The 71,642-nt window shown below is 49.8% G+C and overlaps 1 long non-coding RNA gene and 2 other non-coding genes across 3 annotated transcripts; 1 reads left to right on the forward strand and 2 right to left on the reverse strand.

Moving 5' to 3' along the window:
- Positions 1–14,699: 14,699 nt before the first annotated feature.
- Positions 14,700–29,081, forward strand: LOC123359828. Its single transcript, XR_006575924.1, has 3 exons — positions 14,700–14,745; positions 25,455–25,540; positions 29,028–29,081. It is a non-coding gene; the product is annotated as an uncharacterized LOC123359828 (long non-coding RNA).
- A 19,289-nt stretch (positions 29,082–48,370) lies between these two features.
- On the reverse strand, positions 48,371–48,452 carry TRNAS-GCU. Its single transcript has one exon. It is a non-coding gene; the product is annotated as a tRNA-Ser (tRNA).
- Positions 48,453–64,687: 16,235 nt separating this feature from the next.
- On the reverse strand, positions 64,688–64,761 carry TRNAT-AGU. The gene has a single exon. It is a non-coding gene; the product is annotated as a tRNA-Thr (tRNA).
- Positions 64,762–71,642: the final 6,881 nt, after the last annotated feature.

Genomic DNA, 71,642 nt, shown 5'->3' on the forward strand with positions numbered 1-71,642 from the left:
TAGTATTGTGACATTATTGATATAATCTGGGACCATATAGAACATGGTTGCAACCAAGGTCCTGTAGTGGCACCAAATCTTATGTAAAGGGGGTCATATAAGGTGTCCAAGACCAGGTTATGGGTTGCTGGTTATAATTATGGTGTCTATATGTATGTATCATTTTGTAGTTGAAGTTATGAGTATTGGCTCTATCCTGTCTGTATTTCCAACTTATGCTGTGCTTCTGGAAGACATCCCAGACAAGCTGGTGTTAGCTCTGCCTAGCATGCTTGATGGCCCATTAAGGACCATCAGCTATTCAACTGACCCATTGAGAGAAGGCAGATATGCCTTGTAACTCAGCAAAGTATGCAGGGACTTGCCCATGTGACTCCAGACTCCATTTTGCTGTCATTTTCCACAGTAAGAACAAAGAAGTGTTCTTACACCTGGAAAAGCCTATAAAAGGTTGATGCCTCATCTCCATCTTGTTTTCAATCCTGCTTCTTACCTCTGGAGGAACTTTGCTACAAACTGAAGCTCTGAACAAAGGACTGACTGACCCATCCCTGAGGATGTACTCCAGAGACTTGATTTGAACCTGCAGTTTACTCCATCACTGCTACAAGCCTGAACTAAGAACTTTGCCATTACTGCATGTCATTGATTCCATTTAACCAGTTCTAGCTCTCATCTCTATCTTTTTCCTTTTATGAATAAACCTTTAGATTTTAGATTCTAAAGGATTGGCAACAGCATGATTTGTGGGTAAGATCTGATGCGTATATTGACCTAGGTCTGGGGCTTGATTCTTTGGGATCGAGAGAATCTTTTTCTTTTATTGGGGTGTTGGTTTTCATAACCATTCCTCCCCAGGACGAGTGCACTGGTGGTGATACTGGAAGACTGGAGTGTCTAAGGGAATTGCTTGTGTGACGTGGTTAACCAGTGGGGTGAAACCAAAGTCCTCTTTGTCTGGCTGGTTTGCCTTGCCTTAGAGGTGGAAAAATCCCAGCCTTGGGCTGTAACTGCCCTGTTTTAAGCGATTTGTCACTCTCAGTTGGGTCCCACCAGAACCGAATCGTCCCAAGTATCATCTGCAAACTTTGCCACCTCACTGTTTACCCCTTTCTCCAGATCATTTATGAATACGTTGAATAGGATTGGTCCTAGGACTGACCCTTGGGGAACATCACTAGTTACTCTTCTCCATTCTGAAAATTTACCATTTATTCCTACCCTTTGTTCCCTGTCTTTTAACCAGTTCTCTATCCATGAAAAGATCTTCCCTCTTATCCCATGATAACATAATTTATGTAAGAGCCTTTGGTGAGGGACCTTGTCAAAGGCTTTCTGGAAATCTAAATACACTATGTCCACTGGATCCCCCTTGTCCACATGTTTGTTGACACCTTCAAAGAACTCTAATAGATTAGTAAGACATGATTTCCCTTTACAGAAACCATATTGACTTTTGCTCAACAATTTTTGTTCTTCTATGTGCCTGACAATTTTATTCCTTTACTATTGTTTCAACTAATTTGCCTGGTACAGATGTTAGACTTACCAGTCTGCAACTACCAGGATCGCCTCTAGAGCCCTTTTTAAATATTGGCGTTACATTAGCAATCTTCCAGTCATTGGGTACAGAAGACGATTTAAAGACAGGTTACAAACCATAGCTAATAGTTCCCCAATTTCACATTTGAGTTCCTTCAGAACCCTTGGTAAATACCATCTGGTCCCGGTGACTTGTTACAGTTAAGTTTATCAAGTAGTTCCAAAACCTGCTCTAGTGACACTTCAATCTGTGGCAATTTCTCAGATGTGTCAACCACAAAAGGTTTGGGAATCTCACCAACATCCTCAGCCATGAAGACTGAAGCAAAGAATCCATTTAGTTTCTCTGCAATGACTTTCTCGTCTTTAAGGGCTCCTTTTGTATCTCAATCGTCCAGTGGCCTCACTGGTTGTTTAGCAGGCTTCCTGCTTTTGATGTACTTAAACATTTTGTTATTACCTTTTGAGTTTTTGGCTAGCCCCTTCTTCAAACTCCTCCTTGGCTTTTCTTATTACATTTTTACACTTAATTTGGTAGCGTTTATGCTCCTTTCTATGTACCTCACTAGGATTTGACTTCCACTTTTTAAAAGATGCCTTTTTATCTCTCACTGCTTCTTTTACATAGTCGTTAAGCCACGGTGGCTCTTTTTTAGTTCTTTTGCTGTGTTTTAATTTGGGGTATATATTTAAGTTGGGCCTCTCATATTGTGTTTTTGAAAAGTGTCCATGCAGCTTGCAGGGATTTCACTCTAGTCATTGTACCTTTTAATTTCTGTTTAACTAACCCTCATTTTTGCATAGTTCCCCTTCCTGAAATTAAATGCCAGTGTTGAGCTGTTCTTCCCACCACAGGAATGTTAAATGTTGTTATATTATGGTCACTATTTCCAAGCGGTCCTGTTACAGTTAGCCCTTGGACTAGATCCTGCGCTCCACTCTGCACTAAATCGAGAGTTGCTTCTCCCATTGCTGGTTCTTGAACCAGCTGCTCCAAGAAACAGTCATTGAAAGTATCCAGAAATTTTGTCTCTGCATTTTGTCCTGAGGTGACATGTACCCAGTCAATATGGGGATAATTGAAATCTCCCACTATTATGGAGTTCTTTATTTTGATAGCCTCTCTAATCTCCCTTCGCATTTCATCCTCACTATCACTGTCTTTGACAGGTGGTCGATAACAGATCCCTATTGTGTTATTCTTATTAGAGCATGGAATTACTATCCATAGGATTCTATGGAACATGTGGTTTCATTTAAGATTTTTACTTCATTTGAGTGTACATTTTCTTTAACATACAGTGCCACTCGCCCCGCCCCCCTCCCCGAGTATGACCTGCTCTGTCCTTCCGATACATTTTGTACCCTGGAATGATGATGTCCCATTGATTGTCCTCACTCCACCAGGTTTCTGTGATGCCTATTATGTCAATATCCTCCTTTAACACGAGGCACTCTAATTCACCCATATTATTATTTAGACTTCTAGCATTTGTGTACAAGCACTTTAAAAACTTGTCACTGTTTATTCGTCTGCCCTCTTCTGATGTGTCAGATTCTTGTGTGTGAGAATGATCTGGCCCCTACTTTATCCTCTTCCAGCCTCTCTTCCTGACTAGAACTAGAAAATCCCTATCACTAGACTCTTCTCTAAGACAAGTCTCTGTCCGATCCACGAGCTCCTCTGCAGCCATTGGCTTGCCCCCATCTGTTAGTTTAAAAACTGCTCTGCAGCCTTTTTAATGTTAAGTGCCAGCAGTCTGGTTCCACTTTGGGTTAGGTGGAGCCCATCCTTCCTGTATAGGCTCCCCCATCCCCAAAGTTTCCCCAGTTCCTAATCAATCTAAATGCCTCCTCTCTACACCATCATCTCATCCACCCATTGAGACTCTGAAGCTCTGCCTGCCTACCTGGCCCTGTGCGTGGAACTGGAAGCTTTTCTGAGAATGCCACCATAGAGGTCCCCGATTTCAGTCTCTTTCCTCACAGAGTAAATTTGGCCTCCAGGACGTCTCACCTACCGCTCCTTATGTCATTGGTGCCTACACGTACCACGACCACCGGCTCCTCCCCAGCACTACACGTAAATCTATCTAGATGCCTCGAGAAATCAGCAACCTTTGTACCAAACAGACAAGTCACCATACGGTTCTCCCGGTCATCACAAACCCAGCTATCCTTGTTTCTAATGATCAAATCACCCATTACTAACAGCTGCCTTTTCTTAATGCCTGGGGTTCCCTCCCCGGAGAGGTAACCTCAGTGCAAGAGGTTACCCCAACACCATCTGGGAGGAGGGTCCCAATTATGGGAAGGTTTCCCTCTGCTCCCATTGACAGCTCTCCTTCCCTGGGCCTTTCATCCTCCTCAACAGCGCAGTGGCTGTCTGACCAGAGGTGGGAGAAATCTACAGTGTCCCGGAAAGCCTCATCAACATACTTCTCTGCCTCCCTTAGCGTCTCCAGTTCCACCACCCTGGCCTCCAAAGCCTCCACGCGGTCTCTGCGGGCCAGGAGCTCCTTGCACCGAATGCACACGTAAGCCACCCGCCCACAGGGCAGGTAATCATACATGCTACAATGAGAGCAATAAACAGGATAGCCCCCACTCTGCTGCTGGGCTTCTGCCTGCATTCTCTCTTTCAGCTACCTAGGTTAACAACAAGGGTTTTGTTTCGACCAAGAAGTTTGTATTATAGCTTAAATGTTTTAAAGAATGGCAAGAGTACCTCGCCCCCTTCCCACTCCCCTTCCAAACTCCCTCACGAAACTCCCCGTTAGCAGCCCTGTTTGAAAAGCTCCCTGGTCACCTGCTCACTGCTTTACAAAGCACTCCCCTATCACATACCCCCCAGCCCCTGCTTGAGCCACTCAGGGTAGGGGGCTGGGAGCACCCCCAGTACCCCAGCCCACCCTCCCAGACCTGACTCCTGCATCCCCTCCCACATAACGAGCCCTCACATCCCATGCTCTGACTCCTGCACACCCCCCCACATCCTCAACCGCACCCTGAGCACCAAATGGGAGCTCCTGCACCCCCCCTCTACATTGCCACCTGCACCCCTCACACCAAATGGGAGCTGCCCCAGGTAAGCACTTCACACCCCAACCTCCTGCCCCAACCCTGAGCCCGCTCCTGCATCCTAAAATCTGGCCAGACCCTGCACCCCAATCTCCAGCTGCTCCTGCACCCTAACTCCCTCCCAGACCCTGCACCCCCAGCCCTGACTCCTGCACCCTGAACACCCTGCCCTCCCTGACCCCTGCACCCCCTCACACCCCCAGCCCTTACTCCTTCACCCCTCTCAAACACACCCCAGTTCCCTGCCCTCCCTGATTCCTGCAACCACCCATAACCACTTATCCCCCACCCCCTGCCCATCACACACCCCCAGCCCTAACTCCTGCACCCCTCCCACACAGCCTCCTGCCCCCCCCCCACATCCCCACCTGCATTGCTCGCATGAAACAGGAGCTGCTCCAGGTAAGTGCTCCACACCCCAACCCCCTGCCCCCTCCCACACCCTAACTCCTGGCCAGACCCTGCACTCCAACATTTTTTATTTTTAATACAGGGCTCTTATCCAAAGCGCTTTAAAATAGGTAGCTAACGGCACAAACAATATATGGAAAGATCATTAAGTGGTGCACCAAGACTCTCAGCGATTTTCAAGTGGTCTGTGGAAAAATCGGTTAGACGACAAAAACAATCAAGGTACCTCACTTTATTTTCATTTACTTCCTATTACTTATAGGAGGAGGAGGAAGGAAAAAAGAATGAAAAAATGGGGGTGGGAGGGAAATAAGAGTGTGTTTTTTGTTGCTTATGTCCCAAGGAGGGACCCCTAAAATGAAGCTGAGCACAGGGCCCCACTAACGCTAAATCCGCCACTGAGCTTCCTTCTCTGGATACCCCCAGTCAGCATTCAAGGACGCAGGGAGTGTCTGTGTGATAAGTAACCTGGATCAGCAGCTCTGACTCCAGCAGCCTGCTCATTACACCCCAAGCATTATTGTGGTCTGGGTGGAGAAGGCTCAGGGTTTGAGAGGTCAGGGGTAGGAAGCTTCTGCTGATTATGCCGCACCTAACCCTCAGTTTTACTTGAGGAAACAGGAGATATTTGACAGTGTGCAATACGGCTCCTGTGCTCTGTTCCCAAAGTGTTGTGCAGCAGGGGAGGGTCTCTGGTAGCTTGTGTGTCACTGGCATATTGGGGTGATGAGGCAACAGGACAGAGTAGAGGTGGCATTGTGGGGTGGCATGAACCATCTCTCTTCTTTTCCCCTTCCAAGAACAGAGGGGACAGGAACCCTTACCCAGCGAGGTCACATTCTCATAGTTCTCCTGCATGACATCCCTGTAGAGGGCTCTCTGAGCAGGGTCCAGCAGAGCCCACTCTTCCCTGGTGAAGTACACAGCCACCTCCTCGAAGGTCACCGGCCCCTGAAAGAGCGAGAGTCCAACACTCAGGACCTGCTGCCCCACTCACAGCCCCCCTATACATGGGGGACAGGAGAGAAAAAAGAAACTCTGGGTGGATTGCAGTCAGAGTCCCACCCCCACTCCGCTCAGCGCATCCAGGAAATACCAGGGGGAGGGGACGAAGCGAGAGCCCCTCCTGTCTCCCAGCAGAGCCATCACACACCTACTAGCCACTAACTGACACAGGAGATGGAGCCCCTAGCAGGGTCCAGGGAGAGCTCCCTGGTAGGAAGCCCAACACCCTCCCCATTCTGAAGAGCTGGATGGGAAGGGAGGGGAATCTCCCCCAAGCCTCACTGGTGGGTGGCCCCTTCATATCTCACAGCAGCCGCTGGTTAGTCAGGTCAGGATCCAGCACTATGAGTCTGGTCAGTTTTCCCAGCCCCATGCAGCTGGGTTATTTTCTGCTCCACAAACTAGAGCATTTCCACCGCCGAACCTCCTGGGTCTGTTCCTAGAATCTAGGCCACATATTAAATAACTCCCAGCAGGGTTAGCACACCCCTGTCCTCCTCCCTTTCTCCACCCTGTGCATTCCTGCAAACCCGACTGCAACCTCCAAACCAGCCTGTGCAAACCTTCCCATCTCCCACGTATTTGCTGTCCCTCTCCCGCCCTGGAGGAACCCACCAGCAACCCCCTGATAATACCTACCTGAACTGGCTCCTCTGCAGCCATTTCTCTCTCCTGTCCAACGAGAGGACGGGATGAACTGGAGCGAAACATGGACGTTATTCCACAGCCTGGCAGGGCGAGAAGGGCAGTTGTGAAGGTTTCAGAACAGGCTTTAATTCATTTCACAGCATGATTCCCCCAGGCCCTTTCCCTGCAGACAGACACCCTAGAGTCTGCCATGCTGAGAAAGGCTTGATCTCTTTGTACAGTGTAGACCTGGCCTCTCCTGCCAGGCTAAGCCCACAGAGACATTTTTAACCTCCCTTCTCCCTCCCCTCACCCCGTAACAAAGTCTCTGAACACAAGGCTAGAAAAAAGCAGAACCAAAGGAGTCACTGTGGGGGATCCCCTCAGACACTGACCCCACGGCAGCCACACCCCAACAGGAGGGATATGGAGTCAGGAACTGGATTTTCCTCTGTCTGATTCTCATCTTTTCCACAGGAAAGTGACTCTACCCAGGGTGCAGTAAAACATCTGTCTGGGCAGATCAGAGATCTGGAAATCTCTCTCCAAACTCTTCTCTCCCACAGCCCCTTTCAGTCTCTTTCTCCTTCTATCTCCTTTTCCCCTCTCCCTGCCCGTCTGGTAGGAAAGTCCCATTCCTGGGTAGTTTGCTCCCCCAGGGCTGGATTTGCTCCTGTAATTGCTAATTAGACGAGAAATGGGGGGGGGGGGTCTGTTTGTGTAGAGTCATTTTAAGGCCAGACCCCAGCATTTTCCTTTTGTTTCTTTCAGTTACCTGGAGACTCTGGCTCAGAATTTAGTATTAACAGGGCTCAGGGCTGCCCTAGGGGGCTAGGACCAGCTGGAGAAAGTCATCCCCTGGGCCGGGCAGAGAAGCAGCTTTAATTCAGGTCACTTCCGAGCACAGAACCCCGCTGGGGGAGCAGCAGCTGCTAAGCCTGGTCTCCCAGATCACTATGGAGGCTGCAGCCTCTGACCCAGGAAGCTGAACCCCAGTATCCTGAGCAGAGAGGGACAGAGCGTTTGAGCAGCTTCCCTCCTTTAGCTCTCTGGGGAGAGCAGCTAAGGAGAGCTGGGGGCACAAATTTTCTAAACGGAACCGAAAGTTCCTGCAGTTGTCAAAAGAGGAGAAAAGCAAAATCTGTGATTTCACACTCACAGTGTTTGATAAGTGGACAGAAAGTTATCACAGTGACAGGGCCTGTGACTGGGGAATGCCCAGCAGTGCTTGGAGCCAGGACTCTGACATCAGTTGATCAGAGAGAAGGATCATGGTTAGAAGAAGTTCCCAGAGTCCCCAGCCAGGGTCCCCAGATACCCCTCAAAGCCCCACCGGCCAAGGAATCCCCACCAGACCATGACTGTCAGGTTGGGAATCCCAAAGGGTTCCCCCCACCAAGAGCCCCCAGCAGCCAGGGACCCACCCACTGGGAACTCAGTCCCTCACTGCCTGCCTAGGACTTCCCCCCAGCAGGATCTGCCCTGCCCTTTGCCTGGGACCCCCTCCTCCACCCAGCAGGACCCCCTGATGCTTTTCAGTAGGACCCCTCACTCTGCTTCCCTGGCATCCCCTGACCTAGTGCCAGGGACCCCCTCCCCCAGCTCTGTGCACTGGGCAGGGCAGCGATCCCAGGAGCCAGCCGGGGAAGCTCAGACAGAGCCCCTGGCACAGCACCAGCCTCCCTCTAACCCCCTGTCCCGCCTCCCCAAGAGACGCCCACCCCGGCTGTTCTGCAGCCAACAGCCCCCAGCGATACCCACCTCCAGGACCCACAGCCTCAGGGCTGGGCACATCCACCCTTGAGATTTGCAGAGAAAACATGTCACGACCTGCAACTGGAGGTGGAAAATCAGACTCCTGGAGAGACCAGGGGGAAATGGGGGAGACGGGAGAGCGGCTCGTTGGCGGGGAAAGGGGCGAATCTCCCCGGATTTTACAGCCCGGGTGAGACACTGAGCGAGAAAAGGGGCAGAACTAGAGAGAATTTGTATCGGGGGCGAGAGGCAAGTGGCACCAACAGGGACAGGATCCAATTAACTCCCCTCCCCCCTTCCCCCGCCCGCCACTCCCCCCCCCGGAAATTTCCTGGCTGCCCAGAGACAGTTCAACCCCCCCCGCGTCCCACAGACCTCCCCCCCCCCCGCGACACCCCCCTCACTCCCAGGTCCTCCCCGCCGGGCTCTCCCCCCCCATCCCAGCGGGGGGGGGGGGCGGATCCTGCTGCGGCTCCGCTGGGGCCGAGGCGGCTCCGAGGCTTCTCCCGGGTTCCCCGGGGCAGAGTCACGTGCCCGCCCCCCCAGCGCCCCCCCCGGGGTCTCTCACTCCCCGGGGGCTCCGGGCGGGGCTGGGGCGGGCAGAGCCCGGGGCTGCCCGGGGGGCGGGGCCCAGCTGGAGAACCCCCCCCGGCCGGGCCCCCCCCGCACAGACCCCCCCGGGGAGCAGCAGCGGCTCAGCCCGGGCCCGGCTCACGCGGAGGCGGCAGCAGCTGCAGCTTTGTTCTCCCGCCCGCAGCGGGGCTCGCACGGAGCATGCGCGATTTTACCTGCTGAAACCTTCCGTTACCTGGGCTGGAGAGAGCGGAAGCGGCCCCGGGGCAGGCTGGGAGATGTAGTTCCTGACTCTCCCTGGAGCGGAAGTGACGTCAGCGAGGGAGCCGGAGTCGGGCTGCGAAGGAGCGTTGGGCGCTGCGGCTCTGCCTGGCTCGCGCGGGGCCGTTGGAGCCTCTCCCGGGCCGGAGAAGGGTTGGTGCCGTTGGAGCTCTGGGCATGCGCAGATCGCGGCGGGAGAGCTCTTCATTATCCCTGGGGTCCCTGCGTGGGGCGGGGGGGAAATGTCAGTGCAGCCCGGACATGGCCGGGGGGGGGGGGGCGGGGCAGGTGACCCCCGAGGAGCGGGGCGCGAAAGGGGGGGGCTGAGATCCCCTCGGATTTACCGCTGCCCCCTCCCGTGGGGACCCCCCTCCTCCCCCGTCCTGCCCCCTTTCTCCCTAGAGAGCCACGAGCAGCGCCCAGGGTGACCCCCCCTCCCCCAACCCCTGAGAAGTTCCCTGTCCCCCCCCCCCGATTGTGCCCCATTTTCTCTCCCCTTCGCCAGTGGCCAGTTCAGGTCTCAGGTTTGGGGGGTTTCCCCCATTTCCACCTGCAGGGATTTGTCCTTGTGCGGGTGGGAAATGGTTCCCCCCAGTGATTCCTGAGCTGGGCAGAGGGTGAATGGGCAGAGGCTGGGGGGGCCTGAGACAGGGACACCTCTGGGCTGGGCTGGGGGGGCCACTCTCTGCTGGCAACGGGGCCTGGGAAGGGCCAGGAAGGGGAGGGAGGAGCAAGTGTCCCCCATGGAGACGGCCCAGCCCCAGGTTTCCCCTCCCAGCTCCTTCCCCTCCCCCACTCTGCCCAACCCAGCAGCCCCCCCCACCTGCTAGTCACATTCCCAGACCCCACTGCCAGCCCCTCCCCACTGCTGGTGACTTTCTCACTCCAGCCCCCTCCTTTCCCCTGTGCAAAGACATCACCCAGGGCTCCCTGCCGGCCATGTGAGTGTGAGGCAAGAAGATTCCCTCCCATTCTGTTGTTGATTCAATATCCTGGTATAATCCCCTCCAGTTTCCCATCTTTTCTCTTCAACTGTTAAATGGTGACACAAAATCTCCCAGATATTGGTGCTTTTCTCTTATATTGGCAAATATTTAGTTTGTGCCCCATTTTCTCCTCAGTTCTGAAATACTGATATCTAATGCTCAAAAATCTTCCCGCTTTTCTCCCCAGGTGTGTGACTGAGATCAGGGCTCCTATTGTACTGCCAGGCGCTGCAGAGACCCCAATTGAGATCTGGGCCCTGTTCTGCCAGGCACTGAAGAGACCCCAGGTGAGATCAGACCCCACTGTTGTGCCAGGTAAAACAGACCTGGACCGAGATCACGGCCCCCCTTGTTGCAGGCAGCGAACAACTGCGACCCAAAGCGCTGCCTCCATTGTGCTGGGCACTTCAGAGACCTCGACTGAGATCTGTGTCCCCGTTGGGTCTGGCACTGCACTGACCCCGACCCAGATCACACCCCACCACTGTACTGGGCACTGCACAGACCCTGACAGAGATCCTGCCCCCACAGTTTGCCAGATTCTGCAGGGGACCTAAACAAAATCCGGGATCCTGTAATGCCGGGAGTTGCAGAGCCCCCGACTGAGATCAGGCTTCCTGTTGTGCAGGGCTCTGCACAGACACTGACCAAGATCAGGGTCCCCATTGTGACAGGTGCTGAAAAGGGTATCTCTACCCTGCTGTTAAAAACCCCCAGCTGGCCCATGCCAGGTGACTCAGGCTCACGGGGCTCAGGTGAAGGGGCTGTTTAATTGCAGTGTAGATGTCTGGGCTCGGGCTGGAGCCAGGCTGTAGGACCCTGCGAAGTGGGAGGGTGCCAGACCTTGGGCTGCAGCCCCAGCTGGACCATAGACACCACAATTAAACAGCCCCACAGCTGATCCGTGTGAGCCCAAGTCAGCGGGCACGGGCCAGCTGCCGGTGTCTGACTGCAGTGTAGACATGCCCACAGGGACAGAGAGTCCTTGCCACAAAAAGCTCAAAGGCTAAATAGGCCAATGGTGGGAGGTGACTCTCCATTTTACAGATGGGGAAACTGAAGCTCAGAGAGCTGAAGTAATTTGCTCAAGTTTTCATGGAGAATTTGGGGCAAAACTGGGAACTGAACCCAGATTGTTTGAATTCTTGCCTCTCCCCTTAACCCCAAGCCCAGCGTGTGTGTGTTCAGCGTTGTTTTGGTCTGTGTTTGCCGTGCATTGGCTTCCAAGGGAGGCTGTGGAATTTCCTTCATTGGAGGTTTTTAAGGCCAGGTTAGAGATACACCAGTCTGGGAATGTCTAGGGATACTTGGTGTTAGTAAAACTTGAGTTTTGCTTAGCTATTTCTTAACCAATCATTTTACTGAAATTTAACTATCCAATCCTAACATATTGTAACATGGTTATTTAACCAATTATATTCCACCACCTTCATTCGTTTACACCCAACAAAATTAATTATAACAGCAGACAGAAACAATCACAGAACCAGACAGAGACCATGCAAATAAACATACAGAACAATACAGAAGTGAGGATTTCACCACTACATTTATACAGACATAAGGGTTTTCCAGCTGTGTCTATTGATAAGTGAGTTCTTGCCAGACAGGACGCTATCAAACCAGGTTTCTTTTTACATCTTCTAGGCTCTTCTCTTTCTCTGGAGGTGACAGGAATATCAGGGCAGGATTGTATTCCTAATAGCCCAATAGCACCTTATTTCAATGTGACTAGTTTGGAATGTGAGGATGTGACCAGACACCTCCCAGCATATGGCTGCCTAACTACATCTTGGCTGAAGGCCTTAGCCTGTCGCAGTAAGAGAAGGCCATTCCACAGACAGTGATCTTTGATTCCTTCTTTTATACCTCTGTAACTAGCGAAGTGATAAGAATACACCTACATTCTTACAGTCCAGGCCTTTGCAGACAGGCCTGAATAGCTCTAGCCTAACACTCCACCCCCCCCCCCTTTTTTTTTCTTTTTCTTTTTCTTTTGAGATTCTCCTGCCCAGGTACCCCTGGAAAAGCACAGGACATACGGTGACACATCTCCTGATAGGGCCAGGCATCAAGGTGGAAGGTGTCGATATTCCATTTGTCCCACTGCCCCTTGTGTAGTACCGTGCCCTGCACCTTCTCTCGTACGGGCATACCACACCTAGTCCAATTAGTGTCCCAGACTTCCCATTATATTGGGCCCGGGTTGTCTTGCACACTGTGGGGTGGGAAGGGCTTACTACATTACTTATAGGTTATCTGCATATGCAGCGTGACACAAGTACTGTTAACAATATAGAATGCACAGCAACACCGAGTCCTGACCACTGCAATATGGTCCCACGTCCGAGCCACGACCGAAACACTGCCTCTCCTCCTTCGACAGGGTCAAGATCTTAATGTGTCCCGTTGCTGGCAGCTGCAGCAAGCTGCCCCTGCAGGTTTTACGTGCTTTTGTCCATATTATAAGTCCATTGAATGTCCACAGAGAAATGGGTTATTGTCCAAGCCAACGTAACCACTTGGTATGGAATCAGGTGGTATGCCCTGGATCAATTATTCACAGCAATAAGATTTACAGATTCATTTGTGCACCAAAGTCCAGATAGCAGCATATAGATGTGTGTAGTTTGGTTGGGGCTGGTGTAATTGTGCCCCCAGAAATATGTACATTTCCAGCAAAACCCCTCCTACACAGTACACCCAATTGTCCACCCCTTGCCATTGGCCATGGATACTGCTCCTGCATAGTCATAGGAGAGGGGCACAGCCAAACATTTCCTTTGATGTGCACCATTTTTCACACCCCTCCATTGATTCCCAGTGAGCTCCTCCCCTTCTCATTATTCCCATAGGGCTTGTAGGGCCCACCTTAGTTGCCGTTCTATTTCCAGGCACCATAGTAGCCATTACCCAGGTGCTGGCCTCCCAGTTGAGCATTTTGCATTCCCATACACATCTCCCCCTCCCCCCAGGTCAGCCTTTTGAAGCCATCCCCCACCCACCTCATGCTAGCAACAAGACCAACACCACAGACAAACACCACAAAACATAGATCCATTGTATTCTGGGTTATTCTTCTGCTGGCGCCAGCATGGTTGTAGAGTGTCTGAAAAACAAAAAAAACGATTTCCACCTCCCTGGTGGGGACAGATTATTTCTTAATAATACCAATTCCTTTTACAAATTTCTTTGCTAATTGCAGGAAAAACAGAAGAATTACCTTCAGGCTGTCCTTGTTTTGTTCTATAGTCAGGCTAGTGAATTACCCCACTCACTGATCATTTACGAAATTTATGAGGTGGCGTGCCTTAGTTTCCCACAGCTTCAGATTTCTGCTCTGTGTACACACACACACACACACACACTCTCTCTCTCTCTCTCAGGGTTAACCAGTCCCCCTTATTTTCTCTTTTCTGGAGGGCCTTAATCTGAGTCTTCTAGTAGCTTGTTTGCTGACCAGATGCATTCATTATTCTCAGGTTTTTTGTGCTGCAAATGGCAGTTTCCTCCTTCCCCCATCAGCTGGGTATTGCATTCACACAGAGGGTATGGCTACACTTGCAAATTTGCAGCGCTGCAGCAGGGTGTGAAAAAACACCCTCTGCAGCGCTGCAAATTGCGGCGCTACAAAGCGCCAGTGTAGTCAAAGCCCCAGCGCTGGGAGCGCGGCTCCCAGCGCTGTCCGTTATTCCCCACAGGGAGCTGGAGTACGGACAGCGCTGGGAGAGCTCTCTCCCAGCGCTGGGGCTTTGACTACACTTAGCGCTTCAAAGCGCTGCCGCGGCAGCGCTTTGAAGCGCTAATGTAGCCATAGCCAGAGTCTTTCTTGGCTTGCCTCTGGATTCAAAGCTATCAGCAGCTCAGAGACTGTTTCAAAAGGGACACATTTCACTTCCACCTGGGTTCTTATTACTCTTCACTTTCATCTTCTGCTCCAAAACACTGCTCAAAAGATCTGAAAAAGAAGCACAATCTACTATGGCTCCTTTTGGAGCCCTAACAGGATTTTAATTAAGTACCATGTTTTGTTTGCATTTCTTTTACCCCTTTTCCAATATACATGGCATACCCCACCCCTTGCTAGTCACATTCCCAGACCCCACTGCCAGCCCCTCCCCACTGATAGTGACTTTCTCACTCCAGCCCCACTCCTTTCCCCTGTGAAAAGACATCACCCAGGGCTCCCTGCCGGCCATGTGAGTGTGAGGCAAGAAGAATCCCTCCCATTCTGTTGTTGATTCAATATCCCTGTATAATCCCCTCCAATTTCCCATCTTTTCTCTTCAACTGTTAAATGGTGACACAAAATCTCCCAGATGTTGGTGCTTCTCTCTTATATTGGCAAATATTTAGTTTGTGCCCCATTTTCTCCTCAGTTTTGAAATACTGAGATCTAATGCTCAAAAATCTTCCCCCTTTTCTCTCCAGGTGTGTGACTGAGATCAGGGCTCTTATCGTACTGAGCGTGTCCCTGTTCTGCCAGCTGCTGCAGAGACCCCAGGTGAGATCTGGGCCCTGATTCCTTCTTTTATACCTCTATAACTAGCTAAGTGATGAGAATACACCTACATTCTTAAAGTATAGGCCTTTGCAGACAGGCCTGAATAGCTCTATCCTAACACTTGGTTCTGCCTCAGCACAAGGGGCTGGAGTAGACGCCCTCTCAAGATCCCTTCCAGGCGTACATTGAAATAATTCTCTTTTGTGCTGTGTCCTGTTCTACGCTGAGCTGTTTTGCATGGTGCCATTTGGAACTGTGATTGCCCCATGTTGTGTTGCATAGTTTTATGGTGCATTGTTTTGCCTCAGCTTGTTTGGTGTCTGTGTTGTGTTGATTTGAGTTGACCTATTTTGCATCGTGTACTTTTGTCCTAAGGTGTGTTAGTTTGCATTGTGTTGCTTTCTTCTCCTTAGTATTGTGTCATTTTATGCTGTGCAATGTAGGTTTTTTTTTATTGTTGTTGTTTTTTGAATGGCCTGACATCATGTTGTCGTGCGGTTTTTCTCTGTATGTTGTTTTATATGTATATATTGCATCGTATCCTAGACATGTAGGGCTAGATAGGACCTCAAGATGTCATCAAGTCCAGCTCTCTCTGCCGAGGCAGGACCAAGTATATGTAGATTGTCTCTGACAGAGCTTTGTCCTACTTGTTCTTAAAAACTTCCTGGGACAGAGACTCCCCAGCCCCCCTTGTAAGACTATTCCCGAGCTGACCTGCCTTAGCTCTGGGGACACACACACAGACTGTAGTGGTGAGCAGCTCTGGAGAGAGAGGAGACCCCAGTGAGTGGCAGCTGGGGAAAGAGACTAAAGTTGGGAGGAGAAACATTGACGTGGCCAAGGTCACCCAGGCTGTCTGTGACCGAGCTCGAAATAGATCCCAGTTCTAGTGCCTCCGTACTGCTGTTTTGGGCACTGAAGGTCTCTGCCACCCTGTTGTTTTAGGCACTGGTGCAAACCCTTCGTACAGACAGAATTTACACTAGTCCACTCTGGCACTGGTGCACCATGTCCCTGTTTGAAGGCTTGCAGGAGATGGGGGATGGGGGGCAGTGACCTCCCTGAGTCCTGGGACTGGCTGAACAGTGCAGCTGGTAAGAGAGGGGCAGCAGTGAGTGCTGGAGGTATGAGCCAGGAGCACAGCCCCACAGGGCTGGACACTGACTTCTCCTGACCCAGGGGACACCCCCCAGCTGTGTGCAGGGACTGCCGCTGAGCTGCCCTGCCAAGACAGCCTGTTCATCCATGGACAAACCACCTCTTCCTGCAGCCTAATACAGTGGGGTCTGGGGACCTTTCCAAGCTGCGGGTGACGGGGCTCTGGCATTACCGGGGTCTGTTCCTGGCTCTGTCCCTGACCTGCTTGGTGACCTGGGGGAAGTCACAGCCCCTCTCTGTTTTCCTCCTCCCCATTGTCTGCTTGGATTGTGATCTCTTTGGGGCAAGGACTGTCCCTCTCTGTCTGTGCAGTGCCCAGCACAATGGGGCTGCTGATCTCAGTCAGGTTCTCTGCCATGTGCTGCACGATGGGGCCCTGATCTCCATCAGTGTCTGTGCAACACAAAGCACAGCTTATAGACTCACAGACTTTAAGGCCAGAAGGTAGAGGTGTATTTCAGATGAGGTCTCATCGGTGCCTTGTATAACAGTACTAACCCTTTCATGTGTCTGCTGGAAATACCTCACCTGATGTATCCTAGGACTGCATTAACCTATTTCACGGCTGCATCACATTGGCAGCTCATAATTATCCTGTGATCAACCAATACACCCAGGTCTTTCTCCTCCTCTGTCACTTCCAATTGACAAATCCCCAGCTTATTGCGAAATTATGCATTTGGGGACTAACTAGAATTTGTGCACTATTAATTTAAATCCCATTTCTATTACTCGAGCTTTCAAGGACATGCAGATTTTCTTGTATGATTTTCCTGTCCTCCTCCATATTGGCAATCCCTCCCGGCTCTGTGTCCCACTCCCACTTCTTGTGCCAAGATCACTAATAAAAGTGTTGAGTAAGATTGGTCCCAAGACTGCTCTGAGGAACTCCACTAATAACTCCCTCCAGCCTGACAACTCACCCTTCAATATGACCCCCTTGTAAACTCCCCTTTAACCAATTCTTTCGTGACCTTTTGGTTCTCATATTAATCCCCATCATCTCCAATTTAACGAATAGTTTCCCATGTGGAACTGTATCAAAAGCCTTACTGACATCCAGATCAGGTTTCTGTGGCACAATCTACCTTTTGTAACACCATGTTTTATTTATTTATAGTGCTGAAGGCTGGGAGGAACTGTTAGCAGTAGGCTGAGAATGGCCATGTGGAGGTGGGGGAGGGGATGGCAGACAGTGGGGAGGCAGGAGGATGCGGCATTGGAGGTGTATCTGGGATTGTGTTCTGTAGGAATCCATGTCTCTGCTCCCTGTGGCTGTGGCTCGTTCCGTACCAAAGCAGCATGTCAGCAGAGCAGACGCACACACCATAGCTCTGCCTGGAACACACAGCGTTCACTGCCAGACGGGCTGGGCGATTTTTCAGGGACCCAGCTTGATATGCCTGGCTGGGGTGGGTTCAGCTGGACGGGGGTCTGGGGCTCTGATAGTTTGCGATGTTCCTTTTTGCATAGTCAGTTCTTTCCAGTTATTGTTTTACCCCCACCTATGCCCAGTATCCCTCTCGTCTTAACTTGCTTTGGTTATTTCACTTCCAGTTTTTAAATGGGATCTAAGAATTGCAAAGCTGAATGAAAGATGAACAAACAGAACCATTTGACTGTTGGCCCAGAGCTGGTAGAACGGTACCTAGTGACGGTCGGCTGTAATGACCGGGTTCCCTACAGCGTTTTCTGGTGGGGCGGATAAAGCAACGTCAAAGAGCCAGATGCGCGTTTGAGGGCGAAAGGGCTAAACGCCTGGGAAATGAGCTGACACCTACTTACCATTTCTTAATGCCTAAAATGTTGACACTCCCTCACAGCATCTTTTTTTCAAAGTGATGCACAGCACACAGTCAAGTTAATGAATGAAAGCACACCCATTATTGACTGCTTTGTGCTGCGTGAGCATCTGATTAAGCACCTAATTACAACTGTACCACTGTAAGTGGAAATGTATCAACCCAACTTAGCTCCAAGGTGTTTAGATGTGAATGAAAAGTTTCTAAATTAAATACATGGCAGAATGGTTAATGGGGAAAATACACTGAAATGCCTCTACCCAGTCCTGTTGACTTCTTCTCCTAAACCTCCCATGAGTCCTGGCCTCTTGGTCAACTTGGCTCCCAGACCCCCATCAGCTGTGCCCTCTCCCAGCCTAACCCATTTCTACTGCAATTCTTCACCCTCCTCATCCAGGCAGGGGGTTGGCACTGCAGCCCCTAAGGTACCTGCGTTAATCACTGTCTCTCATACTGGGGCTATTTAGATTTCAGGGAACGATTTCTCAGAATTACTGACTCTGGGAGGTGGGAGAGAGGAGAGGCTGAGATGGTGTTTGCTCTTAGGGCTATGTTCAACTCTGGTAGCCTCCATGTTACCTCATCCTCCACCCTCCCCCATGTGTGTGCTCATGTGTCAGTGTGTCACCTGATCATAATGCCACTGGCCTCAGCAGAGCTCCCAGACAGGAGCTATTTCACAAGAGGGTTACGGTACTGAGAGTGAAATGCATCACAGGGAGGGAGTAATTATCCTGAAATGAAACATTACAGTCTAGGAAGTGAAAGACTTCAAGTACTTCATTACTTAAAATTATGCTTGAAAGGATTGGATTTTTATGAATAAATTGCAGTAAATGTTGATTTTACTGTACACACACACAGATGAAAAAGTATTTATATAGGTAATATACAGAAATGCTTCTGGAGAAAGTGGAGTTTGATTTAAGGATATTTACACTGTATATTTTGGGTGTGACATTGACAATTTCTCTTTGAACAGTTATATGATTTGGCTTTTGGAATTTCAACAGTTACTGTTATTAAATAATTGTTGTCTGACGACCCCCATAACTTCCCACAGCTCTGAACATTGAAATTGTAAACATTGAAAAAAGGGCTTAAAAATAAATATCGCTATCTATTGAAATTAAAAGAAAGAAATAGACACAATGAATTTTGTCAAACCCACTTAACAGCAATTGCAATATGCTAGGGGATGGAAATTCACAACTAAGGCACCAACCTTAATTCTGCCCTGTAGTGACACCAGGCAATTGCCGTAGGGCTACGAATTAGGCATTTTAGTGTATATTGTTCCAGATTACAAATCGGTATGATCTAAAGACACATGAGATCTTTTCCTCAGGATATCACCGTCACTGGGTTGTTTCTCTTAGTGGTAATTCCCAGAAGTGAACAGTTTAATAACATTATCAGTTATGAAGTGGCCATTTCAGATTCCTGGGGAGTGTCTGTTATTTTGCACTAGGGGCCAGGTCCTTGGAGAGACGGAACCTTGGTTTCATTTTAACTTCTCCATGCTCAGCAGCTTCTGGAATTTGGTTCAAAGTATTTACATGTTTCCCTGCCCTGTTTTTAAAAGTGCTGCTTTAGAAAGTGGGGAAGGGCAGGAACTGACTGCAGGATCAGTAGCTGAGTCCCTTAGATATTTATAGCTCATCAGAAGGAGGACGGGGTTTGGTTGGTGTCTGGGGATTTAATAATAATAAACACAAATATCATTGTTCCTAGAGAATTTTCGTCTTCTAATTCCCATAACCCACTAATTATCCCTGGCTGCCCCCGGCAGTCTGGGGAGGGAGAACTGGTCGACTCCTGTGGCCAGTGTGGAACCGAAGGCACAAGGATCTTTGAGTGGCTGACTCAGAGTCACCCAGAGTGAATTTCACTTCACTGGGTAAAGCCCTAGTTGCTGAGCTCTGCAGAGGGGTGGGGAGGTGAATTCTACCCCCCATTCTTGGGCATAGACCCCCCCCTCCAATTCTCACCCTGATCTCAGACACAACCCCAACCTTCCCCTGCAGTGATGGACCCACTTGATGCTGCCAGAGCCATCTGCCATGGGAGCTAGAGAGGACAGAGGCCCAGCTCCAGAACTGCTCCCCCTGCCCACAGCCCCCAAGCTGTGCTAGAGTTGCCCTGACTTTCCAATCTGCAGATCAGTCCAGGTGTCCCCAGCCCGTGCACCCACCACACACAATCTTTGTCACAACAAACATCCCAGGATTGGGAAAGACCATCTGGGGCTGGCTGCAGTCTCCCGTTGCTGCTGTGAGGGGAATGGGGTGGTCCCTCCTGTAGGATACAAACATACCCAGGGGCAGAAGGGAAATGTAGTTTCTTCCAGGGGTTTGAAATGTTTAGTTTAGAGTCCTGAGCTCTGTCTTCCTGTTTGTCTCCTCCTGCCACTTTCAGATCTCTTGGAGAGACAAGGTGGGGGAGGTAATTTTTTTAGAACCAATTAAAAATACCTCTCTGCTATCCTGGGACCAACATGGGTACAACAACTTTCCCCTTTGTACCCCCTCCCCATCTCACCTCCCCCTCAGCTGAGACTGTCCCATGTGATAGGAGAATAAGGGTTCAGTCCTGTCGCTGGATTGGGTCTTGCCAGCGCTAACGGGAGTGAAAGCCTGTGTGCATTAATGACAGCAGCAGCTCTGGGACTCGACACATAGGGAGAAGAGATGGGAGTGAGCAGGTTGTGTTTGTGCCAGGTGTGAGTTACTCATGTGGGAATTCTGCACCACTACGTACGCACAGAATTCACGTCCAGCGCAGAATTTCTTTTTTTAGGCTTGAAGAAGATACGTTCTGTGTGAGAAGTGCTACAGTTCTGCTTTTCACCCACCAGAGGCCCCTGTGGCACCAGAACAGGCAGCAGCCAGCTGGGTTCATCTTGGTGGGAATTTGTTGCCCCCGAGCTATACCCCAAATGGGAGGAGAGTTAGTGGGTGCAACTGGGGAGAGTCCTGAGACACGGCTGCCGCTGGGGGTGGGGACAGGGTGGTCATTCTCGCCTCGCAAGAGGGTGTGGAAAGGGCACAGGAGGAGCAAGTGTCCCCTATGGAGACTGCCCAGCCCCAGGTTATCCAGTCCCAGACGCTTCTTCCCCCACCATGCCCCAAACCTCTTCACCCCTCCAACCATCAGTTGCCAGGCTTCCCTCGCTGCGAGCCCTTCCTGCCTGCAGAGACCCTCTGAGCCAGTCGTGTGTCAGGGCTCAGCCCTCTGGCTGCGTCCTCAGGGCACTTTCTTCCTCTCTCGGGGCACCGTGCCACAGGGACCCCACAAATCTACATTGCTCAGGCTTTGGCTTCAGCCCCGGGTGGTGGGGCTCAGGGCCCTGGACTTCAGCCCCATGCGCTGGGACTGGAGCTTTCTGCCCTGGGCCTCAGTGAGTCTAATGCTGCCCTTGCTTGGCCCCTGCCCTGAAACCTGCTAGTGGCCTCCAGGGGGCCCAGGACCCCTGGTTGAGAACCACTGTCTTACCCCACGAATCACAGCAATGTTCAGGTTACTGCCAGTCATAGAATCCTAGAATATCAGGGCTGGAAGGAACCTCAGGAGGTATCTAGTCCAACTCCCTGCTCAAAGCAGGACCAACCCTCAACTAAATCATCCCAGCCAGGGCTTTGTCAAACCTGACCTCATGCCAAAGGGCCAGTCACTTACTGAGGTCAATTGAATCTTAGATCTCACAACAAAGACAACACTTGTAGCCAGTCCTGTCATAACCTGTATTAAGATTTATTTAAAAGGAAAGGAGAGTTGTTTACGAAGTTAAAGCAGGTAATCCTATAGATGCAGACGAGTTACAGTGTTAAATTTCAAAAGGCAATAGAAGCTTCTATAATAAGCAAGCTCTGCATATTCTTTAGGACTAACCCAGGCTAATCAGCTGGGGATCTCGTGCTTATGCCTAGAACCCCCCCCCCCCCCCGAGTCCAAGCAGCTACAGATCATCAGTTCCTTCTGTATGGGGTTTTTTATCCCCTTCCTGCCATGTGCTCTGAGCTGCAAAGTCAGCTACAGGGAAGTCAAGAGCACAACAACAGTCTTGTCGTTTTTAACATCCCATAATAGTCTATCTGGTGTTGATGAACCTTTCCTGCCAGGCAGGGTGTAATGCATTCGGTTGCTAGTCAGCACTTCACCTAGGTAAAGTCTCTCTCCTGTCTGGTGATTTACAGAGCCACAGAGGCTCCCAATGCAACTAGTCAGATGTTAACCCAGGCAGCAAGTCACAAGCATTCAATAAAGTGAAAGCGCATTCTTATAATCCTAATACCTAATACTAACACAGGTGAGTCAGACTGATTCCAGTGATGCATTTGTCCCTGTTCAATGAAGACATGGGGGCTTTTGCAAGAGCTAACACCTCATCTGCCAGCGTCACAGGCAGGAAGGGCAGGGATGGTGTCTCTAGCCTCTGTTTTCCAGAAGCTGGGAATGGGTGACAGGGGATGGATCATTTGATGATTCCCTGTTCTGGTCATTCCCTCTGAAGCACCTGGCATTGGCCACTGAGCTACATAGACCATTGGTCTGATGCAGTGGGTGGCTCTTATGTTCACAGTCTGTATGAGGAGGATCTACTCATTTGGACTCACTAGGGAGCCACAGAAAGAAACAAGATGTGCTGAGGCAAGAAGGCCCAGTCTCAGAGCCCCCGGGGTCACGCTTCCCAAAGGCTAAAACTAGGCCCAGCCCATGAAGGGGGCACTGCCAGGTGTAGCCTGATTAGGGGAGGGTTAGTAGGGACAGTGGAATTTATCCACTTAATTTAGTTTTATTTAATAATTAATTTTCTAATTAATTAGTAATAATAATAAATAGATATTAATAATATGGGTATGGCTCACCAATATGTGTGATCAGAAGATAAAGTTCATCTTGAATCAGGCTTCACAGAATTTAATACAAGGAGATTGGGGTATATGACAGGAAATTACACTGAGACAGAAATAGTCAATAAAGACCTTTTATTTAAAATCAATGAAACAAGAAGTAAATGTAAAATGTTAAAAGCAGTTTGAGATTACAAAGTTACAAATATCACAGTTCTTTAACAGATATGATATGATAATACACAGTTCTAAATGCACTCTGCAGCAATAGCACTAGAGTGAATTTCACACCTCTAATAGAGGAAGTTATAAAGAAACTGGTTATGAGTTAAACCCTTCTTAGCATAGATGCTTTAGCAGAAATAAGAATTTGTTCATACTTACAACTTTGAAAAGAATTAATAGTACAACTTAGTATTGACAGCTTTCATAGGAGAGAGAGGCTTCGCTGTAGGTTGAGACGATAAGGAAACAGAGAGGTGTATCGCCTGCCTAATGGTGGATTGTCACCCTTTTTATAGGGAGAAATCCTTCCTCCTATGCCCAAATTTGTCTTTCCCCCATGGAAAGGTGAGAGTACCTGTTTTCATAGGCTGACCTTTTATTTGCGTATGGATGACAAATATATACGCATCTGCGGGTGTACGTGTTAAATTTGTGGGCAGAAAAACCCCACTTTTCACCCTATATAGGTGAAAGGTTAGCAGACATTCAAAAGGTCCCTAGACATTTTGCGTAGGTTTGTATCCTATTATTACTTTTCTGAGTAAGGGTCTTAAAGGTTGCTGTCAGCGTCACAGAGGAAATAGGCCAGGATGTCTGGCCTAGAAGTTTCTAGGTATCTTGCATTACAGCTTATTGTAAATAATTCTATTAATCTATGCAGCCTACACACTTTTATCAAAAAGACATTTTATACAGACCAACAGATTAATCCTCAGGGCTACACAGGAGAGACTGGATAAAGGCTGGAGCATCCAACAACTTTGTAAACCTGAGAGAGCTGCCTTGGGGACAGTGACAGGGAGAATCCCCCAGAGTGACTCCTTTGATTCTGCTCGTCTCTGGCCTTTGATTCTTAGAATCACAGAAATGGAAGGGGCCTCGAGAGGTCATCTAGGCCAGTCCCCTGCCCTCAAGGCAGGACTCAGTATTCTCTAGACCATCCCTGACAGGTGTTTGTCCAGCCTGCTCTTAAATATCCCCAGTGATGGAGATTCCACAACCTCCCTAGACTATTTATTCCAGTGCTTAACCACTCTGACAGTTAGGAAGTTTTTTTCCTAATCTCCATCCTAAACCGCCCTTGCTGTAATTTAAGTCCGTTGCTTCTTGTCCTAGCCTCAGAGGTTAAGAAGAACAATTTTTCTCCGGCATGTTTGTAACAACTGTGGCAGAGCTCTGACCCTGCTCCGGTGGGTCCTGTGCTTCTAGGCGGTTTATGCTGCCTCAGTGGCTCACTGTGACCCTCCACGTAGCCCTTCTCTCTCTAGGGCCAGGGTCACAGTCTACTGAGCCCTTTTCATCATAGGCTGCAAGGAGGTTGGTGAGAGAACTCCCACAGTCTCTGTTCAGCCTCCTGTCCTGACAGGGACCTGACTTCCCCTTCCAGGAGATGTTCCCGTAGTGGTGGGTTGGGGGGAACCCGGGCCCGCCCTCTACTCCGGGTTCCAGCCCAGGGACCCTAATGGTAGCAGTTGTTGGCAGCCAACCTTTCACTGCCAGAGTTGCTACATTTCCGTGGGCCACTTCCCCACAGCTCTCCTGCTTCTCCCTTCTTCACCCTGACCTTAGGGCTCCCTTAACGATGGTTTGAGGGTGTCTTCAGTAACCAGCCCTTCAGCCGCACTTCCTCTCCTCTAGCTCCCCGGCTCTCCTCTGCTTGACTGGAGTGAGCCCTTTTTATAGTATCAGCAGGGCCTTAATTAGAGTCAGGTGGTCACTTTAACTGAATGGCCTCACCTGACTCTTTACAGGTTAATTAGAGTCAGGTGTTCTCATTAGCCTGGTGCAGCCCCTGCTCTGGTCAGTCAGGGAACAGAAAATTGTTAATCCAGTGGCCAGTATATCTGCCTTCTGCTATTCTGCTGTACCCAACTGGCCTGGGTCTAACACACAACCTTTTATGTACTTGAAAACTGTGATCATGTCCCCTCTGAGTCTTCCCCAGTTTTTTTCAATCTTCCCTCATAGGTGATGTTTTCTAGATCTTTAATCATTTTTGTTGCTCTTCTATGGACTGTCTCTAATTTGTCCACATTTTTCTTGAAATGTGGCCCCCAGAACTGGACACACTGATGAGGCCTAATCAGTGCGGAGTAGAGCGGAAGTATTTTTTCTCGTGTCTTGCTTACAATACTCCTGCTAATACTTCCCAAAATGATACTTGCTTTTTTGCAACACTGTTGACTCCTATTTAGCTTGTGATCCACTAGGACCCCCAGATCCCTTTCCACAGTACTCCTTCCTAGGCAGTCATTTCCCATTTTGTATGTGTGCAACTGATTGATCCTTCCTAAGCGGTGTACTATGCATTTGTCCTTATTGAATTTCATCCTATTTACTTCAGACCATTTCTCCAGTTTGTCCAGATGATTTTGAATTTCAGTTCTATCCTCCAAAGTCCTTGCAACCCCTCCCAGCTTGGTATCGCCCGCAAACTTGATAAGTGTAAGAGAAAGACACTGCTCCTGGCAGGGTTTCACCATGTATCAGAGGGCTACACCCTGGTGGGAGGGGGCTAGGCCTGTACTGGGATAAGGTCACTCTGTGCTTCACAGTGTGGCAGAAGCTAGAATGTCCATTAGCAGGGGAAAACCTGGGGGGAATCAACATGTGGAAAGGACAGAAGCCCTGTCTGAATTCTCTCACATTGCCCTTCTCGCCCTGGCAGGCTACAGAATAACAACATCCACGTTTTGCCCCAAATCATCCCGTCCTCCCACGGGGAAGGAAATGGCTTCAATGGAGCTGGCTCAGGTAAGGGATTCTCAGGGAGCTGGTGGTGGGTTCTGCTTGGAGGGAGAGGAGCAGTAAATGTATAGGAGGGTGGGAGTCAGTGATGAGCTGCCAAAATATTAACAACAGGTTCCCTCCTCCTCACCTCACGAGGGGGTCATGCCACATCCAACCCCCCGTGCTCCTTGACACCCCCCCCGGGGACCCCTGACCCATCCCCACCCCCATCCCCTGACTGCCCCCTGCCGCCCCATCAAACCCCTCCTCTCATTCTTGATGCCCCCCTGGAACCCCTGCCCCATCCAACCACCCCTTCTCTCTGTCCCTGACTGCCCCCCAGCACCTCATCCAACCCCTGCTCCTTCCTGACTGCCCCCCGGGACCCCCATTCAACCCCCTTGTACCCTGCCCTCTGACCGCCCCGACCCCTATCCACCCCCCACAACCCACCGAACACCCTCTCCCTGTTCCCTGCCCCCTTACCACACTGCCTGGGGCCAGGACCGCGACTGGTGCCACAGGACCTGACTCCCCGATCCGGGCTGGAGCCGCTTGGCCGAGACCGCAGCCAGATCTGCCGGGACCGCAACTGGCGCCACAGGACCCGACTCCCCGATCCGGGCTGGAGCCGCTCAGCCGGGACCAGTGCTGCAGGGCCCGTGCTGGGCCGGATTGGAGCCGCTCGGCCGGGACCAGCCAGAGCCAGGGGTGCTTGGCCGGGACCCGGCTGGGGCGCTCGGCCGCGGCCAGGGGGAGCTGCTCAGGTGGAGCCGGACTGGGCCGTGCACGCGGTCCCCCCCCCGGCCCGGCTTACCTGCCTGCTGCTTGTTTCAGGCTTCCCGCAAACATTTGATTCGTGGGAAGCAGGGGAGGGGGAGGAGAAGGAGGGCGGAGCGTTCACAGGAGAGGGGGATGTGAGCTGGGGCCGGGGGCCAGGTGGACAGCTGCCCGAGCCTTTGTTAAATTTAAAAGCTTTTTTAGAACCGGTTGTCCTGGAACAACCGGTTCTAAAAAGGCTTCTAAATTTAACAACCGGTTCATGCGAACCGGCTGGAGCTCACCACTGGTGGGAGCTGCTAGAGGTGGTGGGAGGCAGGAAATATCCTGGGTGGAGAAAGGGAGGGGACAGGATGGACAAACCTGCTGAGACTTGTGTACTCTAGGGTGTGATGGGTTGTCACCCCAGGGTGCAGTCTGGGGGGCTTCTGGGAACCGCTGTGCCCTCTAACCCTCAAGCTGGGCTGGCCCTTCTCTCACGGCTTTGCTGGAGATTCAGCCAGCCTCTCCAGGGCCTGTTATCACCCAACACGACAGCAGGTGGCGCCATGCAGCCAGCTAAGCTACCTGAGTGCTTTACCTCAGCCACTCAAGGAGAGAGAGAAGACAACAGCCAATTTCCCAGCGATAAGTGTTAGCAAACAGATCAAAGCAGATTACTTAGCAAATAACCAAAAACTCAAACCAAGGCTAACATACTAGATGGATAGAATTTGAATTAGCAATTTCTCACCCTGACTGATGCTACAAGCAGTCCCCCAAGTTTCCATACACAAGGTAGAAATCCCTTTACCCTGGGACCAGCACTTCCCCCAGTTCAGTCTTTGTTCCTCAGGTGCTTCCAGCAGTTCTCTTGTGCAGGGAATGAGGCCAAGAGATGATGTCACACCCCACCTTATGTAGCTTTTCCTTATGGCAGGAACCCTTTGTTCCAAACTCAGTTCCCAGTCCAGTTTGTGGAAAAATACAGGTACCAAAATGAAGTTCATTGTCATGTGGTCTGGTCACATATCTTTGTTGATGAGCCATCAGCACTGTCTGGCTTCTTCATTGTTGTACCTGAAAGGCTCGTTGTGGCTGTTACCCAGAGTAAGCACATTTGAAAGACAAATACAGAGTCAATATCCATAACTTCAGATACAAACATGATCCATGCACACAGGTAGGATAATCATATTCAGCAAATCATAACTTTTCCGATGACACCGCACATGACTCATCTTGTACAAAATGCCTCATGTCCTAATCATATTATAATCCTGCCACTATGCTGAATATGGGCTGTAGTGTGAGATAGGTCCTAATGTCGAAGCACAAATGTAGGGAATGGAACTTCCCCTCTTTGTGGAACAGGAAATAACCCCCCAGCCAGGGATGGAAAAACTTCCCAGACTCCCAGTGCTGGAGCCTGAACCTACTGACACTTCATTAGTTATCCCCACCCCCAGTCTTTGTGGCAACTGCAAACGTTATCGGTGATGATTTTATTTTCTCTTCCAGGTCATTGATAAGAATGTTAATAGCACAGGGCCAAGATCCAATCCTTGTGGGAACCCCCTAGAAGGAAATCCACTCGATCATGGTTCCCTATTTACAATCCCAATTTTTAATCTATTTAATGTATGCCGTTTGTATTTTGTACCTTTCTAGTCAAAATATTGTTCTGAAGCAACTCATATGCCTACGTATATTACATCAGTACTATTAGCTGCAACCAAACTTTTGATCTCATCCAGTAAGGATATACAGTTAGTTTGATAGGATCTATTGTGTCTACACCTTTATAATGGATACTAATTATATTACCCTCCTTTCTTTATTAATGAAATCCAGTATCGGCTGCTCCATTCTCTTGACGCAGCTAATGACAAGTGTGTCAGTCTGAAATCGATACTGGGCATCTCTTTTATACTTTTTAAATATTGGCACAGCATTAGCTTTATTCCAGTCTTCTGGAATTTCCCAAGTGTTCAAAGTCCTAATTAAAGTCAACATTAACAGTCCACCACACTCCTCCAGCAGGTCTTTCAGAACTCTAGTTCTCTGGACCCACTGATTTAAACACATCTAACTTTAATAGCTGCTGTTTAACATCCTCATGAGTTACTTCTGGAATGGAAAGACTGTCAGCGTCAACATCTTATGATATGAGTTACATCATCTGTTTTTCTCCAAATCCAGGAGAGAAATATTTATTGAACACTTTTACCTCTTCTGCATGTTTGTTGATTATTCTGCCATTTCCATCTAGTAATGTACCACTACCATTGTTAGGATTAATTTTGTACTTTTAAAAACTTCCTTCTTATTTTCATTGGTTGATCATTGATTTCTGTTAGCTTCCCTTGCCAACTTTCTACAATTCTGAACTTCGAACTTAGATTCTTTACTGTTGACTTCCCCTTTCTTCCATATATTTTATTTGGAGAGTGTTGGGATTCCTACCAGGGAGCCACCAGCAGGGTCTAGAGCCAGCCCCATCTCCTATATTAAGCTGTGGCTAGTAGGTATGTGATAAATGTGATGACCCTGCCTCCGTCTGTCAGCTGGGAGACACAAAGGTTCTCTCTTTCTACCCTCTGATGCCATCTGGCTGCTCTAAGCAAGGTGGGGTGGGACTCTGTTAACATGTGCCTCCCGGAGCTTCCATTTCCCTGGTGCTGCTGTTCTGTGAATAGTGGGGTTGTGAGTGGGGCAGCAGATACTGAGTGTTGGACTCTCGCTCTTTCAGGGGCCGGTGACCTTCGAGGACGTGACTGTGTATTTCACCAGGGAGGAATGGGCTCTGCTGGACCCTGTTCAGAGAGCCCTCTACAGGGATGTCATGCAGGAGAACTATGAGACGGTGACCTCGCTGGGTAAGGAGTCCTGTCCCCTGGGTTATTAGAAGCTGTGGGGTCTCTAAAGAACCTGAGCAGTAATAACTTTATACCTTTATTCATCATCCAAGTTTTGACAAGTTTCTTTGTCCCCCTTTTTTTCCTTATCTCCCATACACTAGCAGGCAGCAGGGAGGGAGGAGGTAATGAGAGACGAGGAGGGAACAGAAGAAGCTCCCAAGGCGCCGGGAGGTGGTGCCAGCTGCCAGTAATGGGAAGAAGGGGAGGGTAGTGTGGAGGAAGGGCACCCAGGAAGTGGGCTGGGTGGGTCAGTGGGAGGGAGGAGAGGTTTGGGGATCTTGAGCTGTGGGGGATCCCAGACCTTTAACCCCTAATCCCGACCCAAACCTCAGGTAAATCCCAGACTTCAGCATAACCACTCTCACAAAGCCTCAGCTTAATATAAGGCCCTGAACTGTAGCAAGCTTAGGCTACGTTTACTAAATCGAATCACTAAATCGACCACGGCTAGATCGATCTCAGAGCGTCGATCCCGGCTGTAGTGTCGACCTGCCCTTAATAACCCGTTTCTTTATGTTCACCTCCTTGCCCCTCCACGCATGGTCCAAGCTAATAAGCAATACTCTGATCATGACATTTTACCTCTAGCGAGTATGAAATTGCCCACAAGACGTGAGACTGGGTCATAGATCGTAAAATCAGGTCGGGGTCAAGAAGAGTGAGAGTTTGGAGAGAGTCTTGTCCCCTCTCTCCCCATCTGCAGCAGCCACAGGCTGTCTTCCCTCCCGGCTCCTTGGATCTCTGAGCCTGTCCCTCCTGAGGCTGCGTGGCCCAGTTCTTGTTTCTGACCTTCTCCTTTTCTGGAAGAATGAGAGGCTGTTGCTCCTGAATGTTAGTGTGTAATTCCCCAGCCTTCTCCTCCCACTGGGGGAGTTTAATTCTCCCTCCCATTACACCTGAGTCACTAGATTTCCTAATTCCCCAAAATGTGCTTTTGCAGTGTCACAGTTCAGGGATAGCGAAGCCTTTCACCTGCCTCCATGGTCTGCTCAAGGAATGGCCCGTCAGGTATCAGGCCTCTAGCCAGCCCCTCTCTATGGGCAGGGACCCACATGCCTCTCCTTTTTGACCAGGGTTTGAGGATTGCAGCTTGTCCTCCACTGTGTTCACTGGACTAACGTCCAGTTCCTGTGCTTTGCTTTCTCTCCAGGGTCTGTGAGCAGTGTGTCTGAGATAGAGGTGGGACTTTTGCTGATACTTGTATGATGCCAATACACACCTCAGTTTCCTGCTGTGATTGGTATTGCTATGATTCTAAAGAGCAGGAGACATGAGGTGTTTTGTCACGTAGCTGTCATGGGGTGATATGAATGGGTCATTAAGGACTGGCTGGGAGTAACCTACATCAATGGAATACCCGACAGAGACAAGAGAATGATTGTCACCCAGGGTCGCCCAGAGGATTCAGGGGACCTGGGGTCTTCTGCGGCGTGTCCCCCTTATCCGCTCTGACACCGCAGAGCATTTTCCCTGTGTCCCCCTTACCAGCTCTGACACCGCAGAGCCTTTCCTGTGTCCCTGTTCCTGTTCCTCCTCCTGTTTGACTCAGTTTATATAGTAATATTCTCAGCTATGTCTTTGCTTAACCAATCATTGTACTGAAATTTAATTAACCAATCCTAACACATTGAAACATAATTCTCTAACCAATTGTATCCCACTACCCTAATTAACTTACACCTAGCAAAATTAATTGTACAGCAGAGAAAAACAATTAGAGAACCAGACTGATTAACATTGTAAAAGTGGTGGCCATAAAGATAAAACAATACAGAAATGAGGGTTTCACAACCACAAGCATTGAGAAGTGATTTCTTGCCAGACAGGCTGCTGTCAGACTAAGTTTTCATTAACCATCTTAAGATCTGTTTCTTTATCTGGTAGTGATGGGCACTATCAGGACAGGATCATCTTCCTAACAGCCCAATAGCACCTTATTTCAGTGTGACTGGTTTGGGATGTGAGGATGTGACCCTTCCCTTCCCAGCTTATGGCTGCCCCTGCTGCTTAGCCAAAGGCCTTAGCCTAAGAACAAGGCCTCAGACGGTCACAGTAAGAGAAGGCCCTTACAAATACAGACAGTGATTTTGTTTCTCTCTTTTCACACTCCTGTAAGTAGCTAAGTGATAAAAATACCCCTAAGTTCTTAAACTATAGGCTTTACAGGCAGGTCTGAATATCTCTATTCTAACAGTGGGTTCTGTCCCTTCCCCCACTCTGTGTCTGTCTTGTGTATTTAGATTGTAAATTCTTCAGGGCATGGGCCATCTACTATTCTCTGTTTGTACTTGTCCTAGCACAATGGGGACCTACTGTTAGTTGGTCCTTAGGCACTAAGGTAATGAATATGATTTATTATCATAGTAACTCTCCTGCCACTTTGAGCCAAGGAAGCTGGCCTTGGGATGTTACTTCTTAAAAATGAGCATGGACTATTCTTTGTGACAAGTTTCCCACAAATTCCACTGACCTCCCTTGTTTTCTTTGCCTGCAGTAGGGTTTCCAGTTTCCAAACCTGATGTGATCTCCCAGCTGGAACGAGGGGAAGAGCCGTGGGTCCCAGACCTCCAGGGCTCTGAGAAAGAAGTGCTTCCAAGAGCTGCCTGCACAGGTGAGGACTTGGTTAAACCAACTCAACAACTGTGTGGGAATGCAGGAAACATTTGGGATGCCCTACAAAGACCCTGTGAGCTCTCCAAGTTCAGGATTTTTCCCTGCAGATGTGGAATCATTATGGCAAATGTCACTCATGGCTTCCCTCCTATTCTGACTGACAACTAGCAGCAGGTCGCTCCCCGATCTCTCTTTCTCCTGAGTGTTCTCATGAGATGCAGACCAAAACTGATCCCTTCCTCTCTCCTCTGGGGAAGGTTTTGGGGAAAATCAGCTCCTGATAGGTTTGATTTCTCCCACACATATTTTGGATTCTTCATCCCTTTTTCCATTCCTCTCTCTGTGATTTTCTTTCTTTCCGGTGCAAGTAGTGATCTATGTCTGGATTCTCTCTGTCTCCCATCAGGTGATGGGATGGTGAGTCAGAATGAGGAGGAGAAACCCCAGCAGGAAGACACTGTGCAAGTAGAACCACATTGGATGTTATCAGGAAGATCCAAAGGGAATGTTTCCGGGAGTTATGCACTCCCAGAAAAAACAAAAGCCTGTGAGACTCAGGGGAGGCCAGAGGGAAACTTTAGTAGCCTCTCAGACCTGATAACAAGCGACAATATCAACTTGGAAGAGACACGCTACACATGCCATGAGTGTGGGAAAAGCTTCAATCGGAGCTCTGCCCTTATCAGACATCAGAGAATCCACACAGGAGAGAAACCTTATGAATGCTCTGAATGTGGGAAATGCTTCATCGATAGTTCAGCCCTCATCTCACATCAGCGAATCCACACAGGAGAAGTGCCCCACACATGCTCCGAGTGCGGGAAAAGATTTAGTCGGAGCTCACACCTTATCACACATCAGAGAATCCACACAGGGGAGAAGCCCTACACATGCTCTGAGTGTGGGAAAAGCTTCAATCAGCGCTCACACCTTATCACACATCAGAGAATCCACACAGGGGAGATGCCCTACACATGCTCTGAGTGTGGGAAAAGCTTCAATCGGCGCTCACACCTTATCACACATCAGAGAATCCACACAAGAGAGAAGCCCTACACGTGTTCTGAGTGTGGGAATAGCTTTAGTCAGAGATCAGACCTTATCAGACATCGTAGAATCCACACAGGGGAGAAGCCCTACACATGCTCTGAGTGTGGGAAAAGCTTCAATCGGCGCTCAAACCTTATCACACATCAGAGAATCCACACAAGAGAGAAGCCCTACACGTGTTCTGAGTGTGGGAATAGCTTTAGTCAGAGATCAGACCTTATCAGACATCAGAGAATCCACACATGGGAGACGCCCCACACATGCTCTGAGTGTGGGAAAAGCTTCGGGTGGAGCTGTCACCTTATCACACATCAGAGAATCCACACAAGAGAGACACCTTACACATGCTCTGAATGTGGGAAAAGGTTCAATCAGCGCTCAAACCTTCTCACACATCAGAGAATCCACACGGGAGAGATGCCCTACACGTGCTCTGAGTGTGGGAAAAGCTTCAATCAGCGCTCACACCTTATCAGACATCAGAGAATGCACACAGGAGAGCAGCCCTAGACATGCTCTGAGTGCGGGAAAAGCTTCAAGCAGCACTCAAGCCTCCTTAGACATCAGAAAATCCCCATGAGAGAGAACTGTAATAAATCCCTTGACTAGGGTTGGCCAAAAATTTAAAAAAAAAAAATTCACATTTGCTTATTCCCACATAGTGATTTTTGTACCATCTTCACCGTGGTGTGTCAGCTCCACCAGATCAGTTGCCTGCTTCTGCCTTTTGCAGCTCACCCTTCTTTGGGGTCAGGCCTGTGATCTTTTCTATCAACTCCTTTCCTTTTGAGTCACAGGAGTGTGTGTCCCTCCAGCCAGGAATGTTCATCCCTCCAGGTGGCGGGAACGAGGTTTGATCCCAACAAGCTACACTGAGGCAAAAACTACCTGTGCCTGACATCCACTAGGGCTGTACATGGCGTTGGCTGCTCAGGTTAGTGATCTTAATGTGAAATATTGTAGTGCAGATGCCGCCCTGGTGCAGTGGTTGCCATTAGCTTTCCCCTTGACCTGACCTAAACTCCATCACTTTTCCTTTTCTAAACAAACCCTGAGCATCACGGTTATACTGATCCCCCATTTCACAGCAACTCTTAGTCATCGAGTTCTCCCTTGGGGAACCAATTGTTTCATTCCCAGTTGCTCTGATGTTGCTGCAGGTTGTGCTGGGGAGCAGATATTTTTATTATCAATTTCCGCACTTAAACTATATTGAACTATAACAAAGAGCAGGAACAGGGCAGGGATAGGGAGAAATGTCATTTCACCAGTTGCAACAACAGATGTAGTTAGGGTAAGTCAGAGGGATTCCCTTATTCCCCGTCACCATCCTCCTTCAATCCGTGCTAGAGCCTAAGAATCCTTTTCCTTTCCCCCGTTGTGGGATGGGAGACTTCCAAAAGTGCTCCCTTTGCTATAGCACATGGCTAAGCTCAGAGAATAAATCCCCAATAGCCCCTGAGCTTTGCTTTTTGAATTCTGTATTTCCAATTACTTCAAGCCTGGGCACTGTGATTATTTACCAGTTTCTTTATCACTGTTTCTACCACTGTTTCTGTAACATTTTTTGTTTTTTATGGGACAGGGTTGTTATTCCTTTGCCTAACCCTAACCTGGAAAGCCAGGGTGTCTGTTTTCTCTGGCCCCTCCCCACAGACAAATCTGACAGGGTTGCACCTGCCAGGAGCAAACAAAAAGGCCCACCGGTCCCACACACAAAGCAGATAGACACACACACAAGACACAGAAGAAACTGAATTATTTGAGCTATCAACATTTCCACTTTCCCACAGCATGTTAGTTCTGAAGGTTGTTTTAATTTGTTTATTTTGTTGGAACCAGAAATGGGGAAAGAGACACTGGAGTCAGTGGAATTACAGCAGGAAGGGATAAGTCTCATGATTCGTCACTAACCAAAGGCTTTGTGAACAGAGCGATAATGTTACTGAATGGTCTGTTTCTAACTGCAGGGTTAGCCAATCAGCTCTATGGGTGGTGCTGATCATGAAATAGAAGCACATTACCTTTAAACAGCTGCTATTTCAATGCCTCTGGAAGTACAGAAAACAAAGATCTGTGTTAAAGGAAAGTTGCCATTTCTCAGAGCCCCAATTTCTGTTGTGTGTGTACAGGAAGGTTTGAATGTGTAGCAGGTAGTTTAGTAAAACTTAACTATTTTATGTGTGTAACAGGCTCCTGCCCACCTCCACCAGAGGTTTCAGTCACATACGATGGCAACTTACCGAATGTCACACACATTAGTCCATCCCTCCCCATATTCAGTCTCTAACCGGAATGTTCGAATGAGGCAGAGAACTGGGAAAGTATCGCAGTAGGAATACATTAAAAAGTGGGATTAATCAGAGCTGGGCTGCAGACAGAGCCTGTTCTAGAGCTGGTGAAGTGACAGGGACACGCTCCCGCTAGTGCCGGCTCTGAAATAACAGCAGAAGCAGATCGAAGAGAATGAGCTCATGGGCAGCTGCCCTGTCAGTGCAGCACTCACCTGGCAGGTGTTACACAAAACACAGCACTTCCCTCCACTGCCACCACTTCATTATACTGGCCATGGGGCTGTTTGTCCTGCAGGACTTTGATCTCTCCGGGTGGTCCATGGTGATTCATAACAGAGCCCTTACGGGAGCAGGAGTCATCCCAATGGAAATCTCTCCACTTCTTTCTCAGTGTTACCTTCTTAGCCCTGGCTTTGGAGATTACATTAGCCTTATCCTGTCTTGATTTTAGGTAGGATTTTGATCACCTTCTGGGGCTTGGCAGCTTAGAACTTTCGAGGGCTTTTCTCTGCCTTTTTGGTCCCCGCTGCAGTCAATACATTCTAGACATGGGCATGGTGACCTCCCTGGGGATCTTGATAGCTTTAGCCAACTTCTTGGTGGCTATTTTCCTGCTCACCGCCACTGTCTTCTTCTCATGCCTTGTCCTAGGGTCCCAGCTGCTGGTTGAATGGGAAGGAGCCAAAGTGCTGGTGACTTTAGCCTGCACCAAGTGGCCTTTGCTCATCAGACTCCTGAACCCCAACTGGATGTGGGTCTTGTTCTTCTGCACAGCACAGCCCTGGAGAGGAGGGATCTGCAAATGTACATTCATATGATCCCTTTGTTTAATTGACGAAAACATAAATTAGACACTTAGAGGCTTGGAACTGATTTCAGCTGATGGACAGGTTTGCTAGGTTTTTATGCATTTGGACAGTGAAATGTTGAGTGTTACATTCATTTCAAGCATCCCCATATAGTGGAGCTCCTGAACATAATGGAGAATGGAAATGAAAATGTTTTCCCTTTTTTTAAAAAAAATAAAAAAATAAAATAATGAGAGGCTTATTAGAGAGCACTTGGATTTGAAGCAGGGACCACTTGATCTGCAGTCAAACACTCTACCACTGAGTTATACCCCCATGAGAGCAGATACTTTCCTCATTGTAGCTGAAGCATATCCGTGATTCCAATAGCAGGGGCAGGTTCTCTCTGAGGCACAGAGATTTTTTGGGGAGTTGGTGGCTCCTTTCTTTCCTCACCCTGGAATAAACTGAGCTTTTTACTCCATGGTACATGTTTTATGGACTAACAACAGCAGCTTGAAGAAAGAGGAGAGTGAATATCTCACTCTCAGGGCTGAAGGTGGCCACGTCCCCTCTGACTGACCGTTGCCATTGCAGGAGAGAAGGTTTCAATGGAATTGAATGCCCTGGCTCAGACTAGAGACACAGAAAGGTTTTGCTGTTCCTTGAACGGCAAAGGAAATTGTGTCTGTATGTGAAACTGAGGAGGGACATGAAACGCCCACAGGGTGGCGCAATGCCCTAAGCTAAGGCAGGAGGGTGAAGGAATGGGGCTGAGGAATGACTGAAGTGGACTCACCTGGGATTGAAATGACATTTGTTTGTGTCGGGCAGTGAGAAATGTGACATTAATTCAGATGCAGGGTTGAGGCTTCTTTAGCTCCTTGTAGAACTTGAACTTGATTTCCCAGAAGGGAGAAAGGGAAGGTCTGGGGCAGCCTTTAGTCCCTGGCTGGAGCAGTGTATGAAAAAGGCTCCAGAGACGCAGCTGGCAATTACAGGCCACTGAGGCTAACGTCAGTACCAGGCACATTGGGTGGAATTGTAGAGCCCAATGATTAGACCCATCGGTGAACAGAATTTGCTGGGTGTAGCGGGTGGTTACCTGCTCCTGCCCTGCGGGGCTTGAAGCAGCCCAGGAGAGGGCTGGGGCTGGGACAAGGAGCCTGGGCTGATTGGGGGAAGCAGGCTCAGCTGTGGCCATGCCCCAGTCAGGCCCAGCTGGCCCCTAGAAGAGGCAGTGAGCCAGGAGCCCAGTCAGTCTCCCTCTGCTTGTAGTGAGAGAAGGGCCTGGCTGCAGGGACCCAAGCAAGACACCTAGAGTGGGAGCAGGGCTGGGGAAGGGCCAGAGGAGCTGGGAGCTCTGGCCTGGAAAGCCCCAGGCTGCAGGCCTGACTATAGGCTGAATAGGTGCAGGGCTGCAATGGGGCAGCCCAGGGGGAAGCAGAGGCGGCAGATCCAAACCCCTTTGCCTGTGATGAGTGGCTCATACTGCAGTCTGCCCCAGTGAACGGGGGCTGGATGGAGACTGGGCAGTAGCCAAGACTGAGGTGAAGTGGGGATAGTGGGTGGGGGTTCCCCTGGGAGGGGGAGACCCAGAACTGTGGGGGTACTGCCAGGGGGTACTGCCAGGGTAAAAGGGGCACCGGGGTCCTGGGAGGGACAGGGGGCCAGCTGCGGTAAGGCAGATCACCGGCCTGCAGAGGGTGCTCTGACAGCTGGAGAGCTAATTCCCAAGACGACCAGCATGAGGTGCCGCCGGGTGAGTCTGCCCCCGCTTACATTGGGGAAGAATGAACATGGTTTTTGTAAAGGAAAATCATGCCTCACGAATCTACTATAATTCTTTGAGGAAGTCAACAAGTATGTGGCTAAAGGTGATCCCGTGGATATAGTATACTTAGATTTTCAGAAAACCTTTGACAAGGTCTCTCCCCAAAGGCTCAGAAGCAAAATGGGATAAGTTGGAAGGTCCTCTCTGGGATAGGTAACTGGTTCAAAGGCAAGAAAGAAAGGGACGGATTTTCAGAATGGAGAGAGGTAAATAGTGGTGTTCCCCTGGGGTCTGTACAGGGACCAGCACTGTTCAACATACTCCTAAGTGATCTGGAAAAAGGGGTAAACAGTGAGGTGGAAACATTTGCAGATGATACAAACCAACTCAAATTAGTTACATCCAAAAGAGAGTGCAAAGTGTGACAAAGGGATCTCACCAAACTGAGTGACTGGGCAGCAAAAAGGCAGATGAAATTCAATGTGGATCAATGCAAAGTAATGCCCATGGGAAAACATGATCCCAATTCTACATCTAAACTGATGGGGTCTAAATTAGCTCTTACAACTTAAGAAAGAGATCTTGGAGTCACTGTGGATACTTCTCTGAAAACATCTACTCAATGTTGTAGCCCTGAGGATTAATCTGTTGGTCTGTATAAAATGTCTTTTTGATAAAAGTGTGTAGGCTGCATAGATTAATAGAATTTGCAATAGCTGTAAACGCAAGATACCTAGAAGCTTCTAAACCAGACATCCTGGCCTATTTCCTCTGTGATGCTGAAAGCAACCTTTAAGACCCTTACTCAGAAAAGTAATAATAGGAGACAAACCTACGCAAATGTCTAGGGACTTTTTGAATGTTTACTAACCTTTCACCTAGTTAGGGTACAAAGGAGGGTATTTTTGTCCACAAATGTAACACATACACCCGCAAGCTACTATATAGCTGTCATTAGTACGCACACAAAAGGTCAGCCAATGAAAACAGGTACCCTCACCTTTCCATGGGGGAAAGACAAATTTGGGCATAGGAGGAAGGATTTCTCCCTATAAAAGGTGTGACAATCCACCATTAAGACAGGCGATACACCCATCCTTCTATTCTCATCGCCTCACCCTGCCTACACCTACGAAAGCTGTCAACTACTGATAAGTCGTAGTGTTCTGTCCTTTCACAGCTGTAAGTATGAAATAATTCTTAATTTCTACTTCACCTCTAAAGCATCTATGCTAAGAAGGGTTTAATTCATAACCAGTTTCTTTATAACTATACTTCCTCTAGCAGAGGTGTGAAATTCACTCTAGTACTATTTGCTGCAAAGTGCATTAGATATCATATCATATCATATCTCTTAAAGAACTGTGATATTTTGTAACTTTGTAATCAAACTGCTTTTAACATTTTACATTTACTTCTTGTTTTATTGGTTTTAAATAAAAGGTCTTGTTTGACTAAACTTTGTCTCAGTGTAAATTCCTGTTATACCCCAATCTCCTTGTATTAAATTCTGTGAAGCCTGATTCAAGACGAACTTTTATCTTCTGATCACACATATTGGCGAGCCATACCCATATAATTAATACCTATTAATTATTACTAACATTCTTAATTAATTAGAAAAATTAATTATTAAATAAAACTAAATTAAGTGGATAAATTCCACTGTCCCTACTAACCCTCCCCAAATCAGGCAACAATGTGCATCGGCAGTCAAAAAAGCCAACAAAATGTCGGGAAGTCATTAGGAAAGGGATGGCTAGCAAGACAGAAATATATTGCCTGTGCATAAATCTGTGGTATGCCTACATCTTGAATACTGGAGCTGGTCCCCATCTCAAAAAGATATATCAGAATTGGGAAAGGTACGGAAAAGGGCAACCAAAATGATTAGGGGTCTTGAACAGCTTCCATGTGAGGTGAGATTAATAAGACAGAGGAGTTTTCGGCTTGGAAAAGAGATGACTAAGGGGGGGCTAGGATAGAGGTCTATAAAATGACAGGTTTGGAGAAAGTAAATAAGGAAGTATCAGAGGGATAGCCGTGTTAGTCTGGATCTGTAGGGAAGTGCTATTTACTCCTCATAACACAAGAACTAGGGGTCATCCAGTGAAATGAATAGGCAGCAGGTTTAAAACAAACCAAAGGAAGTATTTCTTCACCCAACACACAGTCAACCTGGGGAAACTTTGCCAGAGGATGCTGTGAGGGCCAAGACTATAACAGTGTCCACCAAAGAACTAGATAAGTTGATGGAGGATGGGTCCATCCTTGGCTATTAGCCAGAATGGGCAGGGATACAAAACCATGCTCTTGAAGTGTCCCCAGCCTCTGTTTGCCGGAAGCTGGGAATGAGCAACGGGGGATGGATCGCTTGATGATTCCCTGTTCTGTTGATTCTCTCGCGGGCACCTGGCATTGACCACTGTGGGAGGACAGGATTCTGGGCTGGCTAGACCATTGGTCTGATCCAGTATGGCCGTTCTGATGACCAATAGAGGGCAGTCCCCACCAGCAATATGTATATTTGGTGCACTGAAAGGGCCAACTTTCCAAAGCTGACCCAAAGGTTTAGTAAAAGTGTTTTGGAGAAAAACACTAAACAGAACAATGCGAATGAAAACTGGGAGCTATTGTTTAAGGAGCTTGTTAGATGGGGCATAAGCCACATTGCCTAATTAGCTGAGCTTGCAATGGCCTTCCACTCAACTCCCTGACATTTCTCCGTCTGCAAATGTGGTAACTGTTTTAAAACCTAGATCCAATCAATTACAACACGTCAGGGAAGATTCTAGGCATCAGTGAGCTGATCATTGGGTTGATGGCGGTAAACAAGACATTCCCATAAGGCTCCCTCCCTCCCTCTTCCCAAGAACCACCCTTATCCTCTCTCCCCTTTCTGCTCCCGCATCCTCTGCAAACTTTCGAAGACAGATGTTTTGTGATGGCCTTCGCTCATGGGGATGTTGCCTAATGGTCAGGGTTTCAGTCCTTCGGGGTGGAAGGATGCAGCAGATGGCAGGGGAGCCCAGGACCCCCCATGGGCTCTGACCCAGGCCACTTTGAGGGCAACACTTCTTACCACCCCGCTATTGTCCAAAGTTTGCAGTTTGTCACAGGAAGCTCTGAACGGTGTCAGCTCACTGCTTGGCACCTCTTCGTGGCTGGGTATGGCATGGCAGCTCTCTCCTTCTTGGGGTGGCAGCTGTGTCTGTTACGCTGACAGATCCGGGTCAGTGACTTGTCGGTGGGTGGGATCGAACTGGGAACTCAGGAGCTTAGTGCATGGGCCTCCACAGCATGAACTAAAAGCCACCTGGCTGCTAGCTAAGACTGTAGAGAAGACTTGTTTTATCTCTCCCTCTAAGTGATCTTGGTGCCACTAGCTGGGACACACCACCACAGCCTGGAGGTGTGTGGGTTACATACTTCCCCTAGCTGAGGAAGCGCATCCTGAACTTCGGAGAGTTCCCAGCTGTAATCCCGGACGACCCCTGTAACAATGCAGCCTCTAGCAGGACACTGCTGAGAGTATCAATTCAGGACAAATTGCTTGGAGCAGGGCAGTCACAGCCCGAGGCTGGGTGCCCTTTACTATTAAAGCACGTCACACCAGCCATGCAGAGAGGACTTTGGTTTTACCCCACTGGCTAATCGGATGTCATAGAATCAATTCCCTCAGCTATTCCAGTTCTCTTCTGTTAGGTTCTATGGGAGCTGTAGGCCCTCCCAGGGTGCTCTGCAAGAACGAGGCCCACACACACTGTGAGTTATTGGCTTTAATGAAGGTAAAGTGACACACCTGCAACGGAGACTCCAAGCATTGCTGTCATGGAGGCGGGAAACCCAGCGCCCTGGAGCTCGGCCTGGTACGGAGTCCAAAAGCAAACACAAAGCATGCTCATATTTATATAAACAGCAGCAAGCCAGCTCATACATAATGCAATAAGGACTTTCCACCCTCTGGGGCCGCCCCCTTGGCCAACAGCCTAGGGGCTTTCCACGCAGCGGTTCCAGCCGGTTATGGCAGGCTGGAACTGGCATGCCGTGTCCTACAATGACCGGGTGCTGAGAAAGCGAAACTGCCTAAGCTAGGCCGTAACAAAATCTTCCGTGGTTCCCTATCCTCCTACACCCCCTGAAACAACCCCCCCACAAGTGCCGCCCACCCCGTGGAAACAAACCCTCCTTCCCCAGCACTGTCCCGCCAAAACAGCGGTAATGAACCTTGCTAATATGTTATAGGGGGCCCCTAAGGTAGTATAGTTAAGGTAAAAGAAAAATGTTTTCTTGCTAGTAGAATAAGATCTTCCCCCCACTTGGTAATCAGTCGCCCTGTGGAGTGAATGAGGTGGGACTGAGGAAGGCGTGGAAGGCAGCACCTCCAGACAGCTGCATCCCTTGGAGAGGGGCTGGGAGCCAGACCAGATCAGCAGAACAGGTCAGCCAGCGACTCATAGCTCATCTCCTCAGTCCCCTGCTGCCGGCTCACCAGCCCTTCCCACTCACCTCCTCAGCCCCCCCCTTCCATGCCGCCGGCTCACCCGCCCACTCCCCTCAGTCCCCTACCCCCCATGGCTCACCTGCCTGCCCACCCACTCACCTCCTCACCTCTCCTCCCCACCGCCAGCTCACCTGAACCCCCGCCAATGCCCACCAGCTTGCGACCTCAGACCCCCAGTCCCCACGGCTCACCTGCCTGCCCGCCCACTCGCCTCCTCACCTCTCCTATCCCACCGCCAGCTCACCTGACCCCCCCGCCAATGCCCACCCGCTTGCAACCTCAGACCTCCAGTCCCCATGGCTCACCTGCCCCCCCGCTCACCTCCGTTCCCCCCTCCCCAGCTTGCATACTCACCCCCCACCACTGCCCGCCCGCTCACCTCCTCAGCTCTCTTCCCCCACTGCCAGCTCACCTGACCCCCCCGGGGTTACCTGCTGCAGTGCGGGCAGCCCCCCTGCCCCAGCTCACCTCGTCTCCGTCTCCACCTTGCTGGGCCTGAGCGCGAAGCCGCCACACAGCTTCTCTTCCCTCCACGGCTTCCTGCGCGCACAGCTGATTAGCAGGGGGAGGGGGGAAAGCGAGGTGAGGCATTCAGGGGAGGAGGCGGAGTGGAGGTGAGCTGGGGCCAGCCACCGGCTCACCTGCCCCCCCGCCACTGCCTGCCCGCTCACCTCCTCAGCCCCCCTACCCTGACCTTCTATTGTGCCATACAGGAGGCCTGTGATATGCAGGGGGTCAGATTAGATGCTCTAATGGTCTCTTCTGGCCATAAAGTCGACTAATTTCAGAAAATCTGAGTGTAGCATTGGGAGCAGCGTCTGATGTTTCCCTGTCTAGCCGGCTTGCTGCCTAGAACGAACGCTCCTGGAGTGGGGTGATCCACAGGAAGTAGCTCAAACCTCCAAAGTGCCTGGCCAGGGGCAGGACATTAGCACAGCAAGGGAGGGGTGAGGCAGTGACATCACAAAGGCCTTTTGCAGGACCTCAGACTATTGGTCCAAGGTGGTGGGGAGGTGGTGACCTCACAGAGAGATGCTGACATCGGCCAGGCAGGACAGGGGCGAGGGGCCAGGAAACCTCAGAGACCCCTGTGGCTTTGCTCCAGCAAGTCTCCTTCTCCAGGTCTCTCTTTGAGGACTGAGAGAGTATTCGGGTTCATGGACGTGAGCGCCAGGAGGAACCTCTTTCGAGTTTTCTCCTTCCCTTGTAGTGATTTTACTAGAAAACAGCTGTCCCTGTTTAGAAGTTAAGAGCCTCCTGGAGGTTTGAAACCTGTTCAGTCTGATCCATCTGGTGACAGTTGAATTCTGGGCATGCAAAACACGAGCTTAAGGAGGCAGAATTTTATTGCACACCTGGGAGTTTGTCCCTTAGAATCACTGGGGACATTAGGGTTTGTCCTTTTTGTTTCACCTTTTTTTCCTCCATCCATCTCTCCCTCCTTTCTCTTCGTCTCTTCCTTCTTTTGTCCTTTCTCCTGTTCTCCTCCCAATACCAGGAGGGGGGGGTGTTGCGGGGGAGTGCTCTGCAGCTCCCACTGTGGGAGGTCCACCCAAAAATGTGGGGCTGAAATAGTGCTCGGGCAGTGATCCCCACCAGTGACCTGGGCCATCCTTTGGCCTCTCTGGTGAGAACATTCAGCCTCAGTCTCTACCCTGATTGGCTGAGCAGGGGGTTATTGATAGGGAGGAAACTCAGATCCTTGTTGTTCTCTTTTTTAAGAACAAGTAAATAAGTCAGAACCAGTTCTATGTTTGATGAATTTTGCTGCTTCTCTGCATTAATGGTCTCTGAGCAGTTCATGATTCTCTCTAACATTGCAGTTCTCCTCAAATACTTGCTGAATAATTCCTGTGCACTGTTGTTGGTCTGGAGCTCATCTGAGAGCACTTTATTCAGGTCATTCAATGTCTGAAATTCAAGATCCAATGGTTAGTTTGAAAATCAGGGCTTTTGGGTCCTATTCCCAACTCTGCCACTGACTGGCCGTGTGACCTAAGACAAGTCAATTCTCCTTTCTCAGCCTTAGCTTCTCCCTCTTTCAAGTAGGGATAATAATGATCCGCTCCTACCTAGCTCAACACACTCACTCTTCCCCAACACACACACTGTCTCTCCCCACACACACACAATCTCCACACCGCAGTTGAAAGCAGCTGGTAATCTAGTAAGAGGCCCATGGAACGGTGGGATAGAGAAACCTGCATCATGTGATGCTGTACCAGCCCGTGAGGCATTGCAAACCCTTCCCAAAACATCCTGCAGCCAGTTGCACAGTGGGATAGTTACCCACAGTGCACTGCTCTCTGTTGCCATCCAAGATCTGCTAGCATGGATGTGCTCTGGGGACACAAGGGACATAGGGAGGACATTCAATAGCTGTTTAGTTAAAACACTTTAACTAAAGCAGCAATGCCAGGGGGTTGGTGTTTCCTTTCTTTCCAGGTTCTTTTGAAGAACTTCAAAATGATCTCACAAAACTAAGTGATTGGGCAACAAAATGGCAAATGAAATTTAATGTGGATAAATGTAAAGTAATGCACATTGGAAAAAATAACCCCAACTATACATACAACATGATGGGGGCTAATTTAGCTACAACGAGTCAGGAAAAAGATCTTGGAGTTATCGTGGATAGTTCTCTGAAGATGTCCACGCAGTGTGCAGAGGCGGTCAAAAAAGCAAACAGGATGTTAGGAATCATTAAAAAGGGGATAGAGAATAAGACTGAGAATATATTATTGCCCTTATATAAATCCATGGTAGGCCCACATCTCGAATACTGTGTACAGATGTGGTCTCCTCACCTCAAAAAAGATATTCTAGCACTAGAAAAGGTTCAGAAAAGAGCAACTAAAATGATTAGGGGTTTAGAGAGGGTCCCATATGAGGAAAGATTAAAGAGGCTAGGACTCTTCAGTTTGGAAAAGAGAAGACTAAGGGGGGACATGATAGAGGTATATAAAATCATGAGTGATGTTGAGAAAGTGGATAAGGAGAAGTTATTTACTTATTCCCATAATACAAGAACTAGGGGTCACCAAATGAAATTAATAGGCAGCAGGTTTAAAACAAATAAAAGGAAGTTCTTCTTTACGCAGCGCACGGTCAACTTGTGGAACTCCTTACCTGAGGAGGTTGTGAAGGCTAGGACTATAACAATGTTTAAAAGGGGACTGGATAAATTCATGGTGGCTAAGTCCATAAATGGCTATTAGCCAGGATGGGTAAGAATGGTGTCCCTAGCCTGTTTGTCAGATGGTGGAGATGGATGGCAGGAGAGAGATCACTTGATCATTGCCTGTTAGGTTCACTCCCTCAGGGGCACCTGGCATTGGCCACTGTCGGTAGACAGATACTGGGCTAGATGGACCCTTGGTCTGACCCGGTACGGCCTTTCTTATGTTCTCACCCTGGAGTAAACTCAGCTTTTTATTCCATTCTTGATGTTTCATGGAATAACAACAGATGACCGAAGAAAGACGTGGACAGGACAGGTCTGAAGGAAGAGGCAGAGAGGTGTTGGTGGTGGGCAGGGTGGGTTGCAGGGACGGGTCAGAGAGGTGGCGGCTGGTGGGCAGACCTTGTGGTAGGGGGTGGAGAGGCACGAGCAGGAGGCAGGAAGGCCTTGGGGGAGGAGAGGAGCGAGCGAAAGGTGGATCAGCCGTCCTCAGCCAAAGAGGAAGAGCTGGGAAGTGGCCAAATAGGAGTAAGGGGGGAGCACAGGTGGGGCCTCAGAAAGAGGAGAAGGGGGGGGCAGTGCCATGGTCTGGGCACCAATGGGCCCCCCACTTCTAGGGAGCTTCCAGCGCTCACACCCAGCCTCCCCAAATGCAAGAGCCATGGGCCACCTATTCTCTTCATCTTCACTAACCAAGCCCCTCCCCAAGCTATGTTGATGGGAGAAGCCCTCCTGTTGACACAGCGCTATCTGCACCGGGATTAGGTTGATATAACTGCATTGCTGAGGGAGGTAAATTTTTCACACCCCTGAGTAATGTAGTTACACCGATCTAATTTTGTAGTGTAGACCTGTCCAAAGAACCTTGGGAGTAAAACTTCCCCTGCTCCTCTGCTTTACTGAATCCAAACACAAGCAAAGCTTGTCAGGCCCAGATGGAGGTTGGCAGAGAGTCAGGTGTGTGCAGACATGATCCCTTCAGCAACTGCAGGCACCATGGCTTAGCTGGCTAATACCCCTGTTTTGTATACAGGAGATACTGGGTTTAAGTTCCAGTGGTACCTTACTGAGTTGCTTTTGGGGCACCTGGTATTGTCTGCTGTCAGAAGACAAGATTCAGAGCTAGATGGACTGTCGGTCTAGCCTAGTGTGGTTTTTCTTATGGTTTAAATTACACTCACAGGCACTGAGGATAGAGTTACTGAAAGTTTGGGAGTTAGGAGCTGATAGGTCAGTGGTCCAGTCCCCTCATGGATGACCCCCTCCCTCTGGGACAGGGGCAGGTCTGAGCTCTCACACCAGATGCTCATTGTGGCTGCCAGAATCTGTGGGCAGCTCATTTAGTTTATGCGGAGGGTTGAGTCCTGTTTTGTGCACTGTGTCTGAGAATGAAAATCCTAACCCGCCCTTTGAAATAACAAAAGCAGCAGGACGTGTTTCTGTCCCTGCCCCAGAGCAGACAGACCAATGGAGAAATGCCATGAGTCCAGGGTAATACTCCCCTGCGGTTTTACCATTTCCACTTGCTAAACTCCCTCCCAACCTTCTGGGCTCCTGGAGCAGGGGACTGAGCCTGAGCCGAGACACGGACACTGCAACTTTACAGCCCAAGCCGCATGACCCTGATTAATGTGACACGGGCCAGTCATGGGTGTTTCATTGCACTGGAGACGTAGCCTAATGTTATGTCTGCACTGTGATTAACACACCCAGGGCACCTGTCAAAAAGCCAGGGTCAGCTGACTCAGGGTTATGGGGCTTGAGCTGCAAGACTATAAAATTACAGTGCAGACAGATGGGCTTGAGCCCAGTCTCTGAGACCCCCTGAGGGGTGAGGGTTTCCGAACCCAGGCTTCAGTGTGAACACAAATATCCGCACCACAGTTTTTAGCCTCTCAGCTTTAGCTTCATGAGCCCACGTCAGATGGTCCAGGCCGGCCACACTGCCATCTTTATCCCAGGAGAGATGGACTCTAAGGGTACGTCTCCATTGCAATGTCAGCCCAGGTGTGGCATGTTGTGCTCAAAGCAGCACCCTGGAAGCCCCATATTCACCACTCTCATATAATGATGATACAATTTGTACAAAGTCTGCCTGATGAGGTATCTTTTCAAAAGTCTTGGTCTGTTGAACATTACTATTGTGTTGGATTGTGTGTGTAGCATTGGCTGGGAAGTTCTGCTCTGTGTGTGTTACTGAGATGAGGTTAGGAAATGCCCACCACCAGCCTTTCAGGTGTGACAATGGAGGAGCCAGACCCGCTGCTGGCCCATTAAAGGGATCCACACTCCCAAGGACTATCCCAGGAACCGGGTACAATGCAGACTTCTCCGAGATAGCGCAGCGACAATGGACACTGCTTGACTCACATCCTAGCAAAGGGACTTCCTAGCCAGTTGGAAGAAACTATGAAAAGGGGGGTAGAGACATTATGAATTGGCCTCTCTCCCCCACAACTCAACAGCTGGAAATACACCTGGATGACAAAATTGATTCAGAAATCAGAAGAGAATAATAATAATACATTCAAACCAAAGTCCCCAAACAGACTAGTAGTGGTTTTTCAGCAGAAAATTTTCAGTTTGGGGAATTTTTTCTCAGTCAGACTTTGCCAAGGGAAGCAGGGAGAAAATGGTTGAGTTGTCTCCTTCAGAACAGCTTGGCCTAGACACTAGCTCTGGTTCACTGTTGTGGCCTTGCCCAGGTTGGGGGTATTTTAATTATTTGGGGAGGTCCCAGGGTGTTTGGGGGGAGATTATGAGGCTGTTCCCTTTGAGATAAAAACTAAGAAATGCAGGACTAGAGAATTTTTTTAGAAATCTGGTATTTAGACATTTTATTTGAAGAGGGGGGGGGGCAGCTGAGATTCTGAGCAGATTTTTGTTTGCAAGAAGCAACATTGCTGGATCTGTCATTGTACCAAGGCGGGAGATGGTTGTCTATAAAAGAAGGTGAAGACTAAATGCATCCGATGAGGATGGGATTTGAACCCCTGCGTGCAGAGCACAATGGATTAGCAGTCCACCACCTTAACCACTCAGCCACCTCATCTGAGCTGCTAAGACAGGGACAGGAGGAGAAATCTAAGTCCGGCAGAGAGAGGGCCACTAAGGAGTTTTTAAATACTAAGCGTAAGCAGGGTCTGAATGAGCTCCCCGCTCACATCTAGTGAGGAGCTGGGGGAAGACTTCAGGAACAGGCCATGTTTGCACAGACACCCCTACTCTGCCTAGCTATGCAGCATGGTGGTGCCGCTTCCCCAAAATGACCAGTTTGGGATGGTGGTGGATTGCAAATCACTTTAGCATTGAGTGGAATGAAATGTTATTCTCCTTCCTGTACGAGTGAAGGGCAGCAGAACGTACCTAGGCCGTCCTGACGGAGGGGTGGGTGGGGGAGGAATCGCTCTCATTGGACGGCAGAGAAGTGATTGAGGACGTCACCCTAGCCCAGTGGTCCCCAAACATTTCACACTGCGCCCTCGTATCCATGGCTGTGGCCCCTCGGAAGCCGTGGTCGAGAACCGGGGCTGGGAGTGGGGCCGTTGCTTGCTGGGGAGAGGGGTGCGGACAGGGGTAAGGGGGTCGAGGCCGGGCTGGGAGCCAGGGGCCCAGGCTGAGGGTGGGGCTGGGGAAGAGCTGGGACAGAGTGGGGCTGAGTGTTGCTCCCTCCCTGCCCTCCATGGGGGCTGGCTCAGGCCCTGAGGTGCCCCCATCAATCTTCCTCTGTGTCCCCCTAGGAGTCACGCCCCACATTTTGGGGACCACTGACCCCTACTCGCTAAGCAGGGGCTAGTGATGCCAAAGCCCAGGGAAAGGGAGAACAAGTGCGGGGGCCCCAGCACCGGAACCCTGCCCCCCCCCCACTTCTGTGTGTGGCTCCACCCCCCAGGGCCGGCCTTAAGCCGATTTGGCTGATTCCCCTGAATCGGGCCCCGCCCCTGACAGGGCCCCCGCTCTGTAGCGTCTCTCCCGGAAGCAAAGCTCTGCGTCTCCCGGAAGCAGCAGCTGTTGCTAGGCAACTAGAGACGCTGGCCGGCTGAGGCAGAGGGGGCCCCTGGCTGTACTTGCAGGTCAGGAGGGGGGAGGGGGGAGAAGGCACATGTGCTTTGCAGCCTTCCTTCCCCTTCCCCTCCCCCTCCCCCTCCCCCTCCCCCAGCACTCACCTGGAGGAGACGCCGAGGGAGCTTCTGGTCTGTGGCAGACAGGAATCTCTGCAGTGCACCCTTCCAGCGGTGAGTGTCTGACCCTGCGATTCCCCAAGGGTTGTAATATTGGGCTGGTTTTGTGGTTTACGTGGTGTTGCTGTTTGAGGGTGAGTCTGTGCCTGCCTGTGTCTGTTTCAAAACTAAAGTTGGGATCATGTAACCCAGGAAAAAAGCCCCGAGCCGGTACTTAGTGCTGTGAACTCCAGGTGAGAGAGAGGGAGGTTTGGAGGAGGAAATCAAATACATCAAGAGGGGAGAATGCGAAAGGTCTGCAACACGGCAGGCTGAGACTTTTATCTCCCTCCCCCCCCCCCCCGCAGGAGGGGAAACTGAGGCACTGAGTGATCAGATTCCCCTCTCCAAATTATTTGCAAAGGAGGAGGACGGGGGCTCCTGTCCAAACCAGTTCCCTTCCCATCAACTCTGCTTTCCCTGCTGCAAGACCGCTGTAGGGGATGAATATTTCCATTAAACTATGGCTCCTTCGTTTGCCCTGCAACAATGAAATAGACCGGCTTGGGGTGGAATAGCCCCCCCTAAAGCTTTGTGGATATTAAGGGTTTGGGGGGGGGGCATGATAATATTCTAGATCAATCAAATGCCCAGCTCAGCTTTCTAGCCATCCAGCAGCTTTAGGGCAGGGAAGGTAGGTGCTCTTGGTGCAGAGTGGTCCCAAAACAGGGGTGAATTTAGCGGGGGTTCGTGGGGTCTGCTTGAAATCCCACCCGATGCAGCCACACAGAATCATTGGCAGCGCTGGGAGAGGCCAGGAGTGGAAGCAGGTGGCCTGGGGGTGAGGGGACATTTGCCCTCAGTTCTGGGCTCTGGGATGGACTAGGCTGGGTGGTGGGTTCAGTCTAGTCTTCCAGCCTGTTGCTCTCATTGGGGTTTGTGGTTTTCATCTGGCTCCACCAAAAAGATCATAGAATCATAGAATCTCAGGGTTGGAAGGGACCTCAGGAGGTCATCTAGTCCAACCCCCTGCTCAAAGCAGGACCAAACCCAACTAAATCATCCCAGCCAGGGCTTTGTCAAGCCTGACCTTAAAAACCTCTAAGGAAGGAGATTCCACTACCTCCCTAGGTAACCCATTCCAGTTCTTCACCACCCTACTAGTGAAAAAGTTTTTCCTAATATCCAACCTAAACCTCCCCCTCTGCAACTTGAGACCATTACTCCTTGTTCTGTCATCTTCTACCACTGAGAACAGTCTAGATCCATCCTCTTTGGAACCCCCTTTCAGGTAGTTGAAAGCAGCTATCAAATCCCCCCTCATTCTTCTCTTCTGCAGACTAAACAATCCCAGTTCCCTCAGCCTCTCCTCATAAGTCATGTGCTCCAGCCCCCTAATCATTTTTGTTGCCCTCCGCTGGACTCTCTCCAATTTATCCACATCCTTCTTGTAGTGTGGGGCCCAAAACTGGACACAGTACTCCAAATGAGGCCTCACCAGTGCTGAGTAGAGGGGGATGATCACATCCCTTGATCTGCTGGAAATGCCCCTACTTATACAACCCTAAATGCCATTAGCCTTCTTGGCAACAAGGGCACACTGTTGACTCATATTCAGCTTTTCGTCCACCGTAACCCCTAGGCCCTTTTCTGCAGAACTGCTACCCAGCCATTCGGTCCCTAGTCTGTAGCAGTGCATGCGATTCTTCCGTCCTAAGTGCAGGACTCTGCACTTGTCCTTGTTGAACCTCATCATATTTCTTTTGGCCCAATCCTCTAATTTGTCTAATTTGTAAGATCAAACAAGCCCAGTAGAAAAGGGGAGTGAGAGAGGCGGGAAGGAGTTTGTAAGGGGTTTAAGTGACCCATCAGCGAAAGAGTAAAAACAGAGTTTGACTGGGTTTCCCCCCAGCCACCACTCCTGCAAACACTGGGAAAGGGTCAGCTCCATCCCCCACTGAGGCTATGGTGAGGGACAACAGGGGAGGAAGGAAGCCACATGGCAGTCCCTTCCCCCCAACACCACCCTCCAGCCCCCAAACTCTGTCCCAAAGCCTGCACCCACCCCTCCGCATGCCCTCCCAGAGCCTGCACCCCTCCACCCTTCCTGCACCCCAGTCCGGAGCCTGCACCCAGCACCCAAACTCCGTCCCACTCAGCCCTGGGCAAAGCTCCTTGGTCTGGCTCCCAGTCCCTCTCCAAGGGTTGCAGCTGTCTGGAGGTGCTGCCTTCCACACCTTCCTCATTCACACCTCATTCATTCATTCAATAGGGCAATTGATTACAAAGTGGAGAGAAGATCTTATTCTACTTCTAGCAAAAAGACATTTTTCTTTTACCTTAATTACACTACCTTAGGGGCCTGCTATAACATATTACTAAGGTTCAATACAAAGTCATGTAAAAGTTATACAAAAATGCATAATGCAGAGATTTATCTACAACTGCATTGATTGAGTGCTGTGTGCAGTAATATAGTGACCCCTGGGTCTTTGAATAAGGCTATATACTGCGGGGGGGGGGGGTGTGCAGCAGCGAGTCGGGGGCGAGCGGGTGAGCAAGTGGCAGGTGGGCACAGAGGTGAGCAGTGAGCCAGCAGGGGGTTTAGGGGCGGGTATGGGGGTTTCTGGCAGGGGAGGGAGAAAGTGAAAGGAGGCGAGTGGTGGGTGGGGGACTGACTAGGAGGGACGCAGCAAGTCAGTAGGGGACTAGGGGGTGAAGAGGAGTGTGATGGTGGGGCAGAGCGGGGAGGGGGTGGGTCCTATTTTACTGCTGTGATCTGGTCACCCTATGTGTGCCAGGTTTCAGAGTAGCAGCCATGTTAGTCTATATCTACAAAAAGAACAGGAGTACTTGTGGCACCTTAGAGACTAACAAATTTATTTCAGCATGAGCTTTCATGGGCTACAGCCCACTTCTTCGGATGCATAGAATGGAATACTTCTTTTTGCCTATGGGTGCCGTTTCTCCCCCCTCCCCCTCAAACCTTCCTCTTTGGCCCACAGCTGTTTTGATGGGGTGGTGCTGAGGAAGGAGAGTTTGTTTCTGCGAGGCGAGCGGCGCTGGTGGGGGCAGTGTTTCCATGGGGCTGGGCAGTGCTGGGGGGAAGGAGGGGGCATAAAATAAACATTATTGAAGAAAATCAGTTGTACAACTATCAAAACAAATTATTTTCCTAATATGAAAGTGAAAATCTATAATTAATATTCTTTTAGAATGTGGTGACTTCTATCAATATGGGCAAGAGATCAAGAGATATTGGTAGAAAGTACCCAAGTGGGAGTAAGAAAAGAGCCATATACAATATTATGTAGTAATATATAATTTTGTTATTATGTATCTAGTCATGGAAAGTAAATAATACATGTAAGAAATGAAAGGTGGGGTTTTTTAAGTTTTTTTTTTTTTTTAAGTCATCCCTGCCGGGGCCCCGTCAAAACTGTTCGAATTGGGCTCCGCACTTCCTAAAGCGGGCCCTGCCGCCCCCTTCCACCCCTTCCACCCACGGCCCCACCCACTGTCACCTCTGCTCCACCCCTTCCCCCACTGGCCCCACCCTGTCACTCCTTTACCCCGGCCCCGCTGCGGCCCCAAGACCAGAGAAGCTCTGTGCCCCTGCTGCAGCCCCCGGGCCGTAGCAGGGAGTGGGAGCTCCTCCAGCCCTGGGACCAATATGGGGGAGACTTTCCCAGGGGGGCCCAATTTGGCCAGGGCCCCTAGTCATGGGCCCCACTGCCCCCTTGGCAACACAAGGTTTGGGGAGCCTGAGCCCCCCCGAGCCTCCATTACGAGCCGCCCAGGCTACCTCTGCTCAGTGGGTGGCCAGTCTCCCTGTGTCTCTGCTGTTCGTGCTGGGGAGCCCGGCCGGCCTTAGGGGTGGGGCCCCCGGCAGCCGCCCAGGGCTCCAGGGGGTCAAAGGGCACCGTGTGGCCATGCAAAGGTGCTCACTGCTCTCCCCTGCCCCAATGCTCCTCCGTGGCCCCACAGAGGGCTGGGGGGAGCGAGGAGCAGCACTATGTGCTCCATGCGTCCTGGTCACTTTCCCCATCTGGGCTAGGCTGTGAGGGGAGCATCAGAAGCTGCTGCTCTCTGCCCTCCCCTGACGCAGCCCGGCTGAGGAACGTGACCTGGATGCAGGGAGCTCGGATGACGTCCCTTCTCGCCCCCCTGCCCCTGCTAGGGAAGGCTGGTGTGTGGTGTCTCCATGGCTGCACTTTCAGTGATGCAGGTTTCTCGATCCCATTGTTCCAGGGGCATCCTACTAGATAAAATTGAGCAAGAAATGCTTCCCAGTGGTTTTTAGGACTGGAATTGCTATTTTCAACAGTGATTGCCATTTTTTTTCTAGTTTTGTTTGTTTAAAAGGAAGACAGTGATATTGCACTGGCAAATTCCCCATAGAAACAAAGAATAATAAAGGCACCTCAACTTTTCCTCATTTATGGAGGACAGTCTTATAATACGCATCCAGATCTCCTCCAATCACACAAGTTGAAAATTGTTCCACTTTACAGCAGTTCTGTAACCATGCGGGAACCAGTCCTGTCTGTGTTCAAAATTCCTGCTGAATGACCCACCATGGGAGCAAGTTACCAGTGACCCAGGGCTGGGGCAGAAGGAGGGTGTGGGGGTGGGGGAGAGCCCAGAGCTGGGGCAGCAGGGGGGTGCGGGTGGGGGGGAGGCCCAGAGCTGGGGTGGCAGGGGGGTGCTGGTGGGGGGGGCAGAGCCCAGGGCTGGGGCGGCAGAGGGTGCAGATGGTGGGGGGCAGAGCCCAGGGCTGGGGCAGCAAGGGTTGTGGGGGGGAGCCCAGGGCTGGGGTGGGGGCAGCCAAATTTTTTTTCCTTGGGGAGGCAAAAAACCTAGAGCCGGCCCTGCCTCCACCCACCGTGAGGTAGGCAGGAGTGGATCATTATTATCCCTACTCAAAAGAGGGAGAAGCTAAGGCTGAGAAAGGAGAATTGACTTGTCTTAGGTCACACAGCCAGTCAGTGGCAGAGTTGGGAATAGGACCCAAGAGCCCTGATTTTCAATATACCTGCTCCTGGAAATTTCCACTAAATGCATCCAATGAAGTGGGTATTCATCCACAAAAGCTCATGCTCCAAAACATCTGCTAGTCTATAAAGTACCACAGGACTCTTCGCTGCTTTTACAACCTAACCATCAGATCTTGAATTTCAGACATTGAATGACCTGAATAAAGTGCTCTGTGATGAGCTCCAGACCAACAACAGTGACAGTAATTATTCAGCAAGTATTTGAGGAGAATTGCAATGTTAGAGAGAATCATGAACTGCTCAGAGACCATTAATGCAGAGAAGCAGCAAAATTCATCAAACATAGAACTGGTTCTGACTTATTTCCTTGGTCTTAAAAGAGAACAAGGACCTGAGTCTCCTCCCTGTCAATAACCCCCTGCTCAGCCAATCAGGGTAGAGACTGAGGACGGGAGGCTGAGGGTTCTCACCAGAGAGCCCAAAGGAGGGCCCAGGTCACTAGTGGGGATCACTGCCCGAGCACTATTTCAGACCCACATTTTTGAGTGGACCTCCCACAGTGGGAGCTGCAGAGCACTCCCCTGCAACAGATGGATCAGACTGAACAGGTTTCAAACCTCCAGGAGGCTCTTACCTTCTAAACAGGGACGGCTGTTTTCTAGTAAAATCACTAAAAGGGAAGGAGAAAACTCGAAAGAGGTTCCTCCTGGCGCTCACGTCCGTGAACCCGAATACTCCCTCAGTCCTCAGAGAGAGACCTGGAGAAGGAGACTTGCTGCCGCAAAGCCACAGGGGTCTCTGAGATTTCCCTGGCCCCTCGCCCCTGTCCTGCCTGGCTGATGTCAGCATCTCTCTGTGAGGTCACCACCTCCCCACCACCTTGGACCAATAGTCTGAGGTCCTGCCAAAGGCCTTTGTGATGTCACTGCCACACCCCTCCCTTGCTGTGCTAATGTCCTGCCCTGGCCAGGCACTTTGGAGGTTTGAGCTACTCCCTGTGGATCACCCCACTCAAGGAGCATTCGTTCTAGGCAGCGAGCCGGCTAGACAGGGAAACATCAGACGCTGCTCCCAATGCTACACTCAGTTTTTTAGAAATTAGTCGACTTTATGGCCAGAAGAGACCATTAGAGCATCTAATCTGACTCCCTGCATATCACAGGCCTCCTGTATGACACAAGAGCTACTTTTGGGGCAAACACATTCCAGAAAGGCATCTAGTCTTCATGAAATGACATCAAGAGATGGAGAATCCACCACTTTCCTTGGTAGCTTGTTCCTGTGGTGAATCATCCTTGCTGTTGAATATTTGTGCCTTAGTTGTAATAGGAATTTGTCTCTTTTCATCTTCCAGCCATTGGGTCTTGTTAGGCCCACCGACAGGCTGATTCTACTTGGTGATTTCAACGCGAGAGTAGGATCCGATCACTCTGCCTGGGATGGCATCATTGGAAAAAATGGAATCAGCAAATGCAACAGCAATGGCCTACTACTATTAAAGACATGTGCGGCTCATGATCTGATCATCACCAATACCATCTTCCGCCTGCCCACTCGCAAAAAGATGTCCTGGATGCACCCGCGCTCCAAGCACTGGCATCTCATTGATTATGTCATCGTGCGGAGGAAAGACAGACAGGATGTAAGGGTGACCAAGGCCATGCCAAGTGCTGACTGTTGGACTGATCATAGACTTATCTCTAAATTAAGCCTTCACATCAAGCCAAAGAGACGTCCGCAGGGAAATAAAGCTGTGATGAAAAAGATCAACGTCAGTAAACTGAGGAACCTCAACACAGCAGCTTCACTAGTAACCAACTTTCAGAGCTGCAATTAGAGGAAAATGTTGAGAGGAACTGGGAACACTTTCGAAATATTGTGCACTCTTCTGCACTAAAGGTTCTTGGACCCTCACACAGGAAACAGCAGGACTGGTTTGATGAAAACAACGAAGAGATCAAGGCTCTACTTGCTGAAAAGCACCACCTTCACCGTGCTTATCAGAATGACCCGTTGTCAACAGCTAAGAAAAATGCCTTTAACAACATTCGTAGGACTGTACAGAGCAAGCTTCACAAGATGCAGGACTCCTGGTTGAGTGCCAAAGCAGATGAAATCCAGAAGTTTGCTGATAGGAACGATGCCAAATGGTTCTACGAAGCCCTTAGATCCTTGTACGGACCTCGGCCTTCAGGGAGTTCCCCTCTACTGGACTTAGATGGTGTAACTCTCATTACTGAGAAGACTCTGATTCTACAGCGTTGGGCTGAGCACTTCCAATCCGTACTGAACCGCCCATCTTCCATCAATAACAAGGAGATTGACAGATTGTTCCAGGCGGATATCAACTACAGCCTGGACGTTCCACCATCAGAGACTGAAACCCTACAGGCCATCAGCCAGCTGTCCAGTGGCAAGGCCTCAGGATCTGATGCGATTCCAGCGGAAATCTGTAAGGATGGTGGTGCAATGCTTGTTGACAAACTCACTCAGCTGTTCCAGTCCTTCTGGAATCAAGGGTCCATTCCTCAGGAATTGAAAGACGCGTCCATCGTACACCTCTATAAGAGGAAAGGGAATCGAAAAGTTTGCGATAATCATAGAGGAATATCACTGCTTTCTAGCGCAGGTAAGATCCTTGCACGAATGTTGCTGAATCGCCTGATTGACCATCTGGAACAGGGTCTACTACCCGAGACACAGTGCGGCTTCCGTAAAGAGCGTGGCACTGTGGACATGATCTTCGCAGTCCGACAGCTCCAAGAGAAGTGTCAAGAGCAGAATCGCGAATTGTACACCATCTTCGTGGATCTTACCAAGGCTTTTGACACTGTCAGTCGTGAAGGTCTGTGGCACATCATGTCGAAGTTTGGGTGCCCTGACAGATTTATCCTGATGGTACGTCAGTTCCACGACGGCATGACGGCTCGTGTTCTGGACGACGGAGAAGCTTCAGAGGCCTTTCCCGTCACAAACGGTGTCAAGCAAGGGTGTGTGTTGGCACCGACCCTGTTCAGCATAATGTTTTCAGCCATGCTGTCAGACGCCTTTCAGAACAGTTCCTTGGGAATCAGTCTGAGATACCGGACTGATGGGAAACTGTTCAACCTGCGAAGACTCCAGGCTGTCACCAAAATAAAGGAGACTGTGCTACGAGAGCTCCTTTTTGCTGACGACTGTGCCCTGAATGCTGGATCAGAGCAGGAAATGCAAGCTAGTATGGATAAATTTGCAGCAGCATGTGACAACTTCGGCCTTCTCATCAATATAAAGAAAACCGAAGTGTTGCACCAGCCAGCTCCAAAAGCCCAATACCAAGAGCCCACCATCACAGTGAAGGGACAAAAGCTGCAAGCAGTGGACCAATTTACATACCTTGGCAGCACCCTTTCTCGTGCAGTGACAATTGACATCGAGGTCAATTGCAGAATCGCCAAGGCAAGTTCTGCATTTGGCAGACTGCTGACCAACGTGTGGGACCGCCGTGGAATAAGCCTTGCTACAAAGCTTAAAGTCTACCGAGCAGTAGTGCTAACTACCCTGATGTATGCCAGTGAGACTTGGACTGTATACAGGAGGCATGCTAGGCAACTGAACCACTTCCATATGACTTGCCTCTGCAGACTTCTGAGGATCCGGTGGCAGGTTAAGGTGCCAGATACAGAAGTCCTCTCCAGAGCAGGCCTGCCGTCAGTTTACACGCTGCTCATGAAAGCCCAGACACGCTGGGCAGGCCATGTTGTAAGGATGCCAGACAACCGCATCCCCAAACAGTTCTTTTATGGTGAGCTGTCTCAAGGAAAGCGATCGCACGGGGGACAAAAGAAGCGATACAAAGACACGCTGAAAGCCTCTCTTAAGTCCCTGGATATCGATATCACCTCCTGGGAAATCATGGCACAAGATCGATCGACATGGCGTACGCTGATCCACCAAGGTTGCCAGACATCTGAAGCCAGAAGGATAACTATAGCACAAGAGAAGTGAGCACTCCGTAAAACCAGAGCTGTAAATGCTGTAACAGTGGTGCCCACACATGTCATGGAGACACCACACACCAGCCTTGCCAAGCTGGCAAAGATCAAACCTTCACAGAAAGACACCCATGGTTTTCTAGCCCAGCTCCCTAAGGCCTCAGCCACAACCACTTAACCCAGGGGCCTTTCTACACTCTGGTTCTGTTCTCACTGAAGGGTCATTTCCAATTGTTTGCTCAGACCAGCTTCCCCAGCACACTCACTGCTGTGCAGCTCTGTACGTGTGGCCATGGCTGAACAGCAAGAATTCCTGCCCATTTCCCTACTGTCTGAAGCATGATTAGAGTGTGTTTGTGGTTAATGATGTTGCTGTAGATTGTTCATTCCCTGCCTTGGCAATTCAGACAGTCCCTTTTCCCATCATATCGCCAGCACCTCTGTGATTCCAATAACAGGGGGCAGGTTTTCTCTGGGCACTGAGATTTTTGAGGGCATTGGTGGCTCCTTTCTTTCCTCAACCTGGAGTAAACTCAACTTTTTATTCCATCCTTGATGACTCATGGAATAACAACAGCAGCATGAAGAGGAGAGTGAATATCTCACTGCCAGGGGGAAGGTGGACACATTCCCTCTGTCTGACCATTGCCATTGCAGGAGAGAAGGTTTCAGTGGAATCGAATGCCCTGGCTCAGACAATAGACACAGGGAGGTTTTGCTATTCATGGATCTGTGCAAAGGATATTGTGTGTCTGTGTGAAACTGAGGAGGGATATGAAATGCCCACGTGGTGGTGCCTAAGGCAAAAGGGAACCTTAGAGGATTAGAACAGGATAAGTTCTCAAGCAACATGTTTCTTACTTTGCCCATCTGTTAGTTTTGATGATTATCGATGGAAAGATTTTGCCATTGGGTTGTGTGTTTACAAAGAAATTGACATTTACCAACAAATACGTAATTCTTCCAAGTCTGCTGGTGGTGAGTTTAGAGGGACACACTCACTCTTCCCACCCTCCATTCCAGGCCTGTGCTTTCCAGAATGTCAACTTCCCACAGAGCTGGGATCCTTCCCTCATCTCCCCCCAGACCACTGCCCCACCCCCACTTCTGGGGTCCCCTTCCAACACTGTCCAACTCCCCTGCTGGCAGGATCCCTTCCCATTCCTTTCATTTCCTGCCTCCCCTCTGAGCAAAAGCTCTGCATTGTTCCCACACTGGGAATTGAACCCAGGCCGCCTGGGTGAAAACCAGGAATCCAGATCACGAGACCATATAGGACTTGTATAGTCAATAGCACATTTACACATACACACCCAATAATTGAAAGTAGCCATTCAAAAAAACTTCAGAAACAGACTTCAAAGAGAAATTGCAGAGTTACAATTGATTTGCAAACTTAACACCATTAATTTGAGCTTGAATAAGGACTGGGAGTAGCTGGGTCACGACAAAAGCAATTTTCCCTCTCTTGGTATTGACACCTCCCCATCAATTATGGGGAGAGGACCACATCCACCCTGACTGAATTAGCCTTCAACACTGGTTCTCCCCTTGTACAGTAACTCCCATCACTTCATGTTCCAATCTATATTTATGCCTCTATCTGCAGTTTTCACTCCATGCATCTGAAGAAGTGGGCTTTTTACCCATGAACGCTTATGCCCAAATAAATCTGTTAGTCCTTAAGGTGCCACCGGACTCCTCATTGCTTTTAATTCTAAGCTGATCTTAACCCTTTCAGTACCCTTACAAACTCAGATGCTTCTCACCACAGGCTGGAGCCTGGCTTTTCAGCCAGGCTCTCCCCTTTCATCAGCGCTTCAGTTGCTTGGTGTGGGGGTGTCTGTAGACGCAGGTGGCAGAGAGAGATAAAGCCTGGCAAATGTCTCTCCTTTTATCATGTCCTTTCTTCCCTCATGGCTTTGCACACACACCCCCCTTCAGAGTCAGGTGAGCATCACTGTGTCTCTCCAAGCAAGTCTGAGCAATTCCCCTGGGGTGTCCTCATGCAGGTGAGTCAGTGCATTGTAGCTCCCTTGCTGGACAATGGCTGTCGATGGGTTGTTTGACACCCTGTCTGGGTGTTGGTTACTTTCCTTGCTGTTGCCACTGGGGAGCTAATATTTGGCTGACTCCCCCACCTTGCAGCACAGTGACAACCACACTGCACAATTCTCATAACTTCATATGCATGAATGGTCTACATCTATGGGTAGAGAAGTGACTTTCAGCAGATCATATACTTTCCCTGATACCTTACAAGTCATGCTCTATATGTAAGATCACGATGATATGAAAATGAGGATTATGGGGGTTACAGCCGCTCCCCCAAAGGTATAGCATGTCACACTGAGATTCTATGTTCATTTGTTCTGTAACAGCATTACAGAGATCCAATGACTGACCAATGGCATTTCCAAGTGCTAAAATAGCAAGCGATGTCGGTCTCTCATTGGCCATCAGCGACTGAAGATGTGGTTTAATGAGCCGGAGCTTCAAGGCGAGGGTGGCTCTGTCCACTGCCTTCCGTTGCGCTGCTGGGCCCCAAGTCCCTGGTGGCCAATATGTGACGCTGGGAGAAGAGAGTGGGGTCCAAGTGATGGCAGGACTTTTGCCACCAGGGTCTAGCTGCCCAACTTCCTCCTGGTACTGCTGGCCCCCCGTCACCTTCAGGTAACCCAGGAACTGAGGCAGGAATAGGGCAAGGAAGCAAGTAAAGCTGAGCAAGGAAGACAGAAGTGAATCTTGTCTTCATGGGCCACTCGCAATGGGCCGCTCACAATGACGTCCTTTTTCTGTGCCACAACTGACAACAACATCCCAGACAGAAAAGTAATAGGCCAAAAAGAAACCGAGCAGCTGCTGAAGTAGTTCAGTTGGGAGCATGCTAGACTAACAGGCTCTTCTATCCCCCTGTGTGCACGGGTGGGATGTTTTCTGAAAGTGCAGCAGTTCCTTTAACTGCCACGAGTCCCTCATTTCAGGCTATGCAGCAGGAAAAGGCAGCATGGGCTTCTGCACCGAGTTGGCCCACCTGACCTTTCATTCTTCTCTTGCTCTTTGTCAGCAAGCGGAAGAAAAAGAAGCCCTCAAGCTGGAGTCACAAGGGCGACGTAAGGACGACTTCCTGAGTGCCCGCTCCAGTCCTCTGCTCTGCCAGCTGACCTATTGAAGGGCTCTCACCACTTTCTCCAGGTTTGTCCATCGGTCTGTGCCAGGGTGAGCAACAGCTAGGGTGAGCTGTTGGAGTTTCTGTAGCGTAGTAGTTATCACATTTGCCTCACACGCAAAAGGTCTGTGGTTCAAAACCAGGCAGAAACATGCTGTCTCTTGCCAGATCCCCTTGCTGTTCAGGAAGGCCTCCTCCTTCTCCTATTGGCCTGTCTGTTTGATAACTCCAACCCCTGCATGACAGAGGGTGCTGACAGCAGTGGAGAAAGCACCTTGGCATCAGTCTGGAGAACCTAGAGGAATTAGGCGTGTCACCTTTTGGAGGCTTGTGGCTTGGCCTCCTCTGCTGTTGGAGGTTGGCCAGTGGAGGTCGGCTCTTCCTGGAAGGCAGGGCAGAAAGTAAGCACATCATTGTGGCTAAATGGGGTTAGTAGAGCATCACCATTCATTCTGCAAAGCCGGGGGAGGTGCGGTTGGCTGCTGGGAGGCAGAATCCTGTGCCTGCCTGTTGGCTTCCCAGGGGTGGCTCCTTGCAGCCCAGGAGAAGCGGGGTTCTAGGGGGACGGAAAAGCAGCAATGGCGAGGCTGAGTGGGCTCCTTTCTGGCCGACATGGTGGGCTGTGAGGGGTTTGGGAGTTGCCTGTAAGCCATAAGTGGACTTGGTGCAGTGAAAACCGCTGCTCCATTCTGGCTGACCTGGGGGCGCCATTGATGACATGGGAGTGGGGGCAGGGCGCTGGCTGTGAGCAAATGGGATCCAGGAAGCCCCAGCCTGCCCCTCCAGGGGCCGAGTCTTCTTCTCTCCTGCCATGGGGAGCCCGGCCTAGAGCCTGCCCAGCATGCACTGCAGCTCGAGCATTAAGCCTTCCTGTGTGGCCTGTGCTGGAGCTGACCCTGGACCCCTGTGGGGCACTGTTGGGGGAAATCCCGACTGCAAATAATTCTGGCCACAAGATCAACCCATTGGGTCGAATGGGGCAAGCTGGAGGCCTGGTGCCTTAGTCCGTGGGGCCAGCAGGTCAAGCCATTTTCCTGCATGTGGGGGAGGCAGCCGCTGTGGTTCACCCTTCCTGCTCCCTGCGCTGCTGCACCCTAAAATCCCTGTCAGCCGGCAAGATGGGCTGGGAGCCTGGAGAGAGGAGGCAAAGGGGTGGCCCGAGCCCCCTCGGCCACTGCCCCTGCCCCAGGCAGACCACAGAGACCTGATGCCTCCCCAAGTGACACACGGAGATGTGCCAGCAGCGCTAAGGCGGCTCCCTGCCCACTCTGCCCCCTCCCTCCCTGCCACACTGCTCCTGGAAGTGGCCGACATATCCCTGCAGCCCTGAGTGCAAACGCCACAGCTGACCCGCCCCCGTATCCCACTGCCTAGGAGCCACTGCCGGAGGGGAGTGTGTGCCAGTCACTTTGGGAGCTGTGCTGCCCGAGGTAAGCACCTCCACCCCGACCACCTCCTGCACCCCTACCCCTGCCCCAGCACAGAAGCTCTCTGTGTCTTGAACAAGCACTTTCAAGGATTGGCCAAGAATTTCTGCTCTGTTTCTGTGAAAGAGACACAAAAAAGGGAGCCCAACGGACAAGTTTAGTTTGCAAGCACAAAGTGGCAGGGCCAAGCCTGGATCTCTCAGTTACTCAGAAGGCTCTTCAGCCAGCTCTTCCCAAAGGCCAGTCTCTAGAGGCTTTTGTGACATGATGTACTTCAAAATAGCTCCCTGTAGCTCACATAGTCATCAGTCATATATGGCTGTGATATGTCCTACAAACCATTCCATGTAAGTTATCATATGAAAAGTCATGATCTGCTGAAATCGGTTATTCTGTCCAAATATGTATAGCATGAGGGTGTGTGAAGTTATGCATTTTGCTGTATGGTTGTTACTGAAATAGGCTATAATTTTGCTAGTGACCCCTGCCGAGGAGGGTGTTCAACAGCCATGAATCAGCAGAGGAATTGTAATTAAGGGATTTCCAATTCAGTGACAGATGCCCAAACACAACACTGTGGGGACCGCTCAAGTCTATGACTCAGTTGCACAAGACCACACCAGGAGGATTCCCCAACCTAGTGACTCAGCAGAGCCCACCCGGACACGTCTGCGCAAGTGTCTTCTAGACACTTGAACTAAGGATATAAAATAGGAGACTGGCATCATGTTTTTGCCTTTCTTCTCCCCAACCTATGCTGGAAGCAGCAGGAATCCTGAGAAAATGAAGGTCATCTGAGGACAGTAATCCAGGTTTTAGGGGGAATTCTATGTATTAAGGAGGGTAACATCCAGTAGGATGAGAAAATTGCTTGACCTAACTACTGCCTAGTGTAATAAGGTGTAAAGTTTAGATTTTGCTGTGGTCATACATTGCTTAGTGCTCTGCGTTCTGGCCTCAAGAGCAATGGATGCAAGTTGAGTTACGATGACCTTTTCCTTGTCTCCACATTTCTTATGTGCCTCCTTCTGACACTTGTCAGAAAAAACAACTGGTTTCTTTTGCAAGCATTTGCATTGCAAGGCAGAGGCAGTCTTCTCTGTTTCTGCAAAAGATTCACCAAAAGGTGGGAAGAGCAGACACATTTGTTAAGGCACTACTGGGAGCTGCATCCCTAACTCCACTTTACCTGGCAGGTGAGTCACCCAGCTTAGCCACGGTGCGACTCTCTGGGACTTTTCTCCCAACTGCTCCATTTTTCATCAATGACAATCAAAAGGAAGGCGACATGACATGTGTGTGAACATCTCCAGGGAATCACAAGGACGTGTGGCGCAGGCTCTCGTGTTGCAGCAATTGCAGTCGAAGCAACCGCCATGCCAGTGCCAGTCATAGTAGCGTTTTCATCAACTCCAGGTTTGTGATTTGATTGTTTCCAGTGCTTCTCTCCAAAGAAGCCTTTTCCTTAGCAAGCAATGACTTGGATACCAAGGGAGGCCTCTTCTGTTTCCTAGGAAGACACAGGAAAATGTGAGCAGAGGAGACAAAAGCCATACACCAAGGTACCACTGGGAGTTGAACCCAGAATCTCCTGTTTACTAGACAAGTGCTTTAGCCAGCTAAGCCATGGTGCCTACCTGAAGAAAGTATTTGCAACTGTTTCATTTGATGGTTCAAGTCAACACCTGCAAATTCTAAAGTACAGACGTTTCCCATTTCCCTCAAGACTTGCAGACCTTGAGGTGTCTGGCTTTCTGTGCACAGAAAGCCACAGCTGAGTAGACAGAGGGCTTCTAACATGTGCCTCTCCCACCAGTCACTGTGATCATATAATGGTTAATGATCTGTGTTTCAGTCGCAGCAACCTCAGCTCAGTTCTGAGTCATGGTAACCTTTCCTTCAGCTCCAGACTTCTCATTTGCCACTTTCCATGTGTGGAGGGCTATCTGCCCCAAACAAGCAGAAGAAAGATTAACGCAGCCTTGAAGAGGCTGTGCAGAACCCAGCCTATCAAGAAAGGGCTTATTGGGAGAGCCAATCAGGAGAAGGCTTGCTGGAGCAGCCCATATATAAAGAGCTGCTCAGCACAGCAAGAGTTAGTCACTCCTTGGAGTTTGAGGAGGGAGGATTGGTTACCATGAAGGAAGGAGCCGGGAGGGCACCATGATCAGAGTAGTGCTGGGGTAACGGGTGCATGAGTGACCTCCTGGCTGACTACTGCCAGACTAAGGCCCTGATACAAAGGTGGAGGAAGGTTCTAGGTCTGTTGGGAAATGGTCCAGGGAAACAGATGGCAGGGCTGGAGGTTCACACCTTTTGCCTCAGTAGCCACTGACACAGGTGGCTACACCCTGGACTGCAGCCGGCCACTGAGGCAAGTGTCTGGGTAGAGGACATCCCCCACCCACCCAGCAGGGGGGAGAGAACTGAGTGGGGCACAGCCAGAGGGCTGTGTCCATAAGAGGACACTGAAGTCCTGAGAGCAACATGGGCCCTAATGATAGAACAGATGGTGGCCAGACGCTACTAGATGAAGGCGCACCGGTGAACCAGAGCTAATTGCTAGGATGGTCAGCAGGAGGTGCTGCAGTGAGGCATACCCCATGGCACCAAGACTCAGCCGCAAGGAAGGCTCTCTCTGTCTTGAACAAGCACTTGGAAGGATTCTGCTGACAGATCTTTTCTTTTTCTGAAAAGAGATATAAACAAAGGAGCCAACAGACACACTAGGTTCGGCAAGGAAGAACTGTCGGGCCAAGCTAGGCTCTCCTGATTAGTAGGAAGGTTCTTCAGCCAGCTCTTCACAAAGATCACTATCTAGAGACCTTTTAATAGCCACTGCAGATGTTCACCACAAAAGAGATGCCAAAATGGAGTTCTCCACTGCCTGCAGCCATCAAGCTACCAGGAGTTCTGTGCACAGAGAGGCCCCTGCTGGTGGGAAAAGGCTTTGGTAGAGACTCTTCTGACACCACCCGTTCTCATATAGTGTTTAGCACTCTGTGTTGTGGCTTCAGCATCCACGGATGCCAGTTCAATTGGGGGACATTTTTCCTGTCTCCACATTTGTCTAATGGCTCCTTTCAACACTTGTCACCAAAAAGACCTGTTTCTTTTGCAAGCGATGTACAGCTAGGCAAAGGCAGTCTTCTCCATTTCCTCAAAAGATCACCAAGCTGTGGGGAGAGGAGACACATTCAGCCAAGCTGGATGCTGAATCTCCTCTTTCTTCAGCAGGTGTCTGTGAAGGACATAAATCTACACCGTGTAGAGATCAAGAATAGGACTTTATTACACACCGTGCTGGCAGAGTGGGCTTATTAGGCTCAGAGACACTGTTAATTAATTAATTACAATAGAATATATAGTTTTTCCATGGGCGGGGGAAAGTGACAGCGTAGGCAGTTCCAAATCCTGGGATAGGTTTTGCAGCAAGACAAGATAGCACAGTAGCCAATGGTTATCAGGTTACATAATGTCTCCACCCATGGTCTCAAGTTAGCAAGTTAACATTTCATTAATACTTTGATAAAATGTTATTAGTATAAAAAATATATGTTGAATTCTGATTTGGGATCCATAGGAATGGAGCAACTCCTTTGATTGTCCAACAGGTACATTCCTAGGGGTTAAAGCAAAGAAAGAGTGAAAGTATATGGCAATAAAGATTGTTTTCTGTGTGTCTTAAGGCAGGCATTGGTCCCTTGGAAGGGAGGTGGAAGGATGCCATATCTTATACTGACGTGCCAACTTTTCATAAACTCAAGGTTGGATCTGTGGGAAGAAGGTCTCCCTAGAGAAGAAACAAACACAATAGGAATAGGGATTCTTTGTTCAGTCTGCAATTCTGAATAAGACACAATCATTTAGTTCTTAGCTCCAACACCTGGCAATTTGCTGACCAGGCCTATCTCAGCAAGCAAGGCTTTCTGTTTACCCCAGCTTTCTCTTAGCTGGTCACTATTTGCTAGGCCTCTGGTCCTTGACCATACTCTGGACTTTGGGTCTGGAAAAGAACTGGCACAATCCATAGACCAGGTTGTTATATAAAATGCACATGGATTTGAACCCTTCACATACAGTAATGGCAAAGTTCTTGGTTCAGGCTTGTAACAGTGATGGAATAAACTGCAGGTTCAAATCAAGTCTCTGGAGTCTATTCAAAGCTGGGATGGGTCATTCAGTCTTTTGTACAGAGCTTCAGTTTGTAGCAAAGTCCCTCCAGAGGTAAGAAGCAGGATTGAAGACAAGATGGAGATGAGGCATCAGCCTTTTATAGTCTCTTGCCATGTGGTCTTTGCTTTCTTTGTCCCAAAGACACTCTGTCTAGCACGTGGCATAGAAAAACCTTAGGGCTTGGCTACACTTGCAAGTTGCAGCGCTGGTAGAGGCTTTCCAGCGCTGCAATTAGTAACCGTCCACACCTGCAAGGCACATCCAGCGCTGCAACTCCCTGGCTGCAGCGCTGGCTGTACACCTGGCCGGGTTGGGGTGTAGCGATTGCAGCGCTGGTGATCCAGCGCTGCTCATCAAGTGTGGACACACACCAGCGCTTTTATTGGCCTCCAGGGAATAAGGAGATATCCCAGAATGCTTTTAACTAAATTACTCCCTTTGTTTTGTTATGCAGCCTCTCTTTGTTTTGTTGTGAACCTCCGGAGCTCCGTTTCTACCGGAGCTGTTTATCAGCTCCTGTTTGCTGTGATCAATCTGTGAACAATCAAATGAGATCCTCCTCCCTGTTGTGAACGAGCTCTGTGGAGCTCCTCCATTGCCGCTGCTGCTATCTAAAAAACAAACAAAGCTCCTGTTTGCTGTGATCATCTGTACCTGGCTGTAAACAATCAAATAGAGGCAGGCAGGGAAACAGTGGGGAGTCCTGTTGCCTGCAGGCTGTTTGCAATTAAGAGTTAAGACTAAGGGGTCGGAAAAATGTTCTGATTTTTCAAGTCAGGAAGCTAACACACAGTGTTGGCTCCAAAAATCCACTCTCTCTCTCCCCCCGCTCCCTGTCACACTAGACCCCACTCCACCCCCCTCTTTTGAAAAGCACGTTGCGGCCACTTGAATGCTGGGATAGCTGCCCATAATGCATCACTCCCAACAGCGCTGGAAATGCTGCAAATGTGGCCACACACCAGCGCTGGTAGCTGTGAGTGTGGCCACACACCAGCGCTGCTCCTACACAGCTGGATGACCAGCGCTGCAAACTACCAGCGCTGCAAACCGTAAGTGTAGCCAAGCCCTTAGAGTTCTCTCCATAGGGAGGTCCCTGCTACCTTGCTGAGTCACAAGGCGTATCTGCCTTCTCTCAATGGGGCGATTGTACAGCTGATGGTCCTTAATGGGCCATCAAGCAGACTAGACAGAACTGACACCAGCTTGTCTGGGGTGTTCCCCGGAAGCAGAGCACAAGATTGAAATACAAGCAGCATAGAGCCAATATTCATAACGTGAACTACAAAAATGATAGACATCTAGAGATGGCATCCTTATAATCAGCCAATCAGAACCTCTTCATAGACCCCTTGCATGACACCTTTCTACAATATTGGCTGCAAATATAGAACAGTGGTCGCAACGGTGAGCTATACAGTTACAGATTATGTCAATAACGTCACAGGAGGTGACACGGCATCAGTGAGACTGATACTGGAATACTGCCTCCAGTTTTGGTGTCCTCGTTTGAAAAAGATGTTGTGAAATTGGAGCTGGGGCAGCAAAGAGCCACCAAATGTTCTGAGGGCTGCAGAAAAATCCCTTCTAGTGAGCTACTGAAAGAGCTCAACCTGTTTAGCTGATCAAAAGAAGATTGAAAGGTGACTTCGTTGAAGTGCCATATTGGCGAGAAAATACTGGGTATTAAAGGGCTTTTGAATCTAGCAGAGAAAGGCATAACAAGATCCAATGGCTGGAAGGTGAAAAGAGACAAATTCATATTGCGACTAAGCACAAATATTCAACAGCGAGGATGATTCGCCACAGGAACAAGTTACCAAGGGAAGGGTGGATTCTCCATCTCCTGATGTCATTTCATGAAGACTAGATGCCTTTCTGGAATGTGTTTGCCCCAAAAGTAGCTCTTGTGTCATACAGGAGTCCTGTGATATGCAGGGGGTCAGATTAGATGCTCTAATGGTCTCTTCTGGCCATAAAGTCAACTAATTTCTGAAAAACTGAGTGTAGCATTGGGAGCAGCGTCTGATGTTTCCCTGTCTAGCCCACTTGCTGCCTAGAACGAATGCTCCTTGAGTGGGGTGATCCACAGGGACTAGTTGAAACCTGCAAAGTGCCTGGCAGGGGCAGGACATTGGCACAGCAAGGGAGGGGTGTGGCAGTGACATCACAAAGGCTTTTTGCAGGACCTCAGACTATTGGTCCAAGGTGGTGGGGAGGTGGTGACCTCACAGAGAGATGCTGACATCAGCCAGGCAGGACGGGGGCGAGGGGCCAGGGGAACCTCAGAGACCCCTGTGTCTTTGCTTCAGCAAGTCTCCTTCTCCAGGTCTCTCTTTGAGGACTGAGAGAGTATTCGGGTTCACGGACGTGAGCGCCAGGAGGAACCTCTTTCGAGTTTCCTCCTTTCCTTTTAGTGATTTTACTAGAAAACAGCCGTCCCTGTTTAGAAGGTAAGAGCCTCCTCGAGGGAAGGGGTGTCATGGGGTGTCACAGTTCGGATGCCGGTGCCCCCCCATGTATGGAAGTTCCCACCCCCTGCTCTGTGTTCACAGGGCCGGAGAGCAGCATTGCACGGCAGTGATTTGCTCCTGGCTGCCGGAGCAGAGCAGCAGGCTCAGCTGCCAGAACTTCCTGGAGCTAGGAAAGGGGAGGGGCCCAGCCTCTGTAGCAGGAATGCAGGGCAGGCGAGTTCACGGCAGGCATTGTGGGATACTGGCGGAGGCCAGTTATGGTGATTTAATGACCAGCAGCATCTACACTGGCACTTTCAGTTTGCTGCAAAAAGCTCTAGGCCTCTCATCGAAGTGGTTTTATTTTGTCACCAAAACAGGGCAGTTTTACCGCCAGACGTGGCATTGCAGTGTGTACACCAGCCACATCAAGCTGCCGACCGAGGGAGCGTTGTGTGTTCTTCACACACCTGAGCAATATATTTCTGCTGAAACAACTTTGTAGTGCAGACCTGGCCCAAGATTCACTCACACACACAGCTTGCAAGGAAAATGTCACCTGCTCCTCTGCTTTGCAGAATCCAAACACAAGGAAAGCTTGTCAGGTCCTGGTGGAGATGGTAGGGAGTCAGGTGTGGGCAGACACTATGGCTTAGCTGGCTAAAGCACCTGTCTTGTAAACAGGTGATCCTGGGTTCCACTCCCAGTGGTGACTTTTGGGGCACCTGCTATTGGCTACTGTCAGAGGACAAGATTCAGAGCTAGATGGGCCTTTGGTCTAGCCTAGTGTGGTTTTTCTCATGGTTTAAGTTACACTCACTGGCACTGGTGATAGAGTTACTGAAAGTTTGGGAGTTAGGCGCTGATAGATCAGTGGTCCAAGCCCCTTGTAGATACCCCCCATCCCTCTAGGACAGGGGCAGGTCTGAGCTCTCACACCAAATGCTCATTGTGGCTGCCAGAACCTGTGAGTGGCTCATTTCATTTGCACCCTGGGTTGAGTCCTGCTTTGTGCACCGTATCTGAGAATGAAAATCCTAAACCACCCTTTGAAATGACGAATGCAGCAGGACGTGTCATTGTCCCTGCCCCAAAGCAGACAGACCAATGGAGAAATGCCGTCGAGTCCAAGGTAATACTTCACTGCGGTTTTACCATTTCCATTTGCTAAACTCCCTGCTATCTGCCCAGCCCAGGTGTCCTCTGCCTCAGTTGCTGCTCCCGGCCTGCTCTAGAGTCAAACATGAAGGGCCCCCAGGGGAACAGAGGCTAGGACAGGGCAGCAGCCTGGGCTGGGCTGGGCAGATGCTGGGAGTTCTCGTTCCCTGAGAACTGGCCTGGCTCCCTTCTCAACAGCAAACAACTCAATTCCACACCCCCTCCCCAGAAAAATCAGCCTGGAGCCAAGGGCAGCAGGGGACGATTCCCTCTAGTTCCCACCGAGGCAGGAGAGAACCCAGGGCCTTTCTAGCAGAGCTTATGGAACCGACGTGGGGAAACCAGCCTTTAATAACAGGCAGTTCACGTTTAAGCTCAGTGTTTTTAACAATTTTTACAACCTTAAATCACCCTTCAATCGCAGTGTCACTATCCATAACATTGCTTCAGCCTTATAGGTTCCCAAGTGCAAAACTAAACATCTCTTCAAACACAAGAGAGTGCAGATCAGTCAGTGTTCAGAGACATCCCACATAAAAGAATCATGTTGTGGTACATATTGGCCTCATCATGTGGCCGTTGCCTTTCCCTCCGCTCTGTTAAAAGGTTTGGTATTTTGCACAGAAACTTTCTTCCCTCAGGAGAGACCTGGGAACCATGGCTGCCAGACAAACACCTTTAAGAGGAGGCGTAACCTGTCAAAAAATGATCTCCCTCCTTCAGTTCAG

This window comes from Mauremys mutica, unplaced genomic scaffold (genome assembly GCF_020497125.1).
Source record: "Mauremys mutica isolate MM-2020 ecotype Southern unplaced genomic scaffold, ASM2049712v1 Super-Scaffold_100191, whole genome shotgun sequence".
Taxonomy (NCBI): domain Eukaryota; kingdom Metazoa; phylum Chordata; order Testudines; family Geoemydidae; genus Mauremys; species Mauremys mutica.